Here is a 68,267-nt window from a genome sequence, read left to right as displayed (position 1 = left end):
GGGGAACAGAGGCACCCGGGGTGACAACCTGCACCCCCTCCGGGGAGTGGGGGGCAGCTCCTCCAGACCTGGCTCCCCGGGGACACAGGCGGCCCGAAGAAGGGAGGCTGCACAGCCTGCGTCACCTGCTCTGGAGCTCCAGGGCCTGGGGGCAGATCCCAGGAGTGTGCTCTGCAGTGATGACCCGTCCAGGGCCCAGGGCCCCCGCCACCCAGGACCCTCAGACGGAGGCCGACGTGAGCAGGGCCTGGGCTCGTCCTGGCTGGGCTGCGATCTGGCTCTGGTCTTGGGCACCCTGCTCCCCTCTCTGTTCCCAGGACCAGCCGCTGTCCTGCCAGCTCAGCTGAGTCAGGGAGGCTGAACCCAGACGGTGCCCTCGGTGAGTGGCACTCGAGGACCCCACAGACTCAGGTCAGCCAGGCCCACTGCCCCTTCAAGGCTGTGGGGCAGACACTGGGGAGTGACGCCTTTCGGAGTTGGGAAACTGAGTCACGGGCCAGGAAGTGCCCGGGCCCAGGCTTCGGCCTGAGTCACAGCCCCAGTGCGGGAACCTCCCTGCAGCCACCCCGGAAATGCTTCACACCTGCCTGCTGTCCTCTGTACCCCTGCCCCCCGGCCAGGGGACGTGGGCAGGACCGGCCACCCCCAGGCCAGCTCTGGACGGAGGGCTTGCCTTCCTCTGTGACTCTGGCAGCGAGGACCGAGCACACAGTGGGAGCGCATATGTTCCTGGAGAATCGCCAAGGTTTCCTGCACATCCGTGTCCTACGCCATTTGTGGGTGAGGCTCGGAGGGCCCGGCGTCTTGCCCAGGCCCCCAGCTGTGCTGGAGGAGGACCCTGAGCTCACCCCTGGGGCGTCCAGCGGAGAAAGCTCTGGGTTGCTGGACGCCGGGGCCTGAGCTCCCCAGAGCAGGCCTGGGATCAAGGGCACAGCAGGAAACCCCTCCCATCCCAACTTCCCCAGAACTGGGACACACGGTGACGTCAGCGGGCCACATTCCTGCCCTCCAGCCCCAGGGCGAGGCCCGGTTTCCTCCTCCTGTGCTGGCACCACACAGGAAGCTGGGCTCTGTGGGCTGCGCTGGGCTGAGGCGGGGTGGACGGGGTGGGCGTCCTCTGCAGCGTCCTTCGCAGCCGGGGCCACGGGCGGCCGGGGAGGGCGAGGGTCTGCTTACCCCCGGCTATGCTGCTTTTGTTCTCCACAGCAGCTGCCCAGGTGGGGCGGCTCCCGCTGATCACGCTCAGACTCACTGACTGACCATCATGGCTACCGTGGACGGCACGCTGCCCAGCCGTAGACGTCACCTGGGTCCCTCCTTCAGCCATGGGTAGCAGTCCCTTTGACAGGCAAGGACCCCGAGGGCTGGCAGGCCCAGGTGCTTGGCAAAGGGACAGCCCCGGAGTGGGCCTGTGGTCAGGGCAGCACCTTGGACACATGGAGCTTCACCAGGGGCATGGCCTCCTGCCAGTTCAGCCCCTCAGGCCACGTCGGAGAAGGCAAATCCGACGGCCTCTGTCCTGCGTAACCCCTTCCGAGGGTTCCGTGCGCTTGACCTGGCGCCGCTCCTCTCCAGCCTGACTCCCTCCTCGAGCTCAGAGCCGCTTCTGACTCCCGAGGTCAGTCTCACTGTCCCTCAGCACCTCCTTCAGCATGGAGCAAACTCGGGGTCAAAGGGGACGGGGTATGCGACAGGTCGCAGAATCCAAGGGGGGACACTTCCCGCCCGGGTCTGGCTGGTCTGCAGCCTTCGAGCCGAGTGCCTCCCGTTGGCGTGCAGGGGAGTGGCCAGGGGTCCGTGCAGATGGCAGCTCCCAGGCCCACCCTGGGGATGCGGGGAGGGACCTGGACACCTGCGCGGATGGTGGCCTCCCCTGCTGCCTTGGGGCTGTCCAGTGGGCTCCGGTTGACACAGAGACATGGTGGGGGTTTCCTGCCCACCGTCCCTGCCCGCCAGGGAGGCCGGCCTCACCTCTCGGGGGCAGCCTGACTTCTCATGCCCCTCCCCTGGGGTCTGCACCTGAGCTTCCCTCCTGGGTCCTCAGCTTCCTCCAGCAGGAAGCTGGAGGTGCAGACCTGGGGAAGGCGGGTGCAGACCAGTGGTCCTCAGGCTGGACGGGGCCCCGAACCCACAGAACGCTCTGAGAGAGGCAGACCTCGGGCCCGGCCAAGACTGATCTGGAAGGTCCAGGTGGGACCCCAGAGCAGGCAGGCCCAGGCGTGGGCCAGGCCAGGTGCCCAGTACCCAGGCAGACCAGGGGTAGATGAGGGTGGCCAAGCTCCACGAGGTACCGTCTGCACCCTCGGGAAAGCGGCACCTACCTGCCTTTCAGAACCGCAAGAACCAAGGGCCCAAGAGTGCGAGGCCCCAGGCCGTGTCTCTCTCCCTCTCAGAAGTGGGTTTCCAGTCTGGCTCCTCCCAAATGTTGGCTGAATGAATGAGCTGCTCCTTCCAGACGCTCGGGCTCCAGTTCCTGCAGGGCAGTGTGGACTTTGCCACCCACTGAGGGGCAGGGTGCACTGGTCACCACTGGGAAGCCACAGGGGAGCAATCAGCCTCAGGAGACCCCAGGCACCCAGCTCCTCCCCTCGAACTGGAAGCACACCCCCAACTCCAGCGTGACTCCTTTCCCGTTTTGTTCCCCACTATCATGGTTACCTGTAGTCAATCATGGTCAGAAAGCACCATGTGGAAAATCCCAGAAATAAACCATGCAGTTTTCGGTTGTGCACTCTTCTGAGCGCAGCTGGACTGTGAATCACGGCTTTGTCCAACGTATCTGCCCTCTATATGTTACCCTTCCGTTCTCCGCTCGTTAGCCATTTCAGTTATCAGATCAACTATCTTGGTATCACAGTGCTTGGGTTTGCAGCCCTTATTTGAATTAACTAACAATAGCCCCAAAGCACAAGAACAGTGATACTGGCAACTCAGACATGCTAAAGGAGAGCCCCAAAGTGCTTCCTTGAAGTGAGAGGTTGAATGTTCTTAATTTAATAAGAAAGAGAGAGGGAAAAAACAAACAAACAAACAAAAAAAAAAAAACAAAAAAAACCTGAATGCTGAGGTCGCTAAGGTCTACAGTTCTAAGACCTACTCATGAAATTGTGAAGGAGTGGTTCATGCTGGTTTTCCTGTTGCAACACAGACTTCAAAACAGTGCAGGTTTAAGTACTTAGTTAATGTGCAAAAGGCACATTAAAATCGGGGACATATGGATAGGAAAAAGGAGAGTGTGGGGGAGCTTGGCACTAGCCACATCTTCAGGCATTCATGGTGGAAGTGGGGGGCGGTCCTTAAAAGGTACCATACCCCTGGGAATGAGGGGTGGGCGATTGCACTGGATCTGCCACTGCGGGTGAGTCAGTTGTGCGATTTCTCAGGTTACAGCGCCCTCTGGTGATCTGCACGCACAGGTGAGGAAAGGGGAGCCTTCTCTGTGGGATTTCATGGCTTGCAGATGCTACCGTCCCTTTCATAAGCCTTTCCGGAGTGCCTCCTGGGTGCCCACCACTGGCCTATGCCCTGGAGACACGTTGGGACCAAGTAGGACACAATGGCCGCTCTGGCTACGCTTACGCTCAGCCTCAGGCGGATCAGAAGCGCGAGGAGGAAGCTCTGCTGCCTGCCAGTGGGACTGGCCCGGGAGCCCTGGGTCAAGGCTGGGCCGAGAGGAGAGGCTCCCGGAAGCCAGCCAGGAGAGAGGGTGCCTCGCCCAACCAGCAGTGCGTCCTCATGTTTGAAGACAGTTTTCACAGTGTGTCAAACTCCATGTTAGGGATTTTTTAAAATTCCCGCCTTGTAAGCTATTATTCCACGGTCCTCTGCCCATGGTCACCACTGACGGGGTAGCTGCGAGTCTCGCCCCGAGTCTCAACCTCCTCCGCTGCTCAGACCTGATGTTCTCTGTCCTCAGTGTTGGGCTACTTTTCCCGGCTGTGCCTAGGTGAGTTTTTATTTGTACTTCTCTTGTTGGGAGGTTCATACCGTTTCTTGAAACTGTAGCTTGACGTCTTTTCCAGTGTTCATGAAATGCCAGCCCTTCCTCTTCAGATGTTGTTCCCAGTATTTCCTCTTCCCTTTTTGATATCAGACCTCGTGCATGTTTTAGGGATGGAATTGTATAGTCATAAAATGCTCGTGCTGAAGCCTGAGAATGAGGCCCAGGACCTCAGAATGCAACTCTATGTGGAGATGGGCCTTTAAAGGGGGATTCGGTGAGGTCGCACGGGTGGTCCTCATCCATCGTGACTGGGGGCTTCACAAGAGGACATTTACAAGAGCCCCACAGATGCACCTGCACAGATAAAAGGTCACATGAGGACCCAGCTGGACGGAGGCCATCAGCAGGCCAAGCAGGGAGGCCACAGGAGGAACCACACCAGCTCACCCTAACCTTGAACTTCAGCCTCCAGAACTGTGAGACGTCCATCACTGCGGCTTAAGCCTCAGCCTGTGGAATTTTTATGGCAGATGAGGACAGTGTGACAGATCTCGGCTGCGTCCCCTCGTCACTAACCCTGTTCTGTGTTCACCAGCCTTCGTTCTGTCCAGGGTTTACTTTGGCATCTTATTTTGACCTATATTGAAGCTGGCCAATTCTCCCTTCAACTGTATTTAATCTCTTTTTAAACCTACGAGTGCTCAAGTTCACTTACGGTATTCTTCAGTTCTACTTTTCCATTTAATAATAGCCTCCAAGTCCCACATGAAATTTTCTATCATTGCAATTAATTTCTTAAACACGTTAATTACAGTTATCACAGTTCTTTCGAGTCTGTCTTGGAATTGCAATACGGTGGGTCTCTTGCCGGTGTGTATGTGTTTTCTTTCTTTTACTTGCTCACTTTTTGTTGTTATTTATTTATTTGGGACCAGGGATTGAACCCAGGGACACTTAGCCACTGAACCACATCCCTGGTCCCTTTTTAAATTTACTTTTTAAAATTTTGAGACAGGGTCTCAAATTATTTTGCTTAGGGCTTCCGTGAATTGCTGAGGCTGGCCTCCCACTTGTGATCCTCCTGCTTCAGCCTCCTGAGCTGCAGTGATTATAGGCATGACCACCGAGTCTGACTCTCTTGCTATTTTTTCTTGCACGGTGGGTGCTGAGTCTCCAGACCTACAGGTTTTCTCACAGAGGATTTGCTTTTGTTCCTGAAAGGGGCTTAGGGGTCCTCTTCATCTAAAGAGGACTGAGTGAAGCTGGGCTGAACTTCTGTTGTTTTAAAATCCAACCTACTTCTGGCTTCCCCTTGCTTGCAGGGAGTGGCCCTCGGGGGTCTCCCAACTGAGAGCCGGAGTGTTTGCAAGGTCCCTTGGGCCTCTCCTGCTTGGCAGGCCCTGAAATCCACGTTTTGTCTCTCTGTTGGTCTCTCTGCCTCGCATCTACCCTCCGCCAGCCTCTGCCTCTGAACAGGCGCCACCTGGCGGGGAAACCAGCGCGGGGGGTGGTCCTTTAGGTCTGTGCTGCCTTGGATGCCTGTGGTCAGTGGAACGGCGTTTCCTCTAGGATCTCCAGGGCTGCCAGGAGGGAAGGCTGCTCTGACAGGCCTGTGCGCTGCCCACCACGGCCGGAAGGGGACGTAGAGATACATAGTCAAGGACTTGCACAGCGGTGCTGTTGAGAACTGAATCTGTGCAGGGACTCGATGCTTATTAATAGGGGAAAGATGCATGAACGAATTTTGGCGTGTCCGATCAACAGAACACTGGGCGTGACTCAACACAGGAGAGGGCAGTGGTGAGGCAGCGGAGGCCAGCAGCGGAGGCCAGGCAGCCCGAACACAAGCCCTGGTAACCTCGATGGCTGCTGCGCAGCTGGAGGGAGGGCAGCGCACCCGCGTGGACCAGGATGCCCAGGCGACTGTCGCGGCAGTGACGCAACCTCAGAACCCAAGGGCCTCTGCGTTTGAGACGCGGGACTCGGTGACGTTGTTGAGCGAGTGCTGGCGGAGGCCGGGCGCGCCAGGCCAAGGGGAGCCTCTTCCTGGTCCGGCAGGAGGAGAGTGGAGGCGGAGGCAGGAACCCCGCCCCTCGGCTTCTGAGGACGCAGCCCTGACAGCCGTGTCCCCGCAGTGGGGTCTGAGGAGAGCCCCGTGGAACCAGGAGTGGGCGGCAAGACTCGAGCCACGTGGACACCACGGGCCCGCTGCGTCTCGGTGGCTGCGACAGGGCCTGTGCCACGGAGCCCGCCAGGTCCAGCCAAGCCCTTCCCCAGCCCCCGCCTCCTGCTTCTGCACCCCGCCCTCTGACTTTCCTCCCCGAACCCCCAAAAGGCGGAGAGAGAGGCGGAACAAGCGGAGCCAGTGGGGCAGAGGCCAGGGAGGCCGAGAGCAGCCTCAGAAGTCACTGCCCAGGTGCGGCCCGGCCGGGTCAGCGGAGCGCAGGAGCGGCCTCCCCTTTGGACGGCGCCTCCTCAGCCACCGGCCACTGGTTTGGCCGAGGAGTCTGGGGGGGCGTGTGCCACGCTCCAGCTCTGGGGAGTCCTCGCCCGAGGCGCTTCCTGAGGAGGCCGGGAGAGGACTCAGAGCCCGCAGGTGGCCCAGCCGGGCTGGGCTCACGTCTGCTCGAGAGCCTCTCCTCTGCGCCCTCCCCTCTCTGCCAAGGTCGAGGCCAGGGGCTCGTGCTGCCGGGTGGGGTGGGACCAGGACCCGGTCCCATGCCCGCTGTCCCCAGGGGAGCCCAGACCCGTCCTGGGCTTCAGTGCTGCTGGCCCTTCCTTCCGTTTGCTGTCCCCTGAGGCGTCTTCACCGGGCAGGGAGGTCGGGGCCGGGCGGGGGAGGGAGATGCCAGGGTCAAGGAGATCCAGTAGACACCCAGGGGACAGGGGCTCCAGTCCGCGGGGGCAGCCGCACTGGCCGTGGCTGGGCCCCAGGGTGGCCTCGGAGGCGCCCGAGGGGAGCGGGCGCCGGCCAGTGAAGGGTCAAGCCACAGAGCTTAGAGGTCCAGGCCCGGGCCTCCACACTGCCTCCCGCGGCCACGAGCCCAGCAGCACATCCGGGGCGTGCTCTTCTGCAGGGCCGAGGGTCCAGCGCCCTCCGTCCACCCACGAAGCAGGGGTGGGCTGTCCTCCCCAGCAGCGGGACCTTTCCCACCTCCGGGCGTCTCCAGACTTCCCCGTGGGCGCCGGGGCGTTTGCTGTCGGTTGCTGAGACTCTGAGGAGGCCGCTGGCTGCTGGGGTCACGGAGCTCACAGAGCCCGTGTCTCGTCCTCACCCGGGACCCTCACCTCCTCCCTGCAGACCAGTTGGGCGTGACGACGCCCCCGAGGGTCTCCCTTTTGACTAAATGTGACTTAAATTCTCACATTAGCTGGTCAGTGTTGCATTTTCTGAAGGCAAGCGGCAGCTGTGGGGAGAGGCGGGGCAGGCTGAAGCGTTTTCTGCTTCTCGAGTATGAGCGGAATTAAAAGGAACTGTTAAAAAGAAAGAGTCAGGAGGCGGGTCTCAGCATCCTCTCTAGATCAGCTCCTTTTAGACCCGCCTTTGGTCCTGGCCTGATGGTCAGTCACGCTGAGGATGCTGCCTCAGGGCCCTTGCACGTGTTGCTCCAACTGCTGGTCAAGGCCTTCTTCCTCATTTCCACCCAGAGACCAGCTGCTCCCCCTTCAAGATGTTCCTCAAGGCAGAAATTGAATTTTGAAAATTGTGAGTTTGTCAATTTGTTTAGCTGAACTATTTTTCCCCCAGTTCCCAGGACTTAGCAAGCTTAGCGAGTGCTCCAGGCCTGAGCCGGAGAGACCACTCTTACTTTGTAGCGTTTTGATGCATCCTTCCGCTTTTCTCTGATTCGCTGTCAGGGTTTCCATGAACACAGGTATTGGTTTGTTTTTCAAGGTGCTGGGATCGAACCAGGACTGCGAGCACACCAAAGGCGCTGTTCTAGACCCCGTTTCTTCGTTACTTTGTATTTTCCGGATGCCACATCTGCCTGATGTGCCCCTGCCACCTGTTTTACTTACTCCGCCCCCGTTCATCTCACTCTAAAGTCGCACTGTGAGTCTTCTGCTCAGGACTGACGAGGAGTTGGGACCAGGGCTGGGAGGGGGGACCCCGGCCACGCAGGGCCACTGTGCAGGGCCTGAGAGGGTGGTGGCCGTCGTCCAACTGCAGGCCAGTGGGGAGAACCTCTGCCGCGGCACCACGCAGGCCGCTGGCTCTGGCTCCGTCACTGGCCTGGACCCCGTTGGCTCGGCCACCTACAGAGCTGGTCCCACCCCCAGAGCGGGCGCCCTGGACCCTGGGCTGCAGACACCCCGTCTGGCCGGGAGGCGCTTCCTGTCTGATGGCCGAGATGCATTTTAGCAGCCTTGCCATCTCTGTCTGTGTGGAGGGTTCGTCTTTCAAGGTCACAGTCCCCCTCTGCTCTGTCCTGACCTGCCATCGGGGGTGGACGTGGGTCCAACAGCACCCTGAGGCCAGGAGCTGAGGCAGGGGCTGGGAAAGGATGCCCCCCAGCCAGCCTGGCCAGGCAGTCCCCAGCAGACGCGACCCCACGACCCCTCGCAGTTACTCCTCAGGGCCACGGCAGCGGCCTGCTTCCCAGGTTCTCTGAGGACTTCCTAAGGACGCGCTGGGCGAGGTGCCTCTTCCCACATGGCCACCAGAGGGCGATGGTGCTCCACCTTCTAGGAGGAAACTGCAGCCCCGCCCGAGCCCGCAGGGGTCCTGAGGCCTCCCCAGCTGCAGCCTCCAGCCTCCAGCTGTATGGCGGGCAGCAGGGTGGCAGGGGACCCTCACCCCCCTTCGTCTGCCCTGCCCGGGAGGAAGCCAGCTCAGGAGCTGCCAGCCAGCTGTCCTGGGAACCCTGCCGAGGAGCCACTGTCCCCTGGAACCAGTGTCCTTGCTCCCCCAACACTGCCCTGGGCTTCCCGGCCTGGGCAGCGCGCTCGGGGGGAGTACCCAGGCCTGGCTGCCCTGCCCTGCTGGCAGCTGCCCAGCCTCAAGGCCTGGCTCTGGGGTGAACCCCGGGAGGGCTCCCCGAGTTCCAGGACCTCTGTCAGCAGCCACTAGCCATGACCACCCCAGGCGGACAGTCAGCAAGGGCGGGCAGGGTGGAGGGCCTGGAGTGGGCCCTGGACGGCTGGGGACCTCCCGTCAGGGCTCAGGCAGGGGCTGAAGCCCTCGGCATGGTGGAGGGAAGGCGACCCCAGGAGCAGCAGTGTCGGAGGACACGCTGGGGTCTGAGACAGCGCCCTGGGGATCCCGGGGGTCCTGCCCTGTGCGTGAGGGGCCTCTTCCCCTGGGTCCATCCCCATCCCTCTGCGGTGGGGCGGGGCTCCCTGGGGTCCCAGGAGGCTGTGGGGACAGCACCCTGCTGGCCTTGCTGGGAGGCCGGCCCTTCCCACGCAGCTCCTGGAACGCAGGCCCTGGGAGTGGAGGACAGTGGGGCTCTCCCTCTGGAGTGGCCGTCAGGCAGCCTCCCGGCCGGGGCCACATTCTTGACCACCAGCCCAAACAAACAAGGGGCCATGTCAGGCTCTGGGGACAGTAGCGCATGGACACAGGAATGCCACCCTGGGGACTCTGTGGGGGGCTGGGGCCGGCAGCTACCTGGATCTCCCATTTGGTAGGCCCTGTGCCGAGAGCCGGTGTCATCTGCTCCTGCAGGATTGTTGTGGGGCAGTCCTGAGGCAGGACAGAGACCCAGGGCGCAGATAAGGGGCCCTGGGGGCTTCCGGAGGACGGAGGCAGCCCTGGCCAGCTGGGGGTGGGGGAAGGGGGGAGGTGGAGTTTCCGGGCCTAGAATCCTGGTGTAAACAAGCACTCCACCACAGAAGTCCCCCTTAACCGCGGGGATGTGTTCCGAGACCCCCTAAACCGAGGTCAGCACTGAGCCTCCACGTACCGCCTTTCCCTATTGACCTATGGTGCTGCCGCAGGCACCGGAGTCAACCTGTCCCTCTGTGACTCGGCCCATGCCAACCCTACTCTTGTACTGTGGGGCCATGGCTGAGTCAAACAGGCCCCTGAGCACAAGCCCTGCGGTACCTAGACACTGATTTGGTAGCTGAGATGGTGACTGGTGACCGACAGGCAGGTAACATATACAGTGTGGAAACGCTGGAGGAAGCTTGGTCCACATCCCAGGTGGGACCAAGCAGGACAGCGTGAGATTTTATCAGGCTTCTCAGATGGGAATTATTTATTTCTGGAATTTTCCACTTCATATTCAGATCAGCGTTGATAACTGAAATCACAGAAAGTGAAACTGAGGACAAGGGGCATCTGCTGCACTCAGCTGCCCCTGCATAGCAGCCATGCACTGACACGGCTCGTCTTGATAAGCTCCACAGGGTGGCGGACACCCCTCTTCCCTGGAGATGCAGGAACTGAGGTTCAGAGAGGGCAGAGGCAGGCCTGGGCCTGGGTTTGTCTGACTCAGCTGGACACAAGTCTCGTCCACCATGTTAGACTTTCGCCAGATGCTGGAGGAGGCGGCCGAGGGAGGGAGTGGCCTTACAGGTTCCCCCCAGGTGAGGCCCCAGGGCCCAATCCCAGGCCTCCTGGGGGCCCTGAGGAGGCCGAGTCTGGCCGCTGGGCCACGTGAGCCTGTGCTGCTGGCTCCCCGGCCCCTCGGGTCCCGGCCTTTGCAGGCAGCGGGAGGGCAGAGTGGAAGTCTGGGCTCTGAGTCCGGGGAGCAGCTTTGGCCCTGGGTGGGCCGGAGCGGGCAGAGCAGGGGGCTGAGCGTGGGCCCTGGGCACCGGGGTGATGCGCCTCTTGACAGGCTTCTGGAAGCTTCTCCTGGGTGCTCGTCCCAGCCACAGCCAGGTTCTGCTCCCACAGAGGGATGCCTGGGACACCTGTGCTTCCGTGTCCCCACGTGGGACAGAGCCGGCTTCCCAGGCCGGGAACCGGGCGGGGTGGCCCAGCCCAGGGCACGGCAAGGTTCTTCTAGGCCCCCTGGGGGCTGGACCTGCCCCACGTCCCTCTGCCTTCTGTCCTCCCTCCCCCTTCTACTCCCCCTCCACTGACAGATCCTGGCCCTCAGCTCACCAGCAGAGTGGTGGACAGGCCACTACCCTCCCAGCTCCCTCCCCTCCCCTGTGACAAGGGACGCAGCAACACCCACTGAGGGGCTGCCCTGGGGCCAGTGAAATCACCGTGTGACATTTGCCCTGGAAACCGTGGGTCCAGCCCTGGGGGACAGTCACAGGCAGGAGGAATCCTTCCGGGTGCCGCAGCCCCCCAGAGCGGGACGGCGCTGCTGGGTGGTCTGTCTTGGTCTTTGCTCCCACAAACGACAGCGGGACCTGCCTCCAATAGCCACCGCGAGGACGCGAGGGGACGGTGTCCTTCCCAGGCAGTGAGCGCTCGCTGAGCCACCTGCCTTTTTATCCTGTGGAGGGCAGTTTGTCCTGCGGCACCCCAGGGACCAGGCAGCGAGCTCCCCAGAGGCGGGCGTGAGGACAGGGTGCTGGCCTGGTGCACCCAGCACGTCAGCGCCAGGAGAGAGAAGGCTGCCGAGTCCACCACTGGACGAGCCAGAGCCCTCCTGCCCTGGACGGGAGCCGAGCTGGCAGCCGACTGCACTGGTCCCCACATGTCTGTTCTGGGGCCACCAGACTGTGACTCTTGAGGGCAAGGCCACCTCCTACCTGTGTGGCATGTGGCAGAGATTGGTTCCGGGTTTCGATCCCTGAGGTCAGAGAAAGACAGCCCTGGCCTTTCCTGGACTTCCTGCTTTGGTTTGGGGGGAGGTGTCCCTAAAGCTCCTCTTGACGCAGGAGCCTTCAGAGGATTCAGTCCATCCTAGTGTGCATGGACTGACTGGGTGGCCACTATGGGCAGGTGGGTGTGGCTGGAGAAGGGTCACTGGGGTCGTTCCCTGGAAGGGGGATCTTCCCTGTGCCCCCTGCCCCCCTGCTTCCCGACCCTGCCATGAGCTGAGCACCTCCCCTCCACTGGGCCCTTCCACCATGATGTGTGGCCTCAGGTGGGACCAGAGCAGCGGGACTGGCCATCCGAGCACCGAGACCTCTGAAACGGTAAGCCCCAAATAAACTCTTCCTCCTCTAGGCCGTTCTTGTCAAGGATTTTGATCACACAACACCCAAGATGACTAAAACACTTTTTCAAAGGGTTACTAAGTTGGCATGGCGTAAGTTCAGAGCCGCTGGGGCCATCTCAGTCACCACAAAGGGACAGCCTGCCTAGAGCAATGTCAACCTAGAGGAAAGCAGAACCGAGAGACCAAGGCAGCTGCATGGTGGCCTCCTGTGAACACCTGGATCCAGCCGTTCCTGAAGCAACTATTAGGGTGCATGTCAGTAAATTCTGCCCCCTCTTTTTTTCCCCTTTAAGTTGGGCTTTTCTTGAGTTGTTTCAGTTGCTAATTAGTCATAAGACCTAGATTAATATGGTCATTTTTTTCCTTATTTAAAAAAATGTGCTGAGGATTAAATGGCATCTATTAAGAACGTTCCCTGACCTAGCAGAACAGGTGGCAGGTGGGGAGAGCTCCTTCAACGGGAGGAAGGAGCCTGACTTCTGGATGACCCTGTCCCCAGAGCGGGTCTTGGGGGAGGAGGGCAACATGCACCCCTGAGTGATTTGGCTGCGACTCTGGAGCAGCCGCCCCGGCCCCAGCCGCTCCACCTTGGGGGACCCTGGACAGTGAGCAGAGCGTTGTGAGGCTGCGGCCCGAGAGCGTGTGGACATCGTGGTTCCTGCTCAGCTCTCTCGTCCGTTGTTCCTAAAACTCGCTGTCACCAGCCTGGCTGTTCCAACGGCCGGGAGGAGAGGCCTGGGTGGCTCCTTCACGTTCCCCCTCCCTGCCCACTCCTGATACCGCCATGAGCCTCCACCCCACAAGCGGCCCGAAGCCGCCTGGCCCCGCTCCCTGTGAACCGGCAGCTCTGCCTCCGTTTGGCTAAGGCCGGATCTCGACTCCCGTCAGCCTGGGAACGCGGGCAGCTCTCTTCATTTTTTGCAGAGGGGGAGGATTCTCCCCCGAGGAACAAGTTGAAAAGTCACCCTTGCTCGTGAATGGACGTCATCTGGAAACAGGGAGGTCGCCCCACGTCACCACTCAAAGCCTTCGCGGACACCTGCTTTTCTGCGGGGCTTTCTGACCCACGGCCAGGTTTGGGCTGTTGGTTTTGCACGTCCGTGAGATCAGGCGTGCCGGGGAGTCTTGATGTCCACCTTCCCCACACTCGAAGGTAAACACGAGCCTCATAAACTCCACCTTGCCGTCGCCGGGTGCTGGACACCGCCTGGCACGTGGCCGGCGTGACCCTAACCATGCTCACGCCCACCCAAGGCCAGGAACTGCCATGATCCGGGGCGGATGAGGACACGGGCTCAGGCTGGCTGCTCCCCAGCGGGTGACGCTGTCTCCCGCCTCCCTGCCAGACGTCCCTTGCTTTCCTCTGCCAGGTACGCACCTTCCTTGCTTCAGTGTTCCCTGGGAAAACTCGGAATTTGGACGGGGACAGCGATTGGATGTGGGTGAGTGAACCTCCTGGGTCTGACCAACCCGAGCTGGTGTTTCTGTGGCATCAGGATTGGATTGGTTCAGGAAGGGACCGTGATCCCCATTGGTCCCTGCAGCACTGACCAGCGGCAGGGCGTGGGCTGGGCCTGCGTGCCGCCATCTTGGGGACCTGTGGGAATGGCGAGAGCTGGTCCTGATACAGCAGTTCAGATGCTTGATCCACCTGCACCTGAAGTGGGTTCTGCTACTAGACTTTGAAGTTACATGAGTCTGTTATCCCCTTAATCCTTGCTGTTGGCTTTCGTCACTTGTGACCAAGAGTTTTGGTTGGTGGGGATGGGGGTGGGAAGCCATGCTTGTTGAACATGAGAGTTACTTAGTTTTTTACTATTACAAATAATGCTACAATGATCATCTTTACACATAGAACTTATCCTTGATTAAAATTATTTGCTTGCAATATTTAAGCACAAGTGATTTCTTGGCAAAGGCGTTAAAGGCTGGTGGTGATCTGGACCCCTCACCTCCACCCCAACACTACATGTGAGTGCTAGTTTTAGAATTGAGTTCTGAAGACACTTCTTTTTTTCTTAAACAAGCCAAAGTTGTATTTGTTTCTCAAACAAGAAAATTGTTAATATAAAACATAAAAACACACAAAAATCAGAACACACAACACACAAAAACACAACAAAGACCAGTGCAAACCCTTCCCTACCCACTCCCCCAAGTCTTAAAACCTTTATTACAGTTCCTCAAAGATCAGACTGTATTGGAGAGGTCACAGTATTGGATCAGAGACACGTTCAGAAAGGTCTGTAGGCAGGTGGGGGGTGGGGGTGTGTATGCTTTATCACTCCAAAATCAAAAATGATGCAAACGGGTCTCGGTGGCCAGCCCCAGGTTTCAAGAATCCTACCACGTCTGCGAGTCCCCGTCCACTTTTAAAAGTGGCTTTAAAAAAGGATAAAAAGTGCACAGACACTTTCATAAGGCACAGACAGATTGTGGTACGAGCCATGTCATCAGGGACTTGGATGAGACCGGAGACAACTTCCAAGAAATGCCAAGAGGCCACATGTTCCTGAGCCGGTGTCCCCGGCGGGCTGGGACGGGGTCGAGCAGCAGGGGTTATTGCCTGTCCTTTGCCGCAGCCGGACACGCCTCATTCTCATCTGGAACCACCCACCCTGGTTCTCCTGGGCCTTGGGACGATTTCAGGGGCCAGCAAGTAGCAGTGAGCCAGCTCCCCAGGTCTCCCCGGCAGGACCTGCAGGTGGCCACTGACTGGTGGGCCTCCGGGGCTCTGCCCAAGGCCACTGGCAGCGGCTCACCCACCACAGGTGCCCCAGATAACGAAGGAGGCAGCTCTGGTCCAGGACGCGGGCTGCTGGGGGTTCCCTTAAGTGGACCTGAGACAACAGCATGGCCAGGAAGGCCCTGTGGGTCCCCGACGCCCTGTCACTCTCAGCTCTACCTCTGGCGTCAGCGCAGGCTCTCTGCTCCGTCCTCCCAGCACCCCACATGCCAGCACCCATGTCCATGAGCACCCACCAGATGTGTCCAGTGGCTATGTGAGCGTGTGCTGGGGAACCCGCGTCGCCTCGTCCTGCACCTTCAGTGAGCACCTACTGTGTGCCAGCACAGGACCGACACCGGAGCCACCACGTGCAGGCTTGCCTCTGGCCTGCTCCTCCGCTGGGGTCCTCCCAGCTCTTGGGCCCGCTCTCAGCCCTGTGTCCAGAACAGCCTGTGCCGGGAGCGGGGCTGCAGCTGGAGCAGGAGCAGCTGCCCCCGCGGGGCCGGAGCCCAGGAAGCCCCTGCGGGATGCCTGCGTGGGGCAGCCCGCTGTCCAGGGGCTCAAGCAGGAGGGGCCGGGTCACAGCAGAAGGTGTCTGCTGGGCCCCCGCTGCCCTGGCTGCTGAGACTCAGAGCACAGGTGGGCGGTGAGCCGGAGAACAGGGGGTGGGACCTGCTGGGGGGGGATCACCAAGCCCAGGAGTTGGTGGGACAAGGCTGGGCCTGGGCCTCTCCGCAGAGTTGACCAGGGACGGGGTGGGCAGTGAGCACTGCAGCCTGAGGAGGAGGCCTGTGTCCCTGCTGAGTGTGGGCGGCAGAGAGGCCCTGCAGATGAGGGTCCAGCGGACACCCGGGCCTCAAGGTCCAGCCCTGCTGCTCTATCAGGACCTCCGTGCCCGCCTGCCGCCTGCCGGCCACGGCACCTCCCGGCCCCCAGGGGGCGGCTGCAGGCTCCAGCACCTTGCAGTTAAGATTGGCAGTGTTGCTCAGTGGTGCGCCTGTGGTCACCGGGACTCAGGTGTGACTCCGCAGGACACCGACGTGTCTCCCAGGGTGACCACAAGGAGGTGCCTCTGGCTCAGGGCCAAGGCACATGGTGGGTGTGAATAAGGACAGCGGTTCCCTTCCTCCCCCTTCCCCATAGTGCCGCAGGGCCACGCGCGTCCCTCCGAAGCACCAAGGCCACCCCAGCACACAGCCCAGAAGTGTCTGGCTTTCAGACATAAACACCCCTCTGCGGCCCGGGAACCAGGGAGGCTATTTATAGCGACGGCAGAGCAGGTTAGACAGGCCGCTCTCCCTTCCTCCCAGGTAACAGGTCACCAGGAGCACGCCTGGCCCATCCTGGGGCCTAGGCCCTCTGCCACTGGGTTCCTAGTGGCAGCTTTATGTGACCCCTGCTGGGACACCAGGGGACAGTGGGGAAGGGCAAGGGGCAGAAAGAGGAGCTGGTCTCTGGCCACTCAGACCACTGGGGTATGTGACCAAGTCTCAAACCTGGCAGGGGACGGGTTGTCTGGGGGCCACAGTCCCTGGTGACGAGTCACCCGCACGGGCTGTGCGAAGCTCCCACTGCCAGCACGGGGAAGCAGAAGGCCCTCCTGAGCCAACGCCAGGCCCGGGGCCACCGGCACCTCAGATTCTTACCTTGGCTACGTGGGGCTCCAGAGTGGCTCAAAGATGCCACTGCAAAACTTAAAAGGTGGCGTTTCCTGGACTCACTAAGGCAAAGTCGGCTACCGGGGTTCTTGCTGGGAGCGTCCCCTCGGACGACTCCTTTGTGAATGGAAGCTCCCTGGGCGTTCTCCCTTGCCCTCTCTCTCGGCACGACAAGCACAGATCAGGAGTCGTGAGAAAGACAAAAGCTGCCCATGGCAAGGCGTCTCCAGCGCTCTCGAGGCCGAGCTGGCCTTCCCTTAGCCGTGTCAGGTGCTGGACTCCAATTGGGGACGCAGAGCCGAGGCCAGAGTGGAGCCAGCACAGGGACAAGGAGGGGGAGTGGCCTGGGCCAGCCCTGAGCCCCAGTGAGGTCTGGTGTCTACAGAGCAGGGCCTGGACCGGGGAGGGGGCAGGGCCAGGGCCCCAGGAACGCCAGCAGGGTGGCCTGATGGGGGTCCCAGTGCCCATGCTTTGAGTCGATACCCCCATTTTTAGTGGACTCACCCCTGAACACCTAGTAGCCAGCAGGGGAGGACAAGTTGGGAATCAGGACAAGGACCGGCCGTGAAGTCCTGGTTCCTCCTGCTCCTGCCCCCGGGGAACGCCCATGGAGAGCGGCCAGCCTCTGAGCACCGACCCCCAGGCAGACCCGGAGAAGGAAGGCTGCCAGCGAGTCCGGTGCCACGCGCTGGTTCTGATGTGACCTAGGGTGCAGGGGCAAGAGGGTGCCACGGCCGGGGCGCCCCACCGCAGCAGCCCTGCGGACGTGCCTCCGAGACGGAGCCGAGGGAACCCTGCCAGGCGCTCCTGACGCTGCCCGCCCACCTTCCCAGAGGAGCGGCTTCGGCTTCGGCTGTAAACAGCGAGTTATTTTTGCCTCCCCAGCAAATCTGCGTCTCTCCTCTACCGTCCTCGGAGTTCTGTGCAGTTCAGGCCTGGTACATTCAAAAGGGGCTGCATCACATCCCCAGAAAGCGGAAGGTTTCAGCCGTGCTAAAATCTGAGCTCCCGATTGCACATCCCTTAGCGTTAAATAAACTCCCAGGCCGGGCCTGCAGAGGACCCTGCCTGCCCCCGGCCTCCGCCGCGGCCTCCCTCCCTCCCCCCCTCCCCCTCGCCCGCGCCCATCCATCCCCAGAAAGAAGCATTGCACAGTCAGAGGGCGCCGCTTCCCGGCTGAAAGCTCTGCCAGGCAGTTCCTGAGCTCGCTCTTGGGACGGCCTTTGCAGGCAAAGCACTTCTGAGCTGGAAGCAACGCCCGCCTGTCCTGGCTGGGACCCCCGGGCCTCCGCGCCCTGCCCGCCGCCGGAGAGTGCAGGCGAGAGTGGGCTGCTGCCCTCAGACTCTGTGGCCCTGGGGGCTGCCCAGCCCAGTGGGGCTGCCGGAAGGTGACGCGCTGGCCAGGGCTGGCGCTAGGGCCTGTAGATCTTGATGACGTCCTTGATGGGCCGCCGGCAGATGGGGCAGCAGGCCCGGCTCTGCCGCTTGAGCCGCAGGCCACAGCCGTGACACAGGCACATGTGTCCACACGTGTAGATGACCGTGTCCACCTCGCCGTCGAAGCACACCGTGCACTCGCCGTTCCTGCTGCCCACCAGCTCAGGCGGGGAGAGCCCTGGGGACACCGGGGGACTCAGCGGGGAGCTGGGGGCCGTCACTGCCGAAGGGGAGCACAGGACACCTGTCAGCCATGGGGCCGGCTCGCCAGGCAAGCCCGGGCAGCGCTTCCGGGCAGAGCCGCAGGGAACCCCCAGGAAGCCCCCTGGGCTTGGAGTCTGGATTTGGCCCCTGTTCCTCCCCTTCCGTCCCACCAAGCGTCAAGAGGAAGGGCTGCCAGCATCGCCCTCCGGTCACTGTATCTCCAGGGTCTGCCCCTCCCCAGGGAGCCCGGCAGGGGCAGGAGCGGGTGCAGAGAGGCAGCACCTGCTCAGCCCGAGGCCCAGGAGCCAGGCCGCCCTGCTGGAGTCTGTGTCCTTACCCAGGGACGACTCTGACGAGGAGGACTGGTTGACACTGAAGGTCACGTCTGAATCACTGTCGTCCTGGGAGCCGCTGAAGGACCCTGAGGGAGTCGTGGTCGCAGGGCTGGACTGCAGGGTACCTGAGACCCAAAGAGCCCGCATGAGGGGTGGCAGGAGGTGGGATCCGCCTGACACGTCTAACGCAACGAGGGCTGTTCCCAGGGTCCTGCTGAGGACCGCGAGCACACACGTGTGAGGACATCTGCCTCCATCCCACGGATTTCAGAAACAGCCCTGGGTGTCCTCTGGGCACTACGACACCCTCGCACACGTCCAGGTCAGGCCAGTAGGAGCTTCTGCTCCGTGATCCCAGTGGCCTCCAGGGCAGGGCTGGTAAATCAAGGCAGGCGCCTGGGGCCGATCCCGGGACTCACTACAGCTGCTGGGTACAGGGCGTGTCCACTGGGAGGTGAGTCTGCACCGCTGGACCCACCGAGGCCAGGGCCGGACTGAGTGAAGCCAACGAGGGGTGGAGCAGGATCCTGATGACCCGCTTGCCACCAGATCCAGCTCTTCCCTCAGCCACCTAAGTGCCCCCAGGCTTCGAGGGGCGCGTGCCCCTCCCCTTCCGCTGAGGACACCTGCAGGGGGGTTTGCGGCCTGCAGTTACCAGGGCCCTGACTTCCTCCCACACTCGCTGCAGATAAGGCAGCAGGCTACTCCCTGGGCTGCGGAGAGCTCCCTTCCCTCTCGTGACGAGAGAAGGGCAGAGAGTGCCGGGCCCCAGTTCTCCGTGGGGCAGGTTCCCGGCTGCCGGAGTCTGCCGGCCACTCAAGGCTCCTCCGATACCCCGGAGGTCCTGGGGTGGGGCGAGGATTCCAAGCTGAGTTTTTGCAAAGTCTTAGCAGGAACCTGGGCAACTCATCTCAGGCCGAAGTGATGTCTGATGCTCCTCAGAAAAAAAATGACCCAACAATCACCCCAACAAATAGCCCACCCCTCCCCCTCCCTCATCCAGACGCCAGCGTTACTATTGCAACAGTTCAACGCGCTGTACGGGCCCAGCCGGCATGGGTCACACAGGTGCAGCTCCCTACACAGAAGGACTGAGGCTCGGCAGAGCTGGACATTTGTCCAACACCTTCACGGCTGACCTGCAAGGTGGCTCTGGGTCTACTGCTTAATTTCTCTGGGCTTCAACTCTCTGTCTTGGGGTAACGATACCAACTTCACAGGGTGGTCAGGAGAATAATGAAATGCCACTGTTTCTACTGTGCCTTGGCCCTGACTGTGGAACCTGAGAGCCAAGCTGTCCCTGGGCAACCTTCCCTGACCACCACCTCACTCTGCCAAGCTGGAGATGCCCGCTGCTGTCCTGGCGTGAGAGCCCCCTGCGTGGTGGGCCTCCTGTCTTCCTCGGGTGCCGTTCTGCAGCCCGGCCCGCTCGCTGGTTCTTTGTGTCTGAGCATCGCACCAGGAAGCCAGGACCCGTTTGCAAACGAGATCCCTCCAGCCCCGGCTGCACTCTGCGGATGGCGTCCTTGTTCCCTCTTCCGAGTCACTGAGACGAGTTCGTCCCTACACTTACTATGCTGTGTGTTTTTTAAAAACCCTGAAGTGATAAATCGTCAAGGGCAGTAAAACCCGTGCTGGCCGCTTACCGACTGCATACGGCCTGCCCAGCCTGGGACCAGTCACCGACCCAGGTCGGTGGTTTAGGACGCGTGGTCCAGGGACAAGTGGCGCCCCCGGGCCCTCGGTGCCCTCCCCAGCGCGACCCCCCTGGCGGGGCACTCACCGAGCAGGCGCAGCTGGCCGGCGGCGCCGCCGCGCACGGCGAAGAAGGCCCAGAGCGGCTGCGAGGTGTCCACGCACAGCAGGCGGCCGCGCGCGCGCCCATTGACGCCCAGCAGCACGTCGCCGCCGGGCCGCAGCGTGAAGCTGAGCGCGTCGCCGCCGCTGGGCACCGGCCCGGCGCGCGCCACCACCCAGTACTCCTTGCGGTCCAGCAGCGCGTCGGGGTCGGCGGGCAGCTCCGCGGGCCGCAGCGCGCCCGGGTCGCACGAGGTGATACCGAAGGCCAGCGCGCCGGGCGCCGCCAGCCCCGGGCGGCCCACCTCCACCAGCAGGCTCTCGCCCGGCCGCAGCGGGCGCTCCGAGAAGACCAGCGTGCGGCCGCCGTCGGGCCGCGGCGCGCAGGCCACCCTGCGGTCGGCCGAGAGGCTCACGTCGGGCCCGCGCGTCGCGTGGAAGCGCAGGTCGGCCTCCAGCAGCGCCGGCGACGACGCGGGCCGCGGGCGGTCGCGGGGCCCGCACGGGATGGCGGCCGCGGCGTCGGCGGGCGGCGGGCGGCCCAGCGCCAGGTGGCCCAGCTTGGCCACCACCTGGCTGTTCTCCAGCTCGTTGTTGTCGAAGTTGGCCGCGTCGTGGCTGCTGGGTGGCAGGCAGGCGCTGAAGCGGGCCTGGCCCAGGCGCGCCGGCGACAGCGTGTCCGCGAAGGCGCTCTCTGCGGGGACAGAGGGGGTGGTGAGGCCGCCGGCCGCCCGCGGCCCTTCCCTGGCTCCTGCGCTGAAGCCCTGGTTTCCCTGAGGAGCTGCCACCTGCGGATGGTGTCCCTTCCCTGTCCCGTCCTGCCCTTCTTTCCTGCCTCCTACCTTCTCTGCGTCTCTTCCTCCTCCTCCTCTTCCTCCCTCTCGCCTCTCCAACCCTCCTCCTGTTCCCTCCTGTCCACCCTCTTTCCTCTCGCGAACCCTCCTCCTCTGCCCTTTTCTCTCTCTCCCTCTTCCTGTCCTTCCTTCTCCATCTCCTCTAGGGACCTTCATACACTTAGCATTCAGAGGACGTTTGAGCGTCCTGCGTTGTCTGCGTCCCCCACCAGAACACAAGCCCCAATGAAAAGAGCAATCCCCGAATTTGCCGCCTTAGCATGCGACATGGGACAGGCGCTAGTCTGAGCCCCATTGGCTCATCATCTCACTTAATCCTCCCAGCAACCCAGGCTCACTGGGAGGTGCTGAGGCACAGGGGTTAGGGCCCATGAGGAGGGCTGCAGCCGATCCCCTCCACCCGGCCTCCTGGCTCCAGGTCGGGGCTCTGGGACACAAGCTGCCTCTGCGTGAAGGTGGGCCTGGGCCAGGTCTCCCAGACGGAGGAAAGAGTAAGGGCTTCCCAGGAGATGGACCCGTTCTATGGAAGTTTTTTAAAATGTCAGCTATGAAAATATTTTTGAAAAATTTTAATGGCATGAGAAAATGTTCTTGATACATTATAGTTAAATGAAAAAGCAAAATAAACTGTTTTCCACCAGTTCTCAGGGCTGCCCAGTGCCTGGCAAGCAGCTTTCATTATTAATAGTTTACTGAACTATTCACAGACACTGACTGCCACACAGCATGACAAAGCAATCAGGGAAGAAATGTCACTGAGTATATTCTGAAGATCTTTTAGTGATATTGCTAACCATGATAAATAAACAAAAAGTATTTTCTAATACTTTTGAGACCAACCCCTTTAGCAGAGCTTTCCTTACATGTTACCATTCTGTGGTTTGTATCATGGAAAAAGAATTTCTTCCTCTTCAGTTTTCCAAATATACAGCAAAATCATAACAGTGAACATACTCTGACAGGTTCTGTGTGCCCCGGGCCCTGGGGGGAGTCTGATGTGTGTCCCAAATGCCTTCCACTTAAATAGGGTTCACACTTTCTCCCAGAAAATCAGGAGGCCTGCTAATAGGGCCTGAATCTGGCATGCCGGCCGTGGGCTGGCGGTGGCCCGGCGGTGGCCCTGGCTTGAGGTGGTATGATCTCTGCTGCCCTTTCCCCACGGTGGGCTCCTGCCTGGGCTCGGGGGTGTACCTTGACTTAGAGGGTGCCTTCCCATGTTCGCCTGAGGGAAGAAGTGGGATTTCAATTTAGTTCTCCTAAAAAAAGTATATCTGTGTCTGTAGCTATGTCATTTTTATTTATGTGCATAGGAAGCCAAGTTCTGGAAAGAAATATAAGCAAATGTTAATCTAATGTTCTCTCAGGGGTGTGAGCTTTTGGAAGACCTTTCTTTAGATTTTTCTGCATTAGCCATTTTTTTTTTTTACAGTAAACATGTCTATGGCAAATTTTTATCAGAAGAACACCCATATGGTTACTTTTAAAATTTTTGATGATTGAAGTAGGAAAACACCTGTGATGTGACACTAAGTGAACCAGAGAAGATTCAAAGTGGAACACGGATCCGATTCTGATTCTGTGAGAAATGCTCGCAGAAGATGCAGAGGGGAAACAGGAAGGAAATACATGACGCGAGGCCAGCCATCTCCGGGCAAGCTTCCCTTCTTTATGCTTTTCTGATTTTCTCAGCTATATGTCGATCTTCTAATCAGAAAAAAGTACTAAAGAACAAGGCAAGCACTCTCTCTGAAAAGCCGTTTTAGACCAGGGGCTGTTTCTGGGGCCTCCGGGGCCCGCCCCCAGGACCTCCTGCCCCCTTACACTGTCCTCTGCTCTTGGCACCTCTCTGCCTCTGCTCCCCACCCACGCCCCTCCTTCTTGCCCCCCCCCCCGTGGCCCCAATAGGAGGCTGTGCCCCCAGAGCAGCCTCCCTCGAGCACGGCCTGTGTCACAGGTAGCCTCGGGTTCAAGTCCTGCCCTTGGCCCTTCTTGCCTCTGTCACTGCACCTCAGCTCCCTTAGCTGTGGGTGGAGTGGCAGCGGTCACCTCTCTCTGACATCAAGGTGGCAAGACCACGCTCTTAACACGGAGCAAGTGCTCAGGACATTCGGCCCAACCAAACTCTGAAGCACTGGCCACGTGTGGGGGGACAGGGGTGAGCAAACAGGTGTGGCTCCTGGGTCCATGGAGGGCCCATGCAGCGGGAGAGGCAGACTCCTGTGAGGCCATCTTACATTCACAGAAAACTGTGATGAGTGTCACCGAAAGCCACTGTCCCATGTGGCTCTGAGAAGTGGGCACCAAGCAGTTCGGTGAGTCACTCAAGGCCACACAGCCAGAGTGACAGGCTGGGGTTCTCTGAGACTGCACAGGGGACTTGCTCAGAGTGGGACCTGAGGGGCTTCTCTGACAGCTGCCACCCAGAGCCCAGGAGGCGGAGGCTGGTCAAGAGTGGCCAAGCATTCCGGGCACAGGGAACAGCAGTCCTGAAGCACGAGGTCCCAGGAGCTTGGTGTTTGTGAGGTTGGGTCACAGCCTGTGACCGTGCCAAGGTGGGACCTGGTATACGGCGTCCCTCAGAAAAGGCTGCAGCCCCCCACGTCATCTCCATGCATGAAGCTCTGTGCCCGTGGGCACTGTCCCTGGTGGAGGTGGCCCCAGACACGCACAGGGCTGGTGGAGGCCTGGCGCATCCGATCTGCCTTTCCAAGGTGCCTATGGAGAACCTGCACCACAGGGACACCCGGGGGCTCTCCAGCCTCTAACCAGCGACTTCCCAGGCCCTCTGCAGCTGGTGGACACGCACAGCCATTTTCTCCAGCGCCTACCAGACGCGCCCACCCATGCTGCTGATCCCCTCGGTCCCACCGCCACCCTCTGCCACTGTTGGACGGGCGCACTTCACAGAGGGGGCATGAGGCTGTGAGAGGTGAAGAGTCACTCAGGTCTCACAGCCAGGGGTGACGGCAGGGGGACTCCACATGGCTGCGACCCTCGGCTCTCAGAGCTGCCCGGCACCTGGGCTCAGCCTCAGGCCAAGCAGCCTCGTTGGGGTGGCCCTTGAAAGGAAGGGTCCCACAGGCACCCAATGAGCACCGCCCAGGGCCACTGTGCCCAGGCCAGGAACCAGGAGGCCCCCGGAGCTGGGACAGGCCTCCTCCAGGGCCTGGCCGTGGGCCTGGGGTGGAGCCGGCTCTCCCTTTCTCTCTCAGCGACTGTGGCTGGAGGTGGTGCAGAATTCACGTCCCAAGAGAGACCACCTGTGTGAAGACGGGGAGAGGGCGGCAGAGGTGCAGCCGGAGGGGCCCGGCAACGCTGTCCCTGCCTCTCACTCCGGTCACCACCGGTGCAGCGAGGCAAGGACCCCAGGCAGAATGGACACGAGGTGAGGGCAGGAGGGGACTCCTGGGCGTTGGGACGGGCACATCAAGGGGTGATGGCTGCAGCTGGCACCGGGCAGCTGGAGGAGCAGCTGTGGGGTCCAGAGCTCCCTCTGGGCTGCCGGGACGGGCAGGGCAGGTGGAGGGCGGGCTTCAGCTCGGGCTGGGACGTGCACTTGGAAGCTGCCACAGGTGGCATGTGGTTTGTCCCCGAGGGTTCCCGTGTTGAATGCCTGGTCCCCAGTGTGGTGGTGTTAAGAGGTGGCGGGGCTTTTGAGAGCGGGGGTCAGTGTGAGATCGTGGAGGGCGCGGCCCTTCATCCTGCAGTGAGTCAGCTCCCGAGGGAAGGGCAGCCCGATTCCGACGACCTCTGGGTTTCCACCCAGATGGGGTGCCCCAGGGTCTGGCCCACAAGACAGCATTGTCTGCCACGGCTGGACCCTGGCAGGAGGACCCTGGGCAGGACACAACTCCTGCAGGCAGGAACCACCGGAGGCCTAGGAATCCCCTTTGACTTCTGAGACTTAATTTTGGTTCACGTTCTGGGGCGATTAAAGTGCACCCCATCCCATAAGATGAGAGGCATTCCCAGAGCAGGGGTGCCAGGGGGTGCCCGGTTACGTCAGAGTCTCAGACAAACACATTCCCCCCACATGAGTGTGGTCCAAGGACTGCACGGAACATACTTGTACTAAAAATTTGTCATTGTTTATCTTAAATTCAAATTTAACTGGGTGTTTGGTATTTTTATTTGCTAAATTTGACAAAGGTCCACAGATGCTATTTTGGGGTCTTGGTTTCAGGCCTTATCCGGCAGTCTGAGAGGGGTGGGGGGGCAAAGGGTGCCAAGGCCTTTCTGGTCCCCAGTTTCACAGCGAGAATCTCTAAGGAACATGCCACCTTCTCGCTCCTTGTGACACACTGGTGTCCACGGGGCTCCGGACACCGACTGCTCAGCGTGTCCATTTGATGCCCAGACACCACCCTGGGAAAGCAAGTCCACCCAGGGAGCAGGTGATTTCTAAGGTTCTCAGGCTGCTTGGTCTCGCGCCTGAGGGTACCTGGCAGCAGGGGGTACTTGGTGCCCGCCTAGCTTTCTTCCGATTTTGACCCTAACTTTGCCCTGATTACAAATCATTGCTAACAAGAAAGAGAAAAGGCGGGGGCGGGGGCGGAAATCCCATAGGCATGGTCTCCTCACCCAGTGTAACCAAGACTAACCTGTTTTCCCCTGGGAAGGAAACCAGCGTTTATGAGCCTCAATCACATGCCAGAAACTTCCCCTCAATCATCTCTTATAATCTTGGAGAGGAAAATGATTTTATTGCTCTTTCTGATTATAAAAGCCATATGAGCATTTTTTTTAAGGTCAGTGTTAGACAGAAGGAAGTGAAATTCTCCCATGAGCCCGTGACCCAGAGAAGGAATTCCTTCTGATCTCAACTCCCCCATATTTATTTGTGATCACGGTCCTGCAGCACCTGTGCCAGGCTCTTCCTATCAGTTGGGGCCCCTCGGGGACAACCTGCAGATAAGGGACCCGGGCTCATGCGTGCCATGCTGCAGACATGTGGACTCTGCCCTCCCTCCCTCCACGGGGCACAGGCCACTGCGGGGTTCCGTGAAGGCGTCCTGGGTAAGGAAGTGCTTCTGGGCGGTGTTCACCCAGGACTGCACCCAGGGCCCTGAGCATGCTAGGCACGCACTCTTCCACTGAGCTACATCCCCAGGCTTCGGAGACGCAAACAAATGGGGGGACAGTGCCTGTGCCCCCAAGTTCATTCAATCTCGTTGAGTCCTCAAAGGCTGCATCCAGTTCGTTTTTTGGAGATGCTAAGCCACACCAAGGGGCTCGAGTTCCAGTGTGTTACCTGGAAACACAGGCTGTGGGCAGGGAGAGGGGTGCTATGTGACTGCCTCCCTGGCCACAGGACCAAGGAGTTCCGACCCACCGGGTGGTGTGAGCTCTGCATTTTCTGAGTTGAAATACCAAAGGCTTTCATGGCAAAGAGCAGCCAGGCACCCAAGGGGAATGCCCAAGCAAGGCCCCAGCGTGTGGGGGAATTCACAATCTGATCTGCAGAGCCTGGAGTCTAGGCATGTGCTCTTGGCCACATTTCTTAGCTGTTAATTCTTTTCTTTTTGGGGATTGAACTCAAGGATGCTTAACCACTGAGCCAGAGCCCCAGTCTTTTTGTATTTTATTTAGAGACAGGGTCTCACTGAGTCCCTTAGCGCCTCACTAAGTTGCTGAGGCTGGACTTGAACTTGCCATCCTCCTGCCTCAGGCTCCCATGCTGTCATCTCATATAATCCCACCAACAATCCCAGGAGATGATGTCGTCATGAACCCATTTAAGAAGAAAAAAACTAGGGTCCAGAGAGCCTCTGTCACCTGGCCAAGGTCACAAAGCTCCCAATGGGAGAGCCAGGACTAGAACAGAGGCCTCCGAGACTCCCCGGGTCCTGCCTGCTCTTAACCACTCAGAAGTTCTGTTGCCCTCTTTTCCCTCGAGATAGATGCTGAACAACCAGAAACCACCCCAGCAGTCGGTTCTGCAAGCTGCAGATTCCGTACTGTGGATTACTTGGCCACCATGAACTCCTGAGGATGCAGGCAGCAACCGTGGGATGGATCTTAACGCTGCCGAGAGGAGCCCGGTGTGCACTGCTGGCTCCCCGGCAGGAAGTCGAGTCACGGACAAGACTGATCTATGGTCCAAGACAGGGACAGCGCTGCCCCAGGGGAAGGAGGGGCCGACTCAGGGCAGGTGGGACTTTTTGGGCTCAAGGACAGGTCTGTCCAAACCCAGCCACCTTAGATGTGTGCACTGCATCACAGATAAGTTACACGCAGGGCCGTGTCCAGACCCCAGGATTCCTGCTCTCCCTCCACTCCCCAGAGATCAAGGCTGTGAGGTTCCAGAGCAGTCTGTAGGGCCAAGGGCCCAGGTCTCCAAGGGAAAGACTGTAGGACTGGGGAGGGGAACAGGGAGTGGCCGCTTAATGGTTATGGGTGCCCCTTTGGGGCAATCAGATGTCTTGGAATTGGAAACAATGCTTGCTAATTGAAGGTCACTCAACTGTACACTTAAAAATGGTCGCTTTCCTACTACATGACAGTGGACCTGGGTCTGGGCCATCGACTGCTCACTGCCTGCCAGTGTGGTCCTACAGCAATCGTCTCAGGGCGGAAGTGCGTCTGCTGGGTGACTGGATGAAAGATGGAACGAGTGGACGGTCAGCAGGTGTGTGCAGAAGGAATGCGTGAAGAGCAGGAATGAATGCGCACGGAACGCGGGGGCCAGCAAGTGACCGAGGGCAAGAATGGATGAGAACAGAGTGGATGGCTAGAGATGATGGACAGGTGAGCAAGCAAGTCAGAGAGGAGGCAGGGAAGGGACCTGGCCCCCTGGCCCCGCGCCTGGCTCCAGTCCCAGCCCTGGACACGGGGATTCGAGCTCTGCCCAAGCCTGTTTCCTCACCCGTCAGTGGGACGGGGCTGGGGAGGGCGAAGGAGCTGAAGCCGGGTGCGCGCCCCCGCGCGCCACCTACCGAGCAGCTGCACCTCGTCGGTGATGCCGTAGACGTCGATGAGCGCCCAGAGTGGGCCGCCCACGGCCACGCCGCAGTGGAACAGCACGGGCTCGCCGTCGTTGACGCTGTAGAAGACACGGCCGTGGCGGTCAGCCCAGTAGGCCAGCACGGTGTCGCGCAGCGCCAGGTTCTCGGGCAGCGCCTTGGCCCAGTAGCCGGGCCGCGTGACCAGGTCGGGGCAGGCGTACTTGGGGATGTCCTGGGCGCTCATGAGCGACGGGTCGTGCGCGGTGAAGCCGAAGCGCAGCGCGCCGCTCCAGCCCGGGCGCACGGCCACCAGGCGCAGCCGCACCTGCTCGTACAGCCGGATGGGCCGCTGCGTGAAGGTGACGCCGTTGCAGAAGCTGTTGCGCCGCGTGGCCCGGCGCGAGTGGCCGTCCAGCCGCACGTTCTTGCCCTTGGCCTGCGCGTGGAAGCGCGGCGCCTCGCCCAGGACCGCGCGCCGCTCGGGGCCGGGGCCGCAGCACGGCCGGGTGGCCAGCATGCGCGCCGGGGGGCCGGGGTCTGCGGAGAGACGGGATGGGTGTTAGGCCACGGAGAGCCTTCCTCCACCAGGCGGTTCCATTTTAAATGCTGTGTTAGGCGGTCCCTGACCAACTAGAGGGCTCCTGGCTGGACCCGAGGGCCACCACCCTCAATCTCGGCCACAGCTAAGTCAGTTCCACAAGAGGGGCAAACCTCCCTTCGTGTGTGTGTGTGTGTGTGTGTGTGTGTGAAGCACAACCACAGACTGCTGGCTCCAGGGAGCTGATCACGGGCCGTCAGTCGTAGGGCAGAGTGGCTTCCCCATCCACCCACCTCCTTCAGCTCTAGAAGCTTCTCCTGGGGCCTCCTCTGGGCTGTAGCCCAACTCCAAGGACAACAAGAGCCTGGACTCCTGGACAGGAGGGTATCTGGTTGCTTTTCTCTGTGTGATTTTTGTTCAGAAGCAAGTCAGCTGGCCACAGGGAGCTGTATTCTCTTGTGAATCCTGAGACAACCTTGCTCCCAGCGCTCTGGCACTTCCGGGGCGACAATGGCCACCCTGGTGCTGCTCTAGCTTGCTTCCCCATCAGTGAGAGGGGGCATTACTGCCTGCTGTGGTGGCCCCAGTCTGCAGTTCCAGCAGCTCAGGAGGCTAAGGAAGGAGGCTCACAAGTTCAAGGTCAGCCTCAGCAGCTTAGCCATGCCCTAAACAACTTAGTGAGACTCTGTCTCTAAATAAGATGTAGAAAGGGCTGGGGATGTGGCTCAGTGAGTGAGGCACCCCTGGGTACAATGCCTGGTACCAAGAAAAGGGGGGCATTTCTTAATTCACAGGGCTGCTGAAAGGTGGTGCGGATGAAGTCCCTCCATATTACTTGGTACAAAGTACGCGTGCACTAGCACCAATGGCCCGATGGTGTACGGGGTTCCAAAGCAAATTCTTGCCAGGGTTCTGGGACTTTCCCTCCCCTTACACAGAAAATGAAGGCCTTCTTTGTGAGCAGGTGGCTTTTCTGGAATGCATGCCTTTGGGGTTTCCTTTCTAAGGAAATCCTGCTCTGAAGGACCCCGGGGAAACCCGGGTGGTCTCCTTTCAAAGGATCTGGCCACTGATCAGGAAAACAGGTGACCTGCACTGTGTGGGTGTCGAGGGGCCGTTCCTGGGCGGGCGCGGGTGGCGAGCGTGCTGTTCATCTCTGCTGCCCTCTCCCTAGAGCAGCGGAGACCACGTTCAGGGCCAGGTTCTTATAGGTCGCAGGGGGCCCGAAAAAGAATGGGAGAGTGGCAGCCGAGACAGAGGCCGCGGGAGGCACGGTTAGGGGGCCTCAGGGGCTGAGCGGGCGGGTTCGCTTAGCCCTGCACCAGCAGGAGCTCGGGATGGGGGATGGCAGGCCTGCAGGCCACGTTCCCTCCCGGCCCAGGGAGAAGGAAGCCCCGTTGCTGAGGCGGAGCTGGGAGGCTGGGAGGCCCCCTCACACAGAGGCCACTGGCCCAGGGACGACGAGGTCCAGGGTCAAAGTCAGCGTCGCTGAACAGACCCGGAGGAAGGGCTGGTGTGTGCTAGGCACCGAGGATGTCCCCACTCGCCCCGTGGGACACCTTAGGGAGAAGGATGCAGCCCAGGGGAGGGACGGGTGGGCATAACCAGGGGTCCAGGAGAGCCTCCCTGCAGGTGGCGTGTGACCAGAGGCCTAAGGGAGGCCAAAGAGCAGCCACCAGGGCCTGGGGAGGAGCCCTCCAGGCAGGGGGAGGTGTGTGCCAAGGCCTCAAGGGGGCTGTGCTGGTGGCCAGGCAGGCGGCAGAGCAGAGGTGAGGCCAGAGCGGGCCGCGCTGGGAGGGAGTGGGCGCCTGGCGGCACTGTTTTTCCTTCTTTTTTGGGGGTACCAGGGATTGAACCCAGGGGCTCTCAACCACTGGGCCGCATCCCAGCCCCTTTATTTTATTTAGAGACAGGGTCTCACTGAGTTGCTTAGGGCCTCGCTAAGTTGCTGAGGCTGACTGAACTCTCCATCCTCCTGCCTCGGCCTCCCAAGCTGCTGGCATCCCATGCCCGGGCCGCTGGGCCTGGCCATTCTTCTTCACCGCTGTCCCCGCTAATGAGAGGAAGCACTGAAGGTCCAGAGCGGGGACCCGACGTGACTGCCTAGGCCCCCAAGTGTAGAGCGGGTTCTTGGGCAGCAGGTGGGCAGGGAGGCCGGGGGCTCCCGCAGGCAAGTGGACCATTCTAAGGCGGGACGAGGTGGCGGGCAGGGGGCGGGCTGTTGCTGTGAAGGTAGCAGAGATGTGGAGGTTGCCATTCAAAACAGTCTGCTTGATCTGGATGTTTAAATTACAGTCAGTAAATAAAACAGTAAGGACGGCCTTGTGGTGCTGACACGCCCTTGAGGGGAAAGCCAGGTGGGTGAGGAGGGTCAGGGGTGGCAGGGGAGGGCAGGGGACAGCAGGGGAGGGCAGAGGGTGGCAGGGGGTGGCAGGGAGGGCAGGGGACAGCAGGGGAGGGCAGAGGGTGGCAGGGGGTGGCAGGGAGGGCAGGGGACAGCAGGGGAGGGCAGAGGGTGGCAGGGGTGGAGGGGAGGGCAGGGGACAGCAGGGGTGGAGTGGAGGGCAGGGGTGGGTCTGGGAGACCAGGAGCTTCATTTCCTCTGCCCAGCAAAGGCCTGGCACCCTGCGGGCACTGGGAAATGCCAGCTGCTGCCCGGTGGTGGTCAGGGCTGGCGTGACTGGAAGCCACTCCCCCAGCGAGCCCTGGTGGGTGGGGCCCTGGGCCAACCACAGGAGGGACTGCCCAGGCTCCAGGTCCCCCGGGGTCAGGAAGAGCCCTTCTCTGGAGGGGCCTCCCTGCTAAAGGGAGGCTGGTCGGAGGCCACTTCTGCTCAGGAGGGAAAGGCCAGGGCTGGCCAGTGTCCCCCAGGCCTCGGCCTCACGGAGGGTCCCGTTTCCTGTCTGCGCCTGAGCCGTGGGGGCACTAGATGCTCCGCCTGCCCAGCGCCGCCCCTCCTTTCAGGCACAACGTCCAGCGAGGCAGGGGTAACTTTGCAGAAACTGTAGTGTGACCTGGGCCTGGCCAGTCCGGTGACGGCAGACCCTCAGCCCAGGAGCCTCTGGCTTAGAGGCAGGTGAGCCAAGGGTGTGTGACGGACGAGAGTCACCGTGCATTCAGGTGACTCCCAAGGGCCACACACTCTGGACAAGCACTTCCTCACTTAATCCCTGTAGTAACCCTACAGGGGATGACGGTGATCATCCTCATCATGTAGACCAAGAAATGGGAGTTTCAGAGAGGTTGAGTCACTTGCCCAAGGTCACACAGCTGGCTTAGCTAAGGACAGAGCCGGGTAGTCCTAATGGTTTGTAGGACTCCCAGGACTGTCTTCCTCCCTCTTTCTGCCCTTCGTGATGCCTGACCTGCATCACGCAGGTTGCCCCGGAAACAGGAGAGGTCCAAGGGCTGGGCAGAGGCTGCCCAGGGAGGCCCTTCACCACTGGGCAGGCCTGCCTGGCCCTGGTCCCTCGGCCCCTCACCCAACCTCCCTGCAGGCCACACAGGTCCTGGCCTCAGGGTGGCGCCAGTCTCCCCACAGCGCCAGCTGGCTATGTGGTGCCCGCGGGGCAGATGCAGGGCACCTGGGGCATCAGCATCTGGGGCAACGGGCCTGGAGGGGACCCGGGACTCTCCAGGGCTGGAGGGTGGGCTGTGTGCCCAGCCAGTGCTGGAAGGTGCACAGGGGCACCCAGGGCCAGGGTGGGGAAGCTGGGATTATGGGGAGGGCCAGGGGACGTGGTGGACGTGGCAGGTGCCCACGGCTGGGCAGCCACTTTGCAGGGGTGAGGGCCAGTGCCGCGGACGCCCCGGTAGGGCCCTGGATGCCAAACCACGGGGCTCAGCGTGGGCAAGAGGGGCGGCAGCAGGGCCTCCAGAAGGTCCAGGCCAGGCCAGGCCAGGGAGGGGCAGACCCCCGCCTCAGGAGAAGACGGGGGACAACACCAGGCAGGTGGCGGTCCCCAGCGGCCACGGGCAGGGGCAGTGTAGACGGCCAGGCCTGCGTCCTCCACGGCCTTGCACCAGCCACGGCTTCTGGCTGTGGCGTCCTCCAGGGCCAGCGGGCCAAGGTCCCCTCCCTGCCAGGTGCTGCAGGGAGGCCCCCGTCACAGCAGAGAGCCACACCCTGCCGCCCAGGCCGGGCTCCCGCCTCCCTCCCGTCGCCGCCTGCGCTCCAGGCCGGGCTTGCCATCGAGGAGCCTCGCAGAGGTCCCTGACCAGCAGGCAGGTGACCTCAACCACCCGGGTGGCCAAGGGACGTTCCCCGCCAAGCCCACCGTGTGGCCAGGCGCCACAGCGGCGGAGACTGACGGCAGACCGCCCGGCTTCGGGAGGGAGGAGGACTCTCCGCCCGCTGGGGCCAGAGCTGCGGGATGAACACCCAGGACGCCCGCGGCCCACGTGCCCATCGCCGACCCAGAGGTCCAAATAAAAGCGCGCCGAGCGCCCTCCCGGCCGGGCCCTCCCGCCGTCGCCGGGTTCAGGGAAGGCGGTCCCACGAGGAACTGCAGCTGGGCCCAGGGTCATCCAGGGGCGGAGGCGTCCCCAGGAAGCCTGACCTGCATCACGCAGGTTGCCACGGAAACAGGACACCCGCGACAGAGCGCAGAAGACCGGTCTCCCCACCGGCACCACCACAAGGATGGCGGTCGGTCAACTCAGTCCTGGTCCCGCGGGAGTCGCGGCCGCCAGCCGGGAACCAGGCCGGGGACTGGGAACAGGCTGGGGAAGGGGTCACCCCGCTCCAGCTCCACCCGGGCAGGTGCCCTCGCTTAGTCAAAGGGACGGTCCCCTGGCCCCAGGGGCCCGGGTGGGTGGTGGGGCGGCCGTGGGTGTGGGGAGGGGCTGCCAGGCCGGCCCTGCCAGGTGGTCCTGAAGGCGTGTCACCAGGACAGCTTGGGCTCGGGGCTGCGCTCAGCTGCTGCGAGGTGGGGGCCTCGAGAAGCCACCGCCCGCCCAAAGCTGCACCTTCCCATCTCCGGGTGCAGCGAGGCCTCACGGCCGTCTCAGGCTGCGCCCGGGACCCTGGCACCGTCCACGTCCAGTGACCATCCCTTCCCTTGGCCAACATGGGAGCAGCGCGTGACCCCACCTCCATCTCTCCAGGGTCCTTCGTGTCTAGATTTCACTTTGAGAGGACCAAGCCCTAAACCTGGGGTGTTGCGTACGTGCTGCGGGATCTCGAGGCGCGCGCTTAACTTCTCTGGGTCTCACGCCAACCTGGAAGACTGGTGAGGGTCACCTCCACCCTCAGGATCACTGTGAGGCTGATGCGGGGCCGACCCGTCAGGTATAAAGGGGGCAGCACGCAGCTGCTCATTAAACTCCGGTCCCTTCCTTCAACCACCCCGCCCAGGAACGGCCGTTCTCGGGTCGGAGATGCCTGGCGGGGGGCTGGGGAGACACCCCGAAAGGCTTCTCCAGTGGGAGTTCTTGACCTCGGCCAGACGCCCCCAAGCCCTGGTTGCCCCCGCCGCGGTCCAAGGGAAGGCCCATCTCAAGTCGCCCCAGCTGCCACCTGGGTAGCCCCGTGCCGAGGTCCACGCTGGTCCGCAGCCCGCCCTTCCTCCCATGTGGGCGAGCCGGGGAGGCGCTGCTGCCAGGAAGCAGAGCGCGGCTCCCCTGGCCGGCCCCAGGCCTCCCGTGAGTGGCCGGCCCTCGCCTGGCTGAGGTTTCCAGCAGACCGACCCCTGCAGAGGGAACTGGCAGCTGGGCGGACCCCTCTGCCTCTGCTGCGCAGTGTCCCTGGCCAGAGTTCTCTGCGTTCCCACTGTGCGCACGCAGGCCAGCCCGCCTGCCTTCCCGAGGCCTGCGGAGCGCTGCGTCCCTCCTCCCTGTGCCCCTCCCCAGGGCAGCTGGGCATGGTCTTTGGCGTGAGGCGGGTGGGGGCGTCGTGGGCCTGGTCAGGAGCCAAGAGGGCCCACGGCCTAGAGCTCAACTGCAGGGCTTCCTGGGCCCGGGGGCAGCCGTCCTCGGGCTGTAGACCTGGCCTGGGAGGCCCGTGGCTCCAGCGACATCTGTCCATCCAGAGCAGCTGGGCAGCAGGGGGCAGGGCGTGCGTGTGGTGTATTCCAGAGGAAACCAACGGCCAGGCCTCCCGCCGCGCCGCGAGGGTGAGGAAGAGGGTGTCCCCGCGGCAGGAGGCCCTTCCTGGGCGGGCTCGCAGTGGGCTAGAGAGAACAACTAGCCCGCCCTCACCTCTGCCCACGGGCACAGTGACGCGGGCTCGCTGGGACTTTGTTCTCTGCCCCAGAGGCCAGGTCGCCAGCACCGGGTGGAAGAGGGCCAGCCCACACTGGAACTCCCCGCTGGCCTTGGCAAACAAAGCCTGTCAACGGCTGTCAACAGGAGGCCCGGGGGAGGTCGCTGGAGGTCACCCGCGTGGGGCTGCAGCGAGGGAAGCCCTGAGGACCAGGCCCAGTCGGCGGCACTCTTGCTGGATGGGGGGACTGGGGCCCCTGTCGCCCCTCCACACTGCCCCTCCACGAGGCTTGGCTGGGGCCGGGATTCCCAGGCCAGCGGTGCCCTTTGCAGCCCCGGCCCAGACCTCTGTCTGATCAGGGAACCCAGGGATCTCAGCCTCAGGGGCACCAGCTGCCAGGCTGGGGGCGGGTGCCATGAGTGGTGGTAGGAGCGTGCCCATCGCTTCCTCCTGCCTCTGACACTTACGGCTCCCTGGTGCCAGGGCCGTGCCTGCTGCAAGGGGCATGTGCCAAGGAGTTACACTGGGTCCTTGCCCCTAGAGCCCAGGCAGGGTGGTGGGAACAGACACACCAGTGGGGACAGCACAGGGGACAGAGGAACTGCTCAGCAGACTGAGGAAGACGGGCTGGGAGGGGGACGGGAGTGCACTTGGGGCAGGGCAGACAGGCAGGAGCAGGGACGATGGAGCTGAATCAGGGCTGCATCACAAAGGGTCTTAAAGACCAGGTTGCGGAGGTTAGAGTGCTCAGGAAGGCTCTGGGGGCCTCTGAAGGGCCTAACGCTGGGAGGAAACCCCTGTGGATCCAGCTCTCTGAAAATGAGGTTCAAACCACGGGCCTTCCTTTCTTCCCCGCCTGTCAAGATGATCCAGCGCGGCCAGAGCGAGCAAAGCATTCCAGGTTTGGAACGTCATTTCCAACGGCTGGCACGGTCCTGCCCTGGCCCTGCCCTGGGCACCTGCTTCTCCTCCAGGCGGCCCTGGCAGCTGCCTGCTGATAAGCTGGCTGCATCTGCCAGGCTGCCGGCTTCCCTTGTCCTTGCCTGGGGACCCCGGCCTGTGTGGGGCCCGGAGCCCTGCCCGGGACCTCGGCCCAGGTGACAACCTGCGGCCCCGTGGGGAGCCGGGGCTTCTGGGGTGAGAGGTGCAGGCTGGAGAGGGCAGGAGGACGTGCCCCCGAGCCCCAGGGCTGCGAGGCTGCTGGCGGTCCCTGGGACGCCCGCCTGCAGGAGGTGAAGCACAGCGAGGCCCAGCAGCCCGGTTACCTTCTGGCCAGGGGGCGGCGGTGCCCGCTGGCCTGGGAGGAAGCGGTGGGGGCAGGCGGTGGGCGTCATCCATCAGCTTGTCTAGAGACGCTCAGAGGCCACCGTCGCGGAGCTTGGGAGGAACAATAAGCCAAGCGTCTAAAAAAGGAAAGCGGGTGACTGATTCTGGGGGATGGAGTCGCATGGGTGCCTGGCGTCCCTGAAGCCTGGACACGAAGTGGAGGGGCGTGTGGGGGGGCAGACCCGCAGGAGGCCGTGGCCCCCTGTTCTTTGGGCGCATGAGAACAGCAGTCAGCACGTCTGCCTGCTGCCCAGCACGCCGCCCATAGAAGTGAGGATCAGAGAGGCCCGGAGAGCTGCCTGAGGCTGCACAGCAGGAGCTGGGGGAGCTGGCTCCCGGGCTAGGACAGAGAAGGCTACGGTGGGAAGCAGGAAAGGCCTGTGGCAGGGAGGGAATGGAACGAGGGCCAGGCACACAGTAGGCCAGCTCATGTCTGCTACGTCTGCTCTGTGGCCCTGCAGTCCCCTGGGAAGTGACTTGGCTGAGTCTTCTCGGCTCTCCCCACCATGCCGGGCTTTCTCCAAACACCAGAAGGGCGGCGAGCATGGGTGTGGAGTGAGGGGCCTGCTGCCGTCCAGAGGTGAGCGGGAGAGCCGGTAACCGGCGCCCCACAGGCCGGACCTGCCGTGACCCGGGCGCACTGGGGCCTGCGAACCCACTTCACAGAAGAGGACCTTGGGCCCAGGGAGGAAGAGGGCTGGCCCAGGGCCAGGGCGCAGGCAGACGGCAGGGAGCGCGACGCCATGGGTGTCCCGCAGCTTCCCTGGACCCCCCTCAGGGCCGCGAGGGCAGCACAGCAGGACGGTTGGGTCCTCATTCCCGCCCCCGCCCCGTCCCCATCAGCTCTGGGAGCACAGGTTCCTGGCCTCTAAGGAAGGAGGGGGACAGCCGCTCACGCAGTTCCCACCTGTGCTGGATCCAGATGGCCCCGTGAGGCAGGGAAGTGCCACCATTATCTCATTTCAGGACGAGGGAAGGGAGGGCTCAGAGAGGGAAAGCAGCTTGCCCAGGATCACACAGCCCAGAGATGGTAGGGCTGAGACTGGCCCTCAGGAAGCCTCCAAAGCCAGCGCTTTCCTCCGCCTCTCCTGGGGCTCTAGCCAAGGCCTGATCTGCCTCTGCTCTGGGTCCCTTGCCCTGGTCCTCGGTGCCCTGGTCCACCACATGGGAGAGGGACGAGCTGGCGAGAGCCTTCAGGTCCTGGGAGCAGAAGCCCTGGTGCCTCTCTGGCATCACGTTCTGCGCCAACTTCCGGACACGGAAACCCCACTCTGCCATCTCCTGCCCTTGACCGGCCGGAACCTTGAGGGAAGGAAGCTGCCCAAGGACTGAAGGTCTCTGCGCCGCAGTGGAAAGTTACCCAGCAGACCCGGCTTCAGAGCCGCCAGGACGGAGTGTGTCCACCAGCTCGTAAATCCGTCATCCTCGGGGCACAGGGGGAGAAACACCCCAAGAGCTGTCACCGTGGTCCAGAGGAGGCCCCCAGCAGAGCCCCGGGCATCCCGCCCGTGCAGCGCCCGGCCCCCGCCACCCCAGGCCACTCGCTGGGGATCCCACCAGCCAGGACCCAGGCCGGGCGGCCCTGGGTGCCAGCACAGGACTCCAAGGAGGAGGAGCGGGGGCTGGGGCTGCCCTGCTGGCCACAGCTCAGTCCCAGCTGCTGAGGCAGGAGATCGGGAGAAGCCAGGCCCCTGGCCCCACCGTCCTTGCCTCTGTGTCCTCACCTCTAAGAGGGACCTGACCCCTCACCATGGGGAGGCAGGAGGGCCGCGCAGCGAAGGACTGGGGGTCTCGGCAGAGGAGCCCAGAGGCACCGCCCACAAGACCCCAGGTCAAGAGGCCCCCAACAACCCCAGGGACGCGTGGGCCAAGCCCAGCCCAGCCGAACACCAGGGCCCCTCCTGCGACAGACGCCCCCCAGTTAGGGGTCCTTCCTTGGCTGAACCGGAGTCCACCTCCACGCGAGGCCCCGCTTCCCGTGTCTGCGTGCCGCCTGTCCCTACAGAGCCTGCAAGCAGCCCATGGCCTCCGGCGGGCCCCAGGCCGTGTCCCCGGGGATTCCTGGCTCCCTTGGGGGTGACATTTCGGCCCTCCCTGACCCACCTGGCAGGGCGCTGGCCATCTGCACACCTGGGGGAGACTCAGAGGGTCCTATCGCCAGATCCTGGGCCAGGGTCACCATGCCATGCCCAGAGGGGTCACGAGAGACAGCCAAGCACAGACAGGGAGCAAACCGGAAGTCAACCTGCCAGGATCTATGACGCCCAGATTCCTACCGAACACCTCGAAGGCTTCAGGGCGAGGGGGACGCGCCTCCCAGCTCCCTCCAGCGGGAACCACGAGGGACTGCTGGGCTTTGTGCCCCTGGGTAGGTTACTTGCCCTCTCTGTGCTTCTGTTTCACCAGTTAGATGGCCGGAGGGTAAGCAGCTACCTCAGAGGGCCCATCCTGAGGGCTGAGTGTGGCACCTGCCTAGGACCGTGTCTGGCAGGGACACGGCTGTGGGACAAGTTCCCGGTTATCACTGCTCTGCTGTGTCCCTCAGGAGCGCCTGAGCCTGGGCTGCTCACCCAGGAAGACGCGGTCCTCATGGGCGCTCGAGGGACGCTTCTCCACCAGATGCCGCGTAGCTGAGAGGGCCACCTTGCCCGCGTTCTGCAGAGTGGAGACCCCCAGGCCAGGTCGCCTGACTACTAAGGGGCAGCAGGACACTGCCCCTTTCTCAGGAAGAGGACCGGGCCTCGCCCTGCCCGCGTGGCAGATGACAGGGCCTGCAGAAGGCACCGTGGGGCAGGGGCTTCTGGCCGCGTGGGTGCTGCTGTGAGCACAGGTGCCTGGGTGCCAGTTCGGCGCCCAGGTTCCTTAAAGTCGGCGGGCAAGGCTGGAGGGCACCTGTCAGCCAGTACTGTCCAGGGCCCCGGGGGCGGGGCTGAGGCCTCCTTCTCCGGTGGCAAGACAGCGGCGACAAGCCCGTCCTGCCCGCCGTCCAGAGGTGCCGGCCCTGTTCTATTCAAGCCGCGGCCGCTGACTAAGGGACGACCCCTGCTTCCTGCTGTCCTTGGAGGAACCGGGGCTGGGGTCCCTCCCGGGAGGGGGCAGGGCTGAGACCGGAGCCCAGGCCCAGCAGCTGCATTTGGGCCCAGGCTGCCCTCCCGCCACGGCACCGGCCGAGAAGCAGCTCCCACTGACGCACCGCGCCGGCTGGCCGTGGAGAAAACCCTTGCACCCGAGCCACTCAGCACTTCCCTCCACGCCACCGAGACACCTCCTACCGCTGGTCGTCACCCCCAGCGGGGAGACTTGCAAGTGACCGAGCTGCCCTGGGGGCAGGGCCTGCGCTTCCCCGGATGTGGCCCACGGAGTGCCCCATCCCGCGAGTGCACTGTGTCTTCCAGGGGCGGCCAGCAGCTGCCCATGCCACCCCGGCCAGCACCCCTAGTGGCCACAGGGTGACAAACCACAGAAGACCCCAGAGCTGGTAGAAGAAGACCTCAGGAGGGACAGGCGGATGCTCAGCTGGACTTCCCTTCAGACCCTGCTCCCCAGAAGGCCTTCCCTGAGTCCTGCGGCAGGGACGGGAGGACAGCCCTCCTTCCCCGGGCTGCAGACGGCACGGGACCCCTGCAGGGACAGAGCCAGTCCCTCTTCCACCTGCGGGTCCCACACGCCACCCCCACGCCCACCTCAGCACCCTCTCAGGGTCACAGGCGCCTTGGCCGCTCAGGCCCCTGACCGTGTGGTGACAGCCGGGTGGGTTCGAGGGCTGTTCCAGGAAACCAGGGGCTGCTGGGCCCTGGCAGCGTCACCGCCCGCTCAGAGAGAGCCACGGTCCCAGCCCAGAGAAAGGGCTGGGCAAGGTGTCTGGGCAGCTCGAGCGTGCCAGCCTCGGGGTGCAGCTGCACCTGGCCGTCTAAACCAGGAAGTCGGTGCCCCTCATTCCAGGGCACGGAGGATGGAGAGTGTGGGCACGGCCCCAGCCCCACAGGGCGGCAGAGGGCAGGCCAGCAGCCTCCCTCAGCCCAAGGGCCCAGGGCGCCGGCCACAGAGCTGACGGAGGAGGTGGTGCCTAATGGCCATGCCCAACTCGCATTTGGATGTAGCCCTTCTCCAACCAGAAGGCTCAGTGAGCCCCCCAGGCACCGGACAGGGGTGGGAAGGTGCTGGCAGAGGAAGGGGAAGGGGCTCCCGGCAGCCGCGCCTCCAGCCCTTACACCCCGGCCTCCCCGACAGGCCCCGGGTGAAGGCTGAAGGGGCGGCAGGGCCAGACCTGTCTTCTGGTTCTCGCGTTGCCACTGCCCGTGTGACCTGGGGCCCAGCTCCGTGCCACGGCCTCCTCGTCTGTGGGCTGGGGGACGGCCACTCCTCGTTCTGCGGTAGTGGGCAGCCTAAGAGCTGAGCAGATTCCAGGTCCGGGCGGACCCCTGCACACTGCACGCAGGGCGTGTGTCTGAATGTGGCACTGCTCTCTGCCTCCCTGCCGTCCGTCACAAAGGGACTTCCCTTTCTTTGGCATTTCCTCCTCACGCACGGCAGCACACGGCGTGCGTGGTGGGATGCCCAGTAAATGTCATCTAAACTGCGGGTTGGAAGGACACTGCATGTCCCAGAAGAACGCAGGACTTTGGAGGTAAATGAAGCTAGATGCCAATCCTGCCTTGCCAGTTGTGTGGGTTTGGACAGGTCGTTTTATCTCTGAGCCTTGATCTCTCATCCACAAAACGGGGACGATAAACCTACACTGCAGGGCTGTCGGAGAATGAAAGTCACTCATTCATTCAACATCTACTTACTGAACACCTACTATGTCCTGGCCCCAGCTCCAGGACCTCAACACACCTTGGTGGACAAAACAGTCCAAAATCTACCTGGGGAGATGGACAATGAGCAGCGAGTCACCCCACAGACAGCACGTCACATGGTGACACACACTAAGAACCGTAAAGCTGAGTGGTGGGGGGGGCGGCGACAGGCCAGCACAGAGGCAGGACCCACACCTGCAGGGAGCAATGGGGAGCTGCGCGCAGGTCTGGGGGAAGAATGTTCCAGAAGAGGGATGGGCAACTGCAGGAGCCTTAAGGAGACGTGTGCTTGGCGTGCAAATGAAGCCAAATATGCAGGAAGGCTGGCATGGGATCCAGGTGCTCGGCAAATGCCAGCTCTCTATTTCGAGTCCCACAGAACCAACCCCACGCATGTGTCCTTCCCTGAGAAGGAAGCACAGGCTTCTCCAGGGCAAGACTGAGCAAGTGCTCCTCGGTGGAAGGCGCAGGCAGCAGCCGAGGCCCCCGAGGCTCTGCCTGTGCAGGCTCCGGGCTCTGGGGCAGGCCGGCAGGGGTAGGAGATGATCCCGGCAGGGGCTGTCCCCGAGAACCCAGGAGAGCATGGCGATAGTGCAGGGTGGCCACCTGAACGCGCAGACACCTGAGGTGTCCAGGAGGCAGAGCGCGGGCTGTCAGGAGAGGCTTCCCGGAAAAGCAGCCCCCTGAGCTGGACTGTGGATGGTGAGCTAGACCAGAAGGGCTATCCCAGGCATGGGGGCCTCACCTGCCGAGCACAGAGGCACCCAAATAGTGTGACGCATGCAAGAGACTAGTTATAGATCTGAGAACAAGACACAGACCTTCAGAGTCTTGGCACCTGCCACTTCACGTGGTTCAGGAATCCCAGGTCTGTCCCCTCATACTCCGCGAAAGCCTCAAGTCCCACAGGAGAATAGAAATCTCCACTTGAACCCTGTATGAGTACCCAACCCCGAACCCAGCCACCGAGCACACCTGGCACGGTGTGGCGGGAGGGGTGGGGGTGCTGACTTCACAGGTCTCCAGCGGTATGCGGCCGCTCAGTGTGTCCGTCCATTTGCTTGCTCCAAGGCTGACCCACAAGTGGCAAATGACTTATTCACTAGAACAGCATCGACGTTTCTTAAGAAACTGCATGAAAGGGCCCCAGCACCAGTGCCTCTGCCCAGGGCCTGTGGTTAGGAGGACCTCAGCTGCTCTCTGCTAGTACCCTCATGCCTGCGGAAGGAGTGTGCGTGGGGGGGCTCCCTGTCCCTGGAAGAGCATGCGCAGAGGAAACAGGCCAGCAAGTGGCTGGGGTTCCTCCTCTGCTGCTGACCCGCTGGTGCCTCCACTTCTCCAAGAACTGGAAGGTTCCTGGGCAGTTGCCTGGAAGTTGCCCGAAGGCTAGCTCCATCTCAGAGGAGTTAGCTCCACTTCCATAAGCCGGCCTCCCGACCTGGGGGCTCAGCCCCTCCATTTCTATCCCCTCCAAGGAAGATACATTGTTCTCTGATAGCTGCCCCTAAGGGCCAAAAGGGAGGGCTCAAGGGCAAAGTCCGAGCAGAGGTGGGGAGGCGGGTTCTTCTCCTGACCCAGGGCTGACTTCCTCACTGAGTGAGCCTAGGTACCCTGGCTGCCCACCTGCGCCCTCCACCGCCCACACAGCCTCGTCTTTTCCCGAAGGATGCTATAAATGCCCAGCTTTAAGCCCAAAGACTTCTGAAGACAGAGGCTTGGGGGAGGGCAGACAGATAACCGGCCCCACCCAGATTCTCCCCCGCCTGTGTGACCCAGGGGAGTCATTTCTCCTCGGAGCTTCGATTTTTTTCATTTGTGCAGTTGGGGTGCACGTCTCTATGGTGAAGTTTATCTGCATACCGTGCTCAGGTCTGCAAAGTGCTGATACAGAGCCTCCCGGGGCCGCAGATCTGTTCCCCACAATTACCAGGCTTTTACCGATAAGGTCCCCTCTGCCATTGCCCCCTCCAGATCCCCTTACTCTGGTCCGGAAAATTCTAGGGTGGTTCTAACTAGGGGGCGACGCGCTCTACAGCAGCGACTCCCATGGGGCTGAAGAGCCCCCAGTTGAGCGGACACCAGAGGGTGGCGCAGCCGGGGCGCGCGTGGGAGCGCGGCCGAGGCAAAGCGGCATGTGCGCGGGGGCGCTGGCCGTCTGCAAACTGAGGGACCCTCGCGCACACCTCCCCCACTCTCAGCAGCTGCGGTCTCTGCACAGCCCGCGGCTTCTGGCCGTCGGAAGCCGGGGCGAGCCGGGCTCCAGATCCACCCCCCACCCCCGGTCGCCCCAGGCTCCTTCATCAGCGCCCTCGGGCTGGAACAAAGGCGAGGGGGAGCGCGACATCGCCACAGCGGCCCTTTCGCGCATCTGGCCCAAGCCGGGGAGAACGAGGACGGGGGTCCCCAAGGTAACCAGGACGCGGTGCCCGCTCTCCCGGAGCGCGAAGCCCAGCCTCTGGGCGCGCGCGCAGAGCCGGGCTCCGGGGGGCGCCGGAGACCCAGCTCGATGCGCGCCGAGGGCTCCGAGGGGCGCGGGGTGGCTCCCCGGGAGTCACCCAGTGGGTGCCCGGGGGAGAGAAGCCCGGCGCCCGCCTCCCGGGCAGGGCTCCCGGCGTACCTGGCAAGGTCCTGTGCACCGTGTTGCCCATCGCGGCTCCGGGGCGAGGTCGGCGGCTGCGCGCTCGCGCCGAGGCTACTCCCGCGGCGGGTCGGGGGCCGGGCCTGGGGCCGGGCTCCAGGGCATCGCGCTGCACCCGCGAACCGGTGGCGGCAGCTGGGCGGGCGCCGGAGGGCGGCGGCGGCGGCGGCGGCGGCGGGAGGAGGAGGCGGAGCCACCGGCCCGGGCCCGCGGCCCCGCCCCCGCCGCCCCCGCCACCCCCGCGCAGGGCGGGGCCGCGGCCGCCGCGTCTTTTGAAAGTTTGCACCCGCGGCGGGAGAGGCGCGCGGAGCCGCCGGCCCAGGCCGGGAAGGCGCGCGGGGCAGCCGAGCGCCCGCGGGCGCCAGGGTCGTGGGTCTGCTGCCCTTTCCCATGTGTGCCAGCGCCTCGAGAAGCCTACTGTGCGCCTCCTCCAGCCAGGCCCGGCCCCGGGGAGCGCCGCGCGGAGTGCTGGAATTGGGTGGGTGGGGAGGGCGGGGACTCCTCGCCTGGGATGGTGCCAAAGGCTTGAAGGCGGGCCAGGTCGGGTTGGGGACTTTCCTATTCCCTAGGCCACAAGGCCAGCCGTGGGAGAAGCCTAGGCGGTGACCAACGATCGGGAGGAGGGAACCCATGTGCAGTAATTCACTCAGTCACTCGTTCATTAAAATATTTACCGAGCACGTCCTATGTGCCCAGTGCCAAGCTGGGCCCTGTAGATACAGAGGGTGGACAGGGTTGCTAGTGGCGAGGACAGAAATGACAAGCAATTAAGATCCTTAACACAGTGGCCCAAGCGAGAAGGAACATAGAGCAAAACGGAGTAATGAGGCTGCACTGTTTGGGCGGGTGGGGAGAACCTGGGGGCACTAAGCTCCATCTGGTCCCAGGAACTGCTCGTGGGAAGAGGCCAGGGCTCCGGCAGAGGAGGCGACAGGATTCCTCCCCTGTCGTCCACTCACTCACCCCACGGTCTTCGCGGAGTCCCTCTGTGCCGGCCCTTGCCCCTCCCCCCACCCTCACAGAGGGAAACACAAGCAGGGAGACTGGGTTGGGAGGTGCAGCCGCCTGTCCAAGATGAGCCAGTTGCAGACCGGCGGGTTTTGGTGTTTGGGTGCTCACTCTAGTTTCCAGCGCTTGCCTCCCTGAAGCCCTTGTGAGAAGTCATTGCCTCCACCTCACAGGTAGGGAAGTTGAGGCTCTGGAGTGCCAGAGACCTGGCAGCAGGTAGGAGGTTGTGCCCGCCGGCGTTGGGCTGTGAATGAAGGGCCGGGGCAGGAGAGAGGCCCTGCTTTGGCTGCTCTGGTGCCTCTGCCCGTGGCACAGGACCCATGCCAGAGCACTCCTTCCAGGCTGCCGAGAGCCTCCAGCTCCGGAAGCCACGCCCAGACGCTTGGTGGTTCTGAACAGAGGTGGCCTGCTGTGGAGTACTCATACAGGGGCTCTTGGTCACTGAGTTTTAACCCCAGATTTCTGGCTGGGGAAGGGACAGGAGCGCCCTGCAGTCCTTGTGAGTTGCAGCTGCAGAGGTGGGGACCTCACAGGGACTCAGGTGGATTTCCCTAGCTGGAGCCTTGCAAAGCAGAGGGACCTGGCAATGGCAGCAAGTGGCCAAGCTGTGCAGGCCACTGTGCTCACCCTGGCCCAGGTGCCCGACCGTCCTCTCGGGTGGAGACCCTGTGTCCCGTGGGTGCCTGGCACGCTGATTGGAAAGGACCGCGGTTTAGACTCTAGATCCCTCTGAGCGAGACTAGCTCTGGAGACAGATGTTCCTCCATCCTGGTGACGCTGGTGTCAAAACCACGTAGAAAGGACTCGAGTCCAGTTGTTTCCTGAAGCTGGGAAGTAGACAAAGGCAATCTTCCCAAGTTAGCATTTTATACCAGAGCCGTTTAGTATGGAGCTCTGGTTCGGCAACGGGTGGGGGCTCCGGCCATCCCCTCCCCTCTTCTGGTGTGCGTGAGCCAGCACAACCCTGTGTCTTCTCGGGGCTGATGGGACTGTCCCCCGTCTTTGTTTGGCTTGCCTTGCATTTGGGCACACACGTGGTTGCTCACATCCCCAAGTCCCTCTGCCCTTTGTCCTGTCTCTAATCACAGGCAGGGCCACAGCTCTACCTGTCTGTCCTCTGCATTGCCAGACAGCAGTGCTGGACACAGGCTCATTCTTTTGTGAATTTCTGGGGCCCGCCCAGCTGAACCCCCTCAACAGACATTTGAACAACTGTCTAGAGGTGCATTGCTCTGAACAGGGAGAAGACGAGAAGGAAAGAAGGAAGAGATGGAGGGAAAGAAGGGCGGGAAGAAGGGAGAAGAGGAGGATGACTGGAGGGCATGAGCTTCAGAGGCTGGCAGCCCTGCCTGCACCCTGGGTGATCAAGAGCGGTGCACGGTGCAGGGACGCATTAGCAGAAGTACAGTCTTTAGAACAAAGGAGGGGCCTGATGTTTCGGTGCATGCAGACAGGACCATTCTAGAAGCCGCTGTGGCTCTGAGTCGCACACCTGAGAAGGAGGAATGAGCTGCTGCACGAGGGTGGGGCAGAGGGCTTGGAGACAGGGTGTCCCCGGTGCAGGAGGCAAGCCAGCGGGAGCCGTAGGCTTCCGGGCCGGGTTTCGTGGAAACCTTCCCACCACCTCTCGGACATGCGCCTCCCAGTCCAGGGAGCCTGAGGGCCCCTGGCCGCTGGAACCAGGGGAGTGGACTGTGGCTCGAGGTTCAGAGTCCTGTGTGCCTCTGGCCCCTGAGCGGCTGCAGAGGATCCCACCCTCAGTTTCGACGTGCGAGCGCCAAGCTGCCCTCCCAGGACACAGGCCCTCCGTCGCTGGACCCTGAGGCCCAGCGCCCAGCAAGTGGCCCAGTGGCTCAGCTTGACACTGTCCACAGGTACCGTGCGGCCTGGCACCCAGGCCAAGCAGCGGGCAGTAAGAAGGGGCGGGGCCGCCCTGGGGCCGGGGCCTGCTCTCCGGGAGCCCGGGTCACGGTGTGTCCCTGAACCTCTCTCCTCCGGGGTATTTCAGTCACTTCCCGCCAAAGGACAGCTTCTACCTTCCCATGTTCCAATCAGCACACAGCCCAGGGTGGTGGGCTCCTGCCTGAGGCGGGGTTCGAACGGGCGTGTCCTGCCTGGCTCCGGGCTCTGCTCTCCTGGGCAGGGAAGGCGGCTGCGGGCCAGAGCACTGGGGTTGGAGAGGAGTAGGTGCTGGGTCCAGAACCGGCTGAGGAGGGCAGGGATCCGGGCCTGGGGGCCAGGGCGGGGATGGGCCTCTGTGGGCCTGGGCACAGCCTGCAGCCCCGCGGCGCCTGGGCGTGGCCTTCACACGGCGCCCCCCGTCCAGTCCTGCCCGCACAGACTCTGCCCCTCTGCTGGCACCATCCCGCCGGGGCCGCCAGGGCCCTGGGAGGGGCTGCCTGCCAGTTTGGATGTGAGTGTCGGGAGCCTCCGGGCGCAGCGGGCAGAGGAGGGCTGCTGGGTTCCCTGGCACCGCACCTCTGGGCAGGTGCACCCCACAAAATGTGGGCTCGCTGAGCTGGGGCGGCTGAAGACGCCTGGGTGAGGTGGACCCTTCCTCCAGGTGCCTCCGGGGTGTTGGCCCCGACTTCCGGCTGGAGACGTCCGCCAAGCCTGGTGGTAGAGTCGAGGGAGGAACTCTGCTCCTCCCCCGAGGCAGCCTGGGCCCCGTCCCCCGGCCAGCGGGGCTTCCTCTGCAAAGCCGGCCTTTTTCATTCGCCGGTCACAAGGCACCAGTCATGCTCAAGCACCAGGCTGTGCCTGAGCGTCCTCACCCCACTCCTGTAGCGTGGTCATTAGCACGCAGAGGAGACCAAAGCTCCGAGAGAGGAAGGGGCTGCCAAGCTCACGTGGTCTGGAGAAGGTGGAACTCGGGGACTGTCTCTTTACAGAGGAGGAAACAGGCTCAGGGTGATGAAGCCACTTGCTTAAGTGGCACAGTGATGAGCAGAGGAGCCCGAGGTCCGACTTTGACTTCAAGCTTTGACGCTCACGCTGCACTGCCCTCCATGAGCAAACCACCTTTACGGGGTACAGAATCTGGCAGCGATGTACCTGGCAGCCAAGGCAAAAAGGGAAAGAAGCTGCACGCCTTGGTTCTCTTTGTCGTGTTTGCCTACAGAAGCACACTTGCTCCTGAGGTCAGTTCCAAGGGGAGCTCACCGAGGGCCCAAGAGGCCTAAGTGGACAGACTCTTCCTGAGTTTCCCAAAGACATGTCAACCAAGTCCAGAGGAAGGGGTCCCAGGGGACCTCTGAAAAGGACACGGGCTGGCGTTTTCCTGAAACCCAGTGGAGGCAGCTCTGCCAGAGGCTGGGGTCACGGCGCCTAGAGTCTGCTTTCTCATAACGCAGGCAGAGCTTCCGTGCTCTGAAGCACATGGTGGGCAGCAGTCGGAAGCCTGTGGCAGGAGTGGAGCGGAGGCTTATCATGGCCCTGAGAGCTGCCTTCTCTGTGCATCCTCAGCGGTGGCTGCGGCACGGCAGGAGGTGACGCGCCAGGTGCCTCCTCAGCCCTCTGGATGCACTGACCTGAGGGAGCACTAAGTCCTGTGCCCATTTTGTGGATGTGTGAAGCCCAGAAGTGCAAGGAGCTGGCCCCTGGCTTAACTGAGCTGCCACCTACCCTCACGGCGACTCTGAGTGGAAGAGGGTTAGGAGCTGCTTCTCGGCCCCGTGATGTGTTCCCATGCTTAATCCTCTCCTCCCCCTACCCGATAGGCGCTGTTATCATTTCCATTCCACACTGCATGCTGGGCCACCCAGAGAAGCAAAGCAACTTGTCCAAGGCCACACAGCCAAGCATGGCAGGACCGGACGGCAACTTGGTCCACCTGACCTGAGGCTAGGCTCTCCTCTTGGCCTCTCAGGAGGCTGAGCGTTTGCAAAAGGCCTGGTGCATCTTAGCTGGAGCAATAGAGGGCAGGTGTGTGCTGACTCAGCTCTGAGCTCAGCGCCCAGCCCCGGTGCAGCCCTGGGATGGCACACTCTTCCCCGCTGACTTCCTGGAGCTGTGCAGTCTGCCCCAGGGGACGCGGACTTTTAGAGAAAAACAGAAATAGTAGCTCGCAGGGTCCTTCAGAACCGAGGCTCAAATTCTAACTTGACCACTTACTAACTGAGTGACCATGGACAGCTCTTGTCTTTCCTGTGCCTTAGTGTCTGCATCTGTGAATGGAGCTGATGAGTCCATACCTAGCTGTGTGGCCTTGAGCCTGTTACTTGGCTTCTCTGTGCCTCACTCCTCTCATGTGGACAAAGGGCTAATAAAGGCACTAGCCTCACAGGGTCGTTGAGGGTTAAATGAGATAATAGGTGCGAGGGCTTGGGAGGGCACCCAGCCCTGGGAGGAGCGCCGTGAAAGCCCGCCACGCTTGCTCTTCACTGTTAATGATTGATTCTGGGGCGGAGGTGACTTCTGGAGGCAGCGGGTGGCATGGGGACAGGGGCCCCGTGGGGGAGCTTGCCTCTGTTGGTCCCGAGCGCCGGTGTCTCCGTGTTTCGGGGCCGGGCTGCAGGGACTCAGGTGGACACCGCCTGCTCCTCTCCTGCGTGAGACTTGGGCCAATGACGGCCCCGCCGGGCGCTGGAGCCTCGTGGCAGGTCAGCCTCTGGTGCGGCCCCTTCCTGCCAGTCAGGGGCAGAGAGGCCCCTGCCCCGCTCGCCCCTGCCAGGCCCCACCGCTCTGCCACCTGGTCCCTTAGCTGGGTGACAGCCAGGAAGGCTCTCTGGGATGTTCTGATGCTGGGGCCCCGCCTGCTCTGGGCCAGGCCAAGTGGGTGGCAGGACCTGGGGACCACGGTGGGCGGCCAGGACGGCCCACCTGCCCCGGGCCCGGCTGCTGGTGGCCAGCGTCCTCAGCAGAGGGAGGAGGGCAGGGCTGGGGCCCTGAGCTGGGGGCTGGGGCTGGGCAGGGCCACCTTCCTCCCCGGCTGGGGACGCTGCCCACAACCGCCTGCTGGGCAGGCCTGCCTCCTGGGAGCGCCTCTGGGCTCATGGTCCTTCTGTCCCCCTGTCTTCCTGGGGCTTCCAGAGCCCATTTCCCCAGGAGACACTGGAGCTCAGAGAGGTGCAGGTTCGCCCTTGGCCACACACAGCCCGGAAGCGCGGACTCGGGCCTGCCCGGGGGACTCCACGGCTGGATCCGCACCTCACGACTCCTCAGCTGCAGAAGGAAGAGGCGCCTCGGGCCCAGAGGAAGGAGCCCACAGGGGAGGCTGAGCCTCCCCCGGAGCCAGCAGCATCCTCCATCCGCCAGGCAAGAGCAGGGCTCGCTGAGCCGCCTGGCTGGGTCACGGGCCTTTCTGTGCCTTGGGGTGTGTGGGGGGACAGCCGAGAGGGCCGAGGGGCCCCTGAGGGAGCCACTGCCACATCCGTGCTGGCACCTGGCGCTTGGTGCTGGTCAGGGGCCCGCGCAGTAGCGCTCTGGCCTCGCTATCCAGGAGTGCAGGCGGCGTCAGGTGAGGAAGCTCCAACGCCGACGCTTTGAAACCAGAACAAGCCAGTGCAGAGCGTGCGCAGAAACCAGGAGGACAGCGCAGGACGGCCACGGTGGTGACCAGGTCCTCGGCTGCGGCCACCTTCCCGTCTTTACTGCCCGTTGGTCATTAGTAAAGACTGTGACGAGCGTACGTGAGGCTCCTCTGCGGGGAGGTGTCAACACGCTGCTCCTGAAGACGCAGTCTCCATGGCCAGGTGCGCCTGCCACCCCGCCCTCAGCCTGCCACAGAGCTGGGCGTCCCTGAGCTGGCACCACGGGGCGGGACTGACCTGCATGCTCCCTGCACTACCCATGGACCAGGCTGCACGCTGGGCAGTGATGGGCAGGAGAGTGGGCACGGGGAGGGTCCAGACAGGTGCATCTTGGAGCTCCTCGGAGACCAGGATGCTGGGGCCACCCAAGAAGACCCTCTGGGAGCACTCTGGGTGGGGCCACTTCTGTGATCTTGCTGTGTCCAAATGTCACCTGGACCCTCCCCTCTCAATGGTTTTTAAAAAATTGGTTCACCTGAAAAATACTCAGAAAACTATAAAGCATTATTAAAAGGCATCCAGGAAGGCTGAAGTAAACACAGGGTGTATCCTGCTCATGTTTTAAAGAAGTTGTTGCTTTGCAAACTGGTTAACAGATTTAGTGCACAGAACCCTGATAAAATTCCTAATGGGTGTGTGTGTGTGTGTGTGTGTGTGTAAATAACTTGGAAAACAGAGTCCAGTTTTTTCAAAACTATATGTAGCAACACAAGGATGCAGAAGAGCCAATTTTTGAAGAAGACTGAAGAGGAGAATTTGCTGGCCTGGGTGCCAGCTCCTATCTCAACACTACGGTCACTAAGTGTGGCCTTGGTGTGAGGGTATACTCCAGTGGACCCGTGGGGTAGTAAGGACAGGTGTGTCACTGCCAAGCAATGGGGGAAGGCCACCTCACCTTTTTAGTGACGGGTCCTGGGAAATACACATAAAAGAAACTAAGCTGGGTCCCTACCTCACGCCATTGGCAACATTGATTTTAGAGGGTGATAGATCTAAATGTCAAGCGGAAAATGTAAAACTTCTAGGAAATAACACAAGGGAACACCTCCGTGCCTGTCAAAAGACATCGATGAGAGAGCGAAGGGGCAGATTATAAAGTGGGGAAGCCTTTCACACACACACCCCACCAAGAGCTTCCTCTATTCCAGAATAAGCAGGACTACAATAGATACCCAAAAGATGAACAACTCAATATAAAACATGGGCAAAAACCAGTTGCCCCACAACAAGAACATCTCAGTGACTGATAAATATGTGAAAAGGTGCTAAATCTCATCAGTAATTGCCGAAATGAAAACTGGTCACAGTGAGATAACCAGGGCAGATTGGCTAAATGGAAAATGTTGACAATAGCAAGAGTTGATGAGGACACGGAGCATCAGGGCCTCTGCTCCATGGTGGTGGGTATAAGGTGGCAGAGCCACTTTGGAAAATGGCCTGGCAGCGTCTGTTTTTTGTTAGACCTACTTCTGTGCCCTGGGTCCAGCAACTCCCCTCCCAGGTAGACGCCCAACAGAAGCACGTCGTACGTGAACTCAGGCACCTGTTGACGAAGTCTCATAGCAGTAACTAGCCCCAAACTGGGAACAGCCCAAGTGTCCATCCACAGGAGAATGGACCCACGCACCGGAGAGCCTCACAGAGCAGGAAGCTAGCGAAGAGGAAGGACAAGGTTCTGCTGCTCACGCAACGTGGACCAAGAAGCCGGGCGTGAGAGGACGTGGGCTATAGGGCGTCATTTGTAAGATGCTCAAAGATGGGCGTGGGGGCGGCAAAGCAGCAAGGGAAGCAGGAGGGCATCAGGCACCTCAGGCGGGGTCGGGTTTGCAGCGCAGGGCTCGCTCTCTGATGAGTGACCCAGCTGCCCCTTTTGGCTTTCATGTGTGCTTCGGCCACTCGATGGCTTCTCCCTGGGGTTGGGTGGGGAGGGTCAGCCCTACTGCTCAGCCTGTGTGCTGAACTTCCCAGGAAAACAAAAAGCGGCAAAGCCCCAGCTTCCGGGGTTCTGCCAGGTTCGCGTCCAAGCCCACGTTCAGCGAGCGGCCCGCCGACCGCATCCCGTGCGACTCTTCAGGCCCAGAATGTGTGCGCGGAGTGTGCAGTTTTCAGAGCTGTCCCAGGGGCTGTGGGGCCCCAGGGACCTTGACTGTGAAAATAGGCAAGAAGGGCCCAGGAGGGGCAGCACCGGCCAAGGCCCAGGAGCCAAGCCCTGCAGGAAGGTCGCGGGCTGGGGTGGCCGAGAGGGGCCTGCTGGCAGGGGAGCTCAGGGGACCCCACGCCCTGGAGCAGAGCAAGAGGCCGGGCGGGGACGGAGCCAGCAGGAAGGAAGGACAGAGGCTGCAGAAGAAGAAAGCAAAGGAAGGGGCGTCCCCGGTCCCCAGGCGGGGGCTCCTGAGAAGACCCCACAGGGCAGCCCTGGCTCTGCAGCTGCCTCCCCACGGACCACCGCCCCGCCCCACCATGGCTGCCGTCCAGCACCACGGGCCTGTGTTCCCCGGGGCGGTGCACGAGCCCCCTGGTCTGGTCTCCCTGCCCCGTCAGGGACTTGAACCCAGAACCGTGGCTGCTTATTCGTGGTGAGTGAGCCCAGTGAGTGAAGGGGTGCCAGGCAGATGGGTGGCAGGACAGGGCTGGCTGGCCGGAGGCAGGAGGAGGCACCTGTCCTCGTGCCCCAAGCCTCCGCGTGCCAGGGGAAGCACCTCTCCTCCTCCTGGCCTGGCGTGGGCACCAGCCAAAGGCAGCGGGCCATGAGGGCCCTGTGCCCACCTGAACCCGGGAGACCCCGGGACAACGGGTCTGCTCCCAGTGCCCCTCTCAGGCCGGGCACCTGCACCCTCAGCCTCTCAGAGGCACCAACGGGGGGCGCTGCTCTTTGTCTTCAGAGCCCCAGCCCAAGGTCACATGGGGGAGGTGGCCAGGCTCTGGGGGCGTCAGACTCCTACCCCAGGCCTGGCGGGCAGAGGGAGCTGGCCACAGGCTGCACCAAGCAGGGGCCGAGGGAGGGGCCCATCCTCCCTGCCAGGTCCCCACCCGTCCCTCTGCTCGGAGGGAGATGTGGGCTGTGCTGCTGTGGGTCCCGTCTCATGGAAACAGACTGAGGTTCCTCCTATTTTTAGCCACCAAGCTGCACGTCCCTGCGTCTCCCCCACCAGGAGCAGAAGCACTGAGAGCAGCCCCTCGCGCCCGCCCCGTAAGCCTTTGAATAAAGCAGTTGCGCTCGGCACCCCGCGGACGCGTCCCTTAACCTCACACTCGGCGCCCTTCTCGCCAGCGTGTCGGCCGCGGGCTGGCTCGCTAGGTGAGTCACTGTTTGGGGTGCCAGGGTCAGAGGGAGAGACGGGCAGGCTGCCGAGTGTGGGGGGCCCCTGTGCTCAAGCCTGCATGAGAGACGGGGTTCTCTTGACCAGGCCTGCCCGGGGAGGGACAGGGATCATAGTGAGCCTTCGCTCACACCGCTCAGGGCATCCTCACACACGGGAGGGAAGCCCGCTCTGACTGAGCCAGCCGTCTGGCTCCTGCAGACCCCTCCTCTCTGGCCTGTGCTCACTGTGGTCCGACCACAGCAGCCTCCTGCCCCTTAACCATGCTGAACTTCACCCAACCTCAGGACCTTTGCTCGCCTGCCCCCTGCCTGGAATGCCCTGCCCCCAGATCTCCCAAGGGGTTTCATCTTATTGCTCAAGTGTCACCTCCTCTGAGAGACCCCAACCCTGACCACCCTGGTTGAATAGCCTCAACTCTGTCCCTTCTCCCTTGGCCACGAAGGATCTCAGGTTCCTTGGTTACCGCCCCCCTTTCCACTCGAAGGCAACAGCATTAGGGAGGCACATGGCCCTCTGTGCCCACCAGCGTCACCTCCAGAGCCTGCATGGCACCGAGTCGCTGCTGGACAGACTCCTGTGGCGGGAAGCCGTGAGTGGTTCCACCCACGCAGACATGTGGCCCCTGGCTGCGGCCCTGAGAGCGGCCCTAACGAGCGGCTGCCTGAGCTTGTCCAAAGCCAGGGTGTCACAGGGCTTCCCTGTCACCGTGAGGCCTGGGGCGAAGGTGCGTGGGCGGGGCCGACCCAGAGAATCGTGGCCTGCGTGGGAAGGCGCCCGGGTCCTGGGCCCCTCGGCCGCACAGGACTTTCCCTCCTGTCGCCCTTGGGACCCTGCCCTCGGGACCCTGCCCACAGGACCCTGCCCTCGAGACCCTGCCCAGGGGACCCTGCCCTCGGGACCCTGCCCTCGGGACCCTGCCCAGGGGACCCTGCCCTCGGGACCCTGCCCTTGGGACCCTGCCCACGGGACCCTGCCCACGGGACCCTGCCCACGGGACCCTGCCCTTGAGACCCTGCCTGGGCAAAGCAGGGGCGCTTCCCTCCTGGCTCTGAACCCATGATGCTGCCCTTGTAAACCTTCCGATCCGGACTCAGCTCAACCTGAGGCTGGCGACAACCCCCAACCACCGTCCTGGCACCTGCTGGTGAGGTCCCCGGCCTCCACTGCTTCGAGCCCCACACACGCAGGCTGCTCCTTCGGGTCAACCGTCCACCTTGCCTGGAGAGCCCTGGGCCGCCTCCCTCCCGCTTTGGCCCCGGGGCCTCGTGCTCCACCTGCCACGCCTGCCACCGGCTCCCATGGGGATTCATGAGATGGCGGAGGGAACGACCGAGCCCAAGGGCACAAGCCCTCCTCTGCAGAATGAGGAGGGTGGGCGCACGATAGCACGGCCCAGCAAGATGGCGGTGAGAACAAGGGGAGCAGACGCATCTTACGTGCCAGGGCCTAGCACATAGTAGGTGTGCAGGAACGGACAAGCATCACCATCACCACCCGCAGTCTGACCACCACAGTGTGCGTGGAGGCACCGCACACCATCAGTTCCCTCTGGCCCTGCTGCAGCCCACGGCAATCGCCACACCCCTCCCGTGTCCAGTGCCAGGCCAGTCTTCTCTGGAATGGGCGGGTCCCCTGCTGGACTCTCTGGTCCAGTGCCTTCATTTGACCAAACACAACTTCTTAGCGCAGAGCTTCAAGGAGCTTCCTCCAACTGGTCCTTTCTGATTCTGCATGATTAAGGACAAGCATTCCAATGGGGATTCTGTCTCCTGTCCCTCCCAAGGTGGCTGCATGAGTCTTTCAGTCTTCCATCCATCTGTCCATCCAACCATCCATCCATCCATCCATGCACACATGCATGCATCCACCCATCCATCATCCGCCCATCATCCATCTGCCCACCATCCATCCCGTCCATGCATCCATTCATTTATCATTCATCATCCATCTGTCTGTCATTCATCTGTCCATCCATTCATCCATGATCCATAATCTATCCATTCATCATCCATCCATCCATCCACCCACCCACCCACCCGTCTAGTCTGACCGTCCATCCATCATCCATCTATTTATCCTTCCTTCCTTTCAACAGATTGATGCCTTGGGTCTATTCTCAGCTCTGCATTACAGAATCACCGAGATTCGTGCACGTGCCAGGAAGCCTACGTTCCAGCGATTTCTACAGCAGGAGAAGCCGCCTCCCTTGCCTTCCTCCTCCATGCTCTGCCCCTGACATCTTCCCTTCGTCCGGCGTTCCCAGCCACCGGGCTGCCTTGCAGGTCCTTGTCCCCTCTAAGCCATCTCCCCACTCAAAGCTTCCCCCATGCCAGCCCAGGGCTTTGGTGTCACCTCTTAGTCTGACCAGGTTCATTTCCTCGTTTAGTCTCTGGATTAAATGTCGTTTCCCCCAGAGGGAACTGCCTCGCTAAAACCCCGGCTCCTCCATTACGCTTCCCTTGTGAATTTACCGCTGTGTTCCTGGTGTTTTCTCTGGGTCATGCCTGTCTCTTCTATAAGATCACGGAGGTCCTGGGGGCGGGGTGCACCTTCCAGGCGAATTTGTTGAATGACTGGGGCGACATTCAGCCAAAGCTCAACTGAGAGGAACAGTCAGGAGCAAGAACTGCTTACTATACGGACGCCACCGCCTCTCCAGCCTACGCCGGGCAGCCAGATGGGAACCAGCTGCGCAGACGGAAGGACCCGCCATGGGGATGCTGGCTGAGGATCTGACGTGTGCATTGGCCGGGACGCAAGGTGTGGAGAGAGGGGACGGAGCCTGCGCCCTGCCCCGGGCCTGCGGCGAGGATGTGGGTGACTAGTGTCCACACTTGGGTCAACCTGGGAGAGCTTTGTCTTGGATCTAGGAGGCGGGTTAGAGAGCAGGATTGGTGTCCAGTTCTTGTCCCGCCAGCTGTGTGAGTGGGCAGGCTGGAGTTCCTCTTTCCCCGGTGGCGGGGGCGGGTACTAGCGCCTCCCTGGGGGGCACACAGGCAAGATGCCGGCTCCGGCTGCAACCCTCCTGGGTCTCAGGCTTGTTCAGAGGGCATGGTCACAGTGACACACGTAACCAAGTTTCCCTCTCCACCCTGGCTAGGAAGCTGAGGTCCGTTCCGTGGCCCGGCCGCCACGAACGTCCAGGACATCCACGGTGGCAAAGGGACTTTATTTGTGGCTCCATTTATGACCAACTTCGCCTGGTGTCTTCTCTCATTCCACTTCTAGGCATGTAGCTTGCTCTAGTTTGCGTGTTCTTGGAAACCACCTTCAGTCTTCTCGATGAGTTATCCAGTGTCTTGTGGGAGTCGTCTGTATGTGGCTGACTGTGTCTCCTTAAGGAAGCTGCAGGACCCTAGGGCTAGGGGTACCTCAGAGGCACTCCAGGTCCTGCCCTGAGCCCGCAGGTAAGTAGCACGTGCTCCGCTGAGGACAGGCAAGTGATCCCTGCTTGACCAGCAGAGGAGGCGTCTGGCCCTGGGGCGCTGTGCTTTCTCAACGGCCCATAAAACTAAAAAGGACGGATTGTGGGAAAGGCCAGTGACCAGAGTTCAAATTCCCTGTTTCCAGACACCAGAGAACACAGGGTGGCTGAGGAGCAGACAGCCAGGGGGAGACCCTGCTGGCCCCAGAGCCGCCTCCCTCATTGTCTGACACGAAGAACCAAGATCCATTTGATTCTTGGTGGTGGCAGAGACTCCAGGAACTCACGAGCTCCCTCAAAAACTGTGTCTTCCTTTTTCCCCAAACATTTGGGACACAGACCCGTGTTAGCCCGTCTGTTTCTGTTGACGGTGCCAAGAGACTGGTAGGTATGGGTTATGCGTGCCACTTCCATGCCCCGCCCACTGAAACCTCTCACGATTCTTCCTCTGTCCCCCAGCTGAATGGAGATGACTTTGAAGCTCTGGGAAGGAGCCTGAGTCCCTGAATGACTGCGTGGAGCATGGACTGCATCCGTGCACACCCAGCCTCTGCATCCCGCCAAGCTCCGGGGCGGATGATGTGAGCCACACGGTCGGGTGTTGCTCTGTTAGGGGAAGTAGAAGTTGCTCGTCAGCAACCTTGCTAATGAACGCAATCAGACCCACTACGTTCCAGAAACCATGACAGGCAATTTATACAGCTTGTTCCATTTGAGCCGATATCAATCCTAAAAGGCAGGCCCGGCATTTGGTCCACTTTTCACCTGAGAAGGCTGTGGGTCAGAGACGTGGAGTCCCGTCCACGGATCAATGGGGAACGGCACGCTTGAATCTCCTTTCCTCTGGTGCTTGCTTTGACTGATCTATTTTTGGTCTCATGTCATCAACCCACATAGAAGGACATTAAAGAAACAGATGTAGGAAATAAAAATTTTCTCACCAGCACCTAGAGTTATTGTTTACTACATCAGTAAAAAAAAGTCCTCCAGGGAGAGCCTGGAAGCGATTTTATCTCAGGCCTACTACCAGGAAAACAGCTGCTTTGGTCAACTGGTGCATTTTTATTCCCAAAGGACAGCGAAGGACAGCACTGGTGTGTTTGCTTTGCTTCTTTGCTTTGGCTGCTAGGAAACCCAAGGCAACATTTGGGTCCTGGGCTAGCCATGGTACAGAATCACTGGAATCTGCATTTGTGTGCTTTTGGACAAACCTTAATTCTGAGTCCAATTACCAGCCCTGGTTTTCCCTTGGGCCTGAATTTCTGTTTGATTTGGTTTGTTTATACAGCATTTTGCATTTCTGCATGCATTCATGGAAGGACCTCAAATACTCTGGAATCAGGCAAAGGACAAAGGAACATGTGACGGGCTCAGTGTTCCCAGCTCTTTGGCAGCAGGGTTAGGATTCAAGTTCACAGCTGGCTGCAGAAGGCTGGACCTGTCCACTCTGCCGGGGACTGCCGCCTGGGCTGTGTCCCTCCAGCAGCCAGGTCCTGTGCAAGACCTCGGGATGAGGCCTGCTCTCCTGGACACCTGGCTCTGGTGCGCGGCCGCGGCTGGGCACGAGGGGATAAGCCAGAGATGAGCTGCCACAGCCGCAGCCCTGCACGGCCCTGCCGCACATTCGGTATGGTCCACCAGTTTCTTCAAAATGACTTTTTTTTGAATTGCCACCACTATTTGAGATTAAGTTTCATATTTTAAAATTGTCCTTATTTCTTATTTTCTCATGAAAAAACCAGACAATGCAGCAACTCCAGGCCTCCTGTCCCTTGGGGTGACCGTTGCTACCCTCTTCTGATGGACACACCCCGAGTGTCGTGCTGGTCCCGGCCTGGCTGCTCTCTTACCAGTCACTCTGTCTTCCCCTGGTGGCCTCAGAGGCCCAGCCTGGTGACTCAGCGGGGACCCTGACCCCATCGCCTTCCATTCTCTGGTCACTTCCTGTGGTCCCGCTGCCGTTGGCCTGGCTCCTGCTGTGGATTGGTGAGTGACAGGTCAGGGGAGGGGTCGGTGGGGCACCGTGTGCTCTGAAGATCTGGGGGCTCACGTGGACCCCGGGGCAGAACAAGTGCCTCGGAGGACAGGAGTCAGAACCCTGTGCTGTCCCACAACCCAGGTCCCCAGGCCACCTTTGCCCTTCGAGGGCCCCTCCCGTGCCATGGTGGGGCTTCCCCAGTCGACGTCCAGGGGAGAAAGAGGCCACAACCCTGGACAGCCAGGCCTCCGGTCGCGGCTGCGGGGGGCGGTTCCTCTCCCACGTCCCTCCCCGAGCCTCCCCAGTCCCATGTTCAATGGCTGCGGGGCAGCGGGAGGGAGGTGTAGCTCTGGCACGTTTCTCCGGAGGGTTGTGAAGGCGCGTTAAGACACGCGCTGCTGTGCGTGGGAGCGGCCCCTCTCGTGCGAGAAGTAACGGGAAGGAGCTGGGGAGGAGGCGAGGGAGAGGCGGACAGGCAGGCACTCAGGAAGCCTAGGACACCGCGGTGGGCGCTGCGGCCTCTGCGGCCACGGCCCGGTCTCCTGATTCCCAGCATTTCTCTCGCGGGCCCTGGAGGGAGGTTTTGGGGGGTTTCCGCTGAGGCCTGCAGTGTGGCCGCTCTCGGGAGCAGGTGACCTGCTGTGGGAACCCCTGGAGCTGCCGCGCTGCGGGGCCAGGGCTGCCGGCGCCCTCGCTGTCCCCTCCTGAGCCAGGTCCTTGTCTTCTCCCAGGAGCTGGCAGGAGGCAGGGCCGGCTGCTTCCCAAGCCCACCTGTCCCAGCAGCCTGGGCGGGAGAGGCCCACTCCTGCCTAGGAGGGTGCGGGCACGAGCCCGAGTGGCGAGAGGAGGGACGCCCTGGGACACCCTGGGACACCTGTAGGGAGAGGGCCGCGGGCAGTGGCAGGAGGCGCCTGCTGCCCGGGGAGGGGGCGAGCCCCACTTTCACCCCTGGGATGGAGAATCAGCACGTGAGGGTTGTCCCAGAGGACACGGCCAGGGGCCTGCGGGGCCCCTCCTGACCACTCCTGTCCCTCTCCCGCAGCTGCTGTTTCTGCGCAGGGCTCTGAGCGCGTTGGGGATGCAACTCCACTCAGAGCCGGGATGCGCCACGGCAGGGACTAGGCAGGCGCACCTGCTCCTCCCTTATGGTGACAGGCTGAAGCGGGAGGCAGGAGGCGGGGCCAGCGGGTGACGTCCACCCAAGGACCTGGACTTGGCCTCATGCGAGGACCTTACGCAGAGCTGCAGAGGCTCGGTCGGGCCCAGAGGCAGTTCTGGAAACCAGGGGAGCATCCGAACAGCAGGGGCGCCAGCTGGCCCGTGACTGGCTGAAAGAAGTCACGTGCACAGATCCTGGAGAAGGCCTGTCCACCTGCTGGCCGGGTCCACCTGCTGGCCCGCTCTGCAGCCGGGAGCCGGGAGGCCATTTTATTTGGTGCAGCGGGTTCAGAGTTGTGTCTTAGGACTGCTTACTAGGAACAGGGCAGCGGGAATCGTTCCTTCCTTTCTGGTGGTGCTGGGGGTGGACGCTGGGGCCTCCTGCACGCCAGGCCAGGGCTGCCACTGAGCTGCACCAGCCCCAGGTGGGCATCCGGCCATCTGCCTGCCCTTCCCACGGCTCTCCCTTCCGAGTTCTCATTCAGCAACCCGTTCAGTGTCCCCAGTTCCCCTCCCTCCACAGGAGGCCAGCATCCACCCGGTTCTGGGCTGGATCCACTGCCTTAAGGCCTGTGCCCTGGGTGACCGAGACCCACCCAGGCTCAGCGACTCTCTGGAGTCTCCTGGGAAGGCCAGGGCGGACACACTGGCTGCCTCTCTGGGTGTGTTTGGGATGCACGAGGATCTCCCTGACAGATGTTGGAAACCATCTGGCAGCCACGGGGGACTCAGGGTAAGGATGAAGCTCAGAGACAAGACAAGAGGACAGCTGGACATGCAGCCGGAGCCTGGCCTGGCCTCACCTCTGCCCGCATTTTGACTTAGCCCTGTGCATCCACCAAGCTGCTCCTGATGGTCAGCTTGAGTGGGGCGGGGGGCTCAGGCCTGCCTGAGAGCCGGCTCCAGGTCTGGAATCCACTCCCCTCTCTGAACCCTTCTCCCCACCTAGGAGACGATGGCCACCTCCCTGCTCCCCAGGGCGGTCCAGAGACACGTGACGCGTTGTCTCCTCTGACACAGAGCTTGGCAGCTCGTGTGGCCTCAGAACCACGAGCTCAATGCCCCTTGCCCTCCTGCGTCTGGCTTGCTAGAGGAGCCCCCAGACCTTGTCCCAGGGCCCAGGGTATGTGGCTGTTGGGCCCCGGGGCTGCCGTCCCGGGAGTCTGGTCAAGGTGCCTGTACCCACGTGGGTAGGCCAAGCAGCCCAGAGTAGGTTTTTCTATTTCAGGCCCAGGGAGGAGGACGGCTCGACCTGCCCTCGTGGACAGACACCCCAGGAGCTCTGGCCCCGTGGCAGCGGGCGGCTCCTCCAGGAGGCCGGGCCAGCCTGTGTGGCCCGATGCTCAGGGAGGCCTCACAAAAGCAGCAGCGCTGGGCAGAGCCCAGCACCGTGGCCAGGGCTCCCCCCTGCTCCCGGGGCCCCTCCGCAGCCGGGCTGGCAGGCGTCTTTCCCGGGCATCCCACATCCCGCCTTCGGCAGATCCCTTCCCAGGTGGGACCTTTCCCCAGGCGCCCTCCTGCATCTGAATTTAAAGACCTTGTGGACGCATTGTTTACCTGCCGGGAAGTCCACCCTTGGGAGCGTGGGATTCGCCAGCTTTCCGTGTAGCCGGAGGTTTGCTGCCATCGCCGCTGTGGTCTGGGAGTGAGCCTCCCGTGTTCCCGCAGGAACGTCTGGAGGACAGCCTGGCCCGACCGGCCACCCTGGTGTGAGTGACTGGGGAGGAGCCGTGGGCAGGGGACATGGCTGGAGGAGGGCGCTGGCCTGCAGCCCCTTCCCCGGCTCTCTCTGCTTCCTGGCTTCACGGGCAGAGTGGCTTTCCTCCCCCACACCCTTCCTGCACGATGCCGGCCTCACCGTGGTCACCTGGCTGGCCACGGACACAACCTCTGAAACCAAGAGCCACAATGCACTCCTCCTCCCCAATTGTTCTTGTCAGGCATTTTGGTCTCTGTGATGAAGAGCTGACCAGCACAATCGCCATGATGGACTTCAGAGCGTTTTCAGTCTCTCCTAAGGAACCCTGTGGGTCGTAGCCATGATCCTTGGCCACTGGCTTCCTTACCCAGCATGACGTTTGGTAGGCTTGCTCAGCTGCAGTGTGTGCAACACTTCCTTTTCATGGCTGAGTAATATTCCAGTGTTTGGAGAGACCATGTTCTGTTTATCACCCTGCAGCTGGTGGACGTTTAGGTCTCACTCTGTGACTGTGTTGAATGAAGCTGCTCTGAGCCTTCAGCCGGGTCTTTCTGGATGTTCACCTTTACCTCTCGGGCGTAGACCTAGGAGTGGGTGGGATCCTGCGGCAGCTCTTTGTCTGGCTGAGGAAGTGACATGCTGTTTTCTACAGCAGAGTGCCGACTGACATGCCCGCTGGTGGTGTCTGAAGGCTCAGTTTCTGCCTCCTTTTGGTGAGAGCCGTCCCAGGAGGTGTGGGGTGGAATCTCGCAGAGGTTGCCATTGGCAGCCTGGCTTGTCCCACTTTCCGTAGGACCTCGCTGGGCGATGGCCCCATTTAGACCTGCCAACATGCGCCTGGTGTTCCACGCTCGCCTGGATCCTGTTTAATCGCCCCTGTTGCTGGACGTGTGGATTTTCTCCTGTCTTGGGCTACAGCGATCACCTCCAGGCAGGGAGGGGTCCTGAGGGGGCTCTGCCTGCGGCTCTGGGAGGGTGTCGGAGGGACACCAGGCCTGGCTGCGTCTCCTCGGGAGCAGCAATGGGGTTTCCTCCCAGGTTCTGCCCCCGATGTGCTGTGCGACCGTGGGGCAAGTCATGGACCGGCCGCCTTGCCTCCGACCTGGTGACTCTGGTCAACTCTGGTCACCGTCTCCCGGTGGCGGCTGAACTGCAAACATTTCCTTGGCACCCTCATTGCAGTTCATCGGCTGTGGCTTCCGGGCCTCATCTGCCTCTCCCAGGAGTCTTGAAACGGGCAGAGCTGGAGTTCTGTCTAAGCACATGTTCAGAGAGGGCAAGGGATCACCTCACAGACGCTCAGCAAGTAGACCGACGCCATCAGCCCCAGCCAGACTTCGCCCGGCTCCTGCAGCCTCTCCACAGGTGACCTGGGCAGCGGCGTCATGGCTCGACTCAGCGATCCCTCCGTAAAGACGGGCTGCTACCTTCTGGGAAGCTGCTGGCCCCCAGCCCCTCTCTCTGCCCTTCCCTGCGCACTCCGAGCTCCCTGGGACTCGTGGCCAATAGGAGGCTCTTTGCAGAGGCCACAGCCCCGGTAGCTCCTGCTGGATTCTGGCACGGCCCCTGCACCCTGCCTGGCCAGCCCTGGGAGGTTTGGGCCTGCTGCAGTTGGCAGGCCTGGCTCCTCCCGGACCCCTGGAGTCTGTGAGGTCCCTGACTGACGAGGGAACCTCCCTGCGGGTGACGAAGGGGTGGCCTTGGCGTGCTGTCCGAGGCTGTGACGGAATGCCTGGGACGGGGTAACTGGTAAAGAAGAGAGGTTGGTTCCTGCCGTTCTGGAGGCTGCGAAATCCAGGGTAGGGGCTGTGTCTGGCGAGGGCCTCCTGACGCATCATAACATGGCGGCACAGCTCGCGGCGAGAGCAGAGGAGAGGGCCAGGGAGCAGAGGCGGAAGGGCACCCAAGCGCCCCTTACCCAGGACCCACCCAGGGAGACAGCATGGACCCTCTCCTGAGGGCTGGGCTCTCGTGACCCAACGGCCCCCTCCAGGCCCCACCCGGCACCGCAGCCCAGCTGCAGGGCAGTCCAGCCTCCAGCACGAGGACCGAGCGGCACCCCACCCACGGGAGGACGCAGTGTGAGGGGCAGGCGGTGGCCGGGCGCCCTCCCGCCCTCTCCCGGGCCCAGCGGAAGGCGCCTATTGTTCTCTGCCTCCTCCTTGGCCCTGAAGGATCTGGCTGCGGAGCTGGAGGATCGGGCCAGCCGTGAACCTGGCATCTTGGCCAATGGAGATAAACAGGACTGAGAAGCAGCGGCTCGGTCCCGGGTGAGAAGCTGCCCCGGGCCTGGGCAGGCTGCGCACAGTGTGCCCCACGTGCCACATGCTCCTGGGCACCAGCGTGCGCTCAGCTCGACACCAGCAGAGCACACCTCAGCCGCACGAGAAGAGCCCACGGCCTCCACGCCCAGCACGCAACCTCTGTGCCCCACGCCTGGCTGGCGCCCCCTCCCAGCCGGTCCCAGCAAGGCTCGGCGTGGGCTGAGAAGTCACGTCTGAGGGCCGGGCGGCTGCTGGTGCGCACAGGAGCGTGCGGGGACGTGGCTGACCTGTGTGTTCCTGGGGACGCGCGTACCAGGCGCCCGCGCGGCCGTCCAGAGCCCAGGTTAGGGTGCTGGCAGGCTCAAGGCCTTGTGGTCAGAGGAAAGGCCAGAACCAGGGGCCACGCGGCGGCTCCTTCACGGCGGAAGCCGCCTGCCCCTAAGTCCCGCTGCCGCTTCTCCATTCACTCAGATGCCAGAGAGGGAGGTGGCAGGACCAGCCAGCCGCGTCCCAGGCCCCTGCCCACCCCCGACTCTGTCGGCCACTCTGAGGGCCTGACGAAGAGTATGTCGCGCCCATTTTATAGACAAGGACGTTGAGCCACAGAGGAGGCTGGTGGCTTGCGGGCTGCAAAGCTCACAGGCTGTCAAGCGGAGATTGGGACCTGGTTACGCAGCCAGGAGTTTCTGAGGCTCCGAGCCCTGTGGCGTGGGCTGACCCAGAGGAGGGGGCGCTGGGGTCTCCGTGTGGCTCGTCCCCAGGAGTCGCGTGGGGTCTAGTCCCCACTGTGGGTGTCAAGCGGACGGAGATCCCGTCGGCCAGTGGGGCCTTCGGGAGGTGGTCGGGTTAGGCGAGGTCAGCAGGGTGGGCCCCATGAGTCCCGGGGCTTCCTGAGAAGGGACCAGAGGACACACACACACACACTGCTGTCTGTGGCCTCGTGACGTCCTGCTGCCCCTCGGGACTCCACCCAGGAGCAGGCCGACAGGACACAGGCCCTCCATCTTGGAGGACTAAGCCAAACTCCCCTCTCTCTGCCTCCCCGCCCAGGCCGTGGTCTCGTGTCGTCACCACCAACAAACGCACTGATCTGCAACCACGAGGCTGGCTGCGCCGGACGGACCCTAGACTTTCAGATGCAAACTCACCAGTCCAGAGCCCGTCCAGCCGCATCTCCTACCAGCTCTCACTCTCAGAGCCACTAGCCAGCCCCTGGCACATCCCGCAGGGGCCAGGGGCCATACAATGAGGGTCACCCCGGGCCCCAGAATCCACCTACTCAAGCCAGCCAACCCTAGGCCTGCTCCCCTGCTGCCTGCCCCTTCCGGTGGCAGCTAGAACAGTCTCTGGCCACATTCCCTTCCTCTCCTGCCTCCTGACCACACCTGGTGCCACCCAGAAGGCTGGGCAGGACGTGGAGGCCCCTCTTGGGGAACCGTGGGTGGACACCTGTCTTTCCAGTAGCAACTGTCCCCTAGTCTGCCGGCCTGGCCATAGCAAAGCGAAAATGAAGCCCACGTTGTAGGACTGCCATAGTGGATTTCCCGTGAAGTGACCGGTGGCACGGGCTCCTTTTGCAGGGCTGGGGTGGGTGGCTTCTGCTTCCCTATCTTGTCTCCCTGCTCACCGCAGCCTGGCCTCTGTATCCCTGCGCCTGCCCGCGTGGCCAACGCTGTGGGCCTCTGACTGCCGTGGGCCTCCTCCCCAGACCAGGCCTCCGGCGGGCAGGCCCTCAGCAAGCCGAGCCTCAGGGCCACCTCCCAGCTATCCCTGAAGCGGATGGGGACTCTCGGCCCATTTTACAAAGAAAAGGCCCAGCCGAGGGGCGGCGACTCTGAGACGGCGGGAGGTGGCTGGGGCCATGGCGGCTGCGCTCCGGGATTCTGTGCTCTGGCCTGCTCGCTGCAGGGCCAGGTTTGCCTGGGCCACTCTAAAAACGCTGAGCGTGAGAGGCCAGCTGGACCCCAGGGAGGAGGCAGGACCACAGACTGGGTGGGGGCACTGGGGTGTCGTGCACCCCAAACCTCTGAAATAAAGCTGGAAAGAAGATGATTTATAAAGAGAAGAGGATCCTAAGGCAGTAACATCGCCCTGCTTCCCCTCTCTCTGTCTCTGTCTCTGTCTCTGCCTGTCTCTCTCTATCTCTCTCTCTCTGCCTCTCTCTGTCTCTGTCTCTCTCTCTGTCTCTGTTTCTCTCTCTGTGTCTCTCTCTGTCCTCTCTGTCTCTGTCTCTCTCTCTGTCTCTGTTTCTCTCTCTGTCTCTGTCTCTCTCTGTGTCTCTCTCTTTGTCTCTCTCTCTATCTCTGTCTCTCTCTTTCTCTTTCTCTCTGTCTCTCTGTCTCTCTAACTGATGATTGCCCAAAACAAGCGGGTGGTGAAGAGGTGTAGCCAGATTTGGGGTTCCCTACTGTAGCCATTCTGGCCCCTGTTTTCCTTAGATTTACCCCCAGAGGACAGATGCCCACGGTGGGCCCCAGGCTGTTGGGCGGTGGCCTCCTTGGTTTCTTCACTTGGGTGTCCCGGGGACTGCATGGACGCAGGGAGCAACGTGCACACAGAGGACAGGTGGACGGGTTTCCCCCTAAACCTCCTCTGTGAGATCCTCCCGGCCACCCTGTGTGACGTGGCCAGGGTCCCGGCGTGCCCCTCACCTTGCCAGCTCTGCGCCATGGCAGGCTCCAGGCCCGGCAGACCCTGCAGGATTGGCTCACCCGTTGCCTTTCTCCCAAATACGCTCAAGGGCCCGAGGGCAGCGACCTTGGTCTATTCCATTCACCAGCTGGGCCCGCACAGCGCCTGCCCAGAGAGGGCTGCAGTGGACAGACGGGTGACTGGCTGGACCAGGAGGTCAAGATAAGGCAGAAGAGGCGTTCACATTCTAGAACGCCAGAGGTGGAGCTTCCTCCAGGACTGTAGCATCTCAGTCCCTCACTTGTAAATGGGGAAACTGAGGACCAGGTGCTCTAAGTGTCCATGTTGAGATTAGATCACAGAACTCTTCTCCTAGTCCCGGGGTCTCTCCCCCTCCCCCTCTCCCTCCCCTCCCCCTCTACTAGGAACATAGCCAAGGCCCCTGGCATGCCAAGCAAGTGCTCTGTGACTGAGCTACACCCCCAACCCCCTCTCTTATTTTCTGAGAACATGGCCGCAAAGACCTGCTGGCCTGGAGAAGACACCGAGGCTGCGTGTGGTAGAGTGTGTGAGGGTGGGTGGAAGATCAGAGAGGCTCACTGATTTACCCCACGTCACACAGTGAGAGGCGCCGAGCTGGGACGGGCCCTAGGGCTGTTTGATTCCTGGTTGTCCTGGTTGTGTGCTTTGCCTGCAGAGCCCTCTGTAGGCTGCAAAATGGTGCTCAGATCAAAGGATGTGAGCAGGACCTAAAATCGCATTTTCCAGAGATTCTGCTTTCAGTCTGCACTTCCTCCCTGGCCCGAGCCTTTCCCAGGCCTGGCTAACGAATGCCAGGCTGCTCACCTTCAGCTTCTGCCCCTGCAATCTGGGCCGGGCAACTTCAGAACCTCCTGGGCATGCACAGGCAGCGGGGTCTGTCCACTGTCCAGCCAGGATCAGGTGAGGCAGGCAGCTTCTGTTTTCTTCTCTTAACGTTCAGTGGATAAAGTGCACTTATGGACAACCCCCCAGAAAATTGGAGCAAAGAGCCTGAGCAGTCAATCCACAAAATAAGACACCCAGTGGCTAACTACGTTAGTAAACGTGGTTGAAAACTTCCGTCAGGTGTCATGTGATACCATCAAATCGGCCAATTTGGGGCTTGACACATTCGGGGTTTATAACCTGTGTAAAAACTGTGGTCTGCAAACTTCGAATCTAACGTCAGGTAGATCTTGAAAATGGGGTGGGGAGGCCAAGTGAGGGTCCCAAGGAATCAGCTTCTAGAGGAAGACCCCAGACAGCTCTTGTTATGTCACAGGAATGGGCCGGGGCAGCAAGATTGCCTTACCTGTCAATCATAGTCAAAAATCAGATTGTGATGATAATACACTTTTGTTTTTTTTCAATTGTTGACAACTGCTTCACATTCGACCCAGTAAGTTTTACGCTTGGACATAATTGGATGAATACACAAAAGTGCGTGTAGAACAATATTCATAGCAGCACAAACTTTTCATAGTAAAGACTTGAAGCACCTAGACACCAAACACAGAGAGCTTGATCATCCCCAGGCGCGACACTGAGACGCTCCCTGAAGGCTGAGAGACGGGGCCAGTGTGGACACCGTGGGACCTCCTGGGAGAAGGAAAGGAGCTTTGCAACTTCAGTAGCTAAGTGCACTAAATTCATCTGAATCAAGCCAGGCCCCATTCACACACACACACAAAGTAGCAGGTTATAAAATCAACACACAGAAATCAATAGCTTTCCTATATACCAAAAAATTAATCTGCT

The 68,267-nt window shown here is 61.8% G+C and overlaps 1 protein-coding gene and 1 long non-coding RNA gene across 4 annotated transcripts; one reads left to right on the top strand and one right to left on the bottom strand.

Moving 5' to 3' along the window:
* Positions 1–17,523: 17,523 nt before the first annotated feature.
* Positions 17,524–43,618, bottom strand: Neurl1b (neuralized E3 ubiquitin protein ligase 1B). Of its 3 annotated transcripts, XM_047556003.1 has the most exons (6): positions 43,452–43,618; positions 28,191–28,506; positions 27,961–28,067; positions 20,158–20,865; positions 18,377–18,499; positions 17,524–18,055 (listed from the first exon to the last, which is right to left on the bottom strand). In XM_047556003.1, exons 1-6 carry the CDS (start codon positions 43,480–43,482, stop codon positions 17,811–17,813), a joined length of 1,530 nt encoding a protein of 509 aa, XP_047411959.1. In that variant the 5' UTR covers positions 43,483–43,618; the 3' UTR covers positions 17,524–17,810. The 3 variants fall into 3 exon arrangements, with proteins under 3 accessions (XP_047411959.1, XP_047411958.1, XP_047411960.1); XM_047556002.1 differs by having other exon boundaries at positions 27,961–28,506; XM_047556004.1 differs by lacking the exon at positions 20,158–20,865 and having other exon boundaries at positions 27,961–28,506.
* An 11,855-nt stretch (positions 43,619–55,473) lies between these two features.
* On the top strand, positions 55,474–56,690 carry LOC124986512 (uncharacterized). The gene is made up of 3 exons (XR_007109019.1): positions 55,474–55,616; positions 55,891–56,094; positions 56,563–56,690. It is a non-coding gene; the product is annotated as an uncharacterized LOC124986512 (long non-coding RNA).
* The last annotated feature ends 11,577 nt before the right edge of the window (positions 56,691–68,267 follow it).

This window comes from Sciurus carolinensis, chromosome 6 (genome assembly GCF_902686445.1).
Source record: "Sciurus carolinensis chromosome 6, mSciCar1.2, whole genome shotgun sequence".
Taxonomy (NCBI): domain Eukaryota; kingdom Metazoa; phylum Chordata; class Mammalia; order Rodentia; family Sciuridae; genus Sciurus; species Sciurus carolinensis.
Note: the sequence above shows the minus strand (reverse complement) of the source record. Positions and strands in the feature narration are given on the sequence as shown.

Excerpts from the sequence above, each read along its gene's own strand:
- Neurl1b (XM_047556002.1), bottom strand. The coding sequence starts at position 43,482 with ATGGGCAACACGGTGCACAGGACCTTGCCAG. Across the intron at positions 18,500-20,157 it reads CGGCCAGCTGCGCCTGCTCG|GTACCCTGCAGTCCAGCCCT; the intron begins GTGAGTGCCCCG and ends TTTGGGTCTCAG. Across the intron at positions 18,056-18,376 it reads CTCGTCAGAGTCGTCCCTGG|TGACGGCCCCCAGCTCCCCG; the intron begins GTAAGGACACAG and ends CCCCTTCGGCAG.